This window comes from Tasmannia lanceolata, unplaced genomic scaffold (genome assembly GCF_043159265.1).
Source record: "Tasmannia lanceolata isolate RefF3 unplaced genomic scaffold, GAP_Taslan_0.1 ptg000023l, whole genome shotgun sequence".
Taxonomy (NCBI): Eukaryota; Viridiplantae; Streptophyta; class Magnoliopsida; order Canellales; family Winteraceae; genus Tasmannia; species Tasmannia lanceolata.
The window spans coordinates 36,106,571-36,178,659 of NW_027518700.1; the positions used below are offsets into that span (position 1 = coordinate 36,106,571).

Genomic DNA, 72,089 nt, shown 5'->3' on the forward strand with positions numbered 1-72,089 from the left:
ACTTGGCCTTTAAAATCTTTCTAAATCTAATTTCACTCATACCCAATACAAATAGGTAGACCCAACAATTTACTCGCCAGTGCCTTGTATCAAAGTAATTATGAAATAAGATTTTTCACAAACACAATTATCAGGGATTTTTATCAGGATCAACGTATTATGTGAAGTCATGCCACAGATGCTGTGAACTCTTGCCACAGTACATTTTGTGAACTCCTGCCACAAGCATTGTGATCTCCTGTCACAATTTATATTGTGAACTCCTGTCACAATTTGTGGACTCTTTCTACTTGAGATGAACTCCTTTCATCTATCTTATGAGCGCTCTTATCATATTCTGGTGAAATCTTGCCACCCAATTTAATTTGAACCCTTGTCATATGTTACATGAACTCTTGCCATGTTTAGGTGAACTCTTGTGGCACTATTTAGTCAAAACACATATGAACTCTTGCCATATATAAAAGACCTTAAATATAAAATTTATTTGATAGAATCAATAAAATCATAATAGCTTACTCATATGATGAAGTTCCTATTATCTAAATAGCATCGTTGTTCTGCCAAAATCTCGGCAAACTCGAAGCTCCTTCATCCAAGAAGCGCCGTTGTTTTGCAGAAAGCTCAGCACAACCGGAGTCTCCTCGCTTAATCAGTGTCGTTACACTGTCGATTTCTAGACAAGCCTTCTCGCATATTGGTAAATTTACATTTATTTCCTGGGTTTCCGTATTTACTTTACAAAAAGTCGGTGAAGGGTAGCTATGTGGTTTAAGGCTCCTTTTGCCCTAAATCCTGTAACGTAAACTCCTCTCCTCTCTGGAAATAGGGCTACGTTCCCTCTCCTTATCCTAGCACTCTGTCTCTGGTCCTACCATAGACAAACGAGACAGAGACGACAGCCATGGCGCTCCACGATGTTGGACAAACGAAGAGAGTCATAAACCCAAAGTTTCTTTTCCTTCCTGTACTGTCTTTTCCATTTGATTTAAGTTAACCTTATTGTGGTCAGCTGTGAGATCTTTCGAGACTGATAAACAGTATACGATCTCAATCAGGATAACTACTGCTTTTTTTGGTCTTTTTGTAAATTTATTTTATTTACATTCTGGAATTAAGCATAATCCAAATAAAGGATAAAAGGATAATGACAAATCAAGTCAAGAGACTGGATTCATCCGGGCAAGAGGGGTGCCTAACACCTACCCCGATTGTAACCATTACCCTTACACAGATATCTGTAAGGACCATGCCTTAACAAACTCGGGTAATGTTCAAGGCTCAGAGCAAAATTATTAGGTTCAAGGCTCAGAGCAAAAGAACCCCTTTGGTTGCTGTTCCTCCAATGAAACTCGGGTAACAGTCCCCTTTTCATCGGAAGAACAGGCATGGGTCCTAGGCCCTGGCCTAGGTGGCGACTCTGAGTTTCTCTTTCTTGCGAAGTTAGGATCACGGTCCCGAGTGTGCAAGAAACTCAGATCAACTAACACCGCCAGAGAACCCGATGTGGTGATCCCCTGTCGCCTCACGTGCGAGGGAAAAATCGGCTCCCATAGTCGGGTATCACTATTAGCCTCGTGGGTTTGTCCAAGAATCTAGTACTACGCTCTGGTGATCTTTAGAAGGACCACGGTTAGATAGGCTAAGAATCAAGGTTGGGCCCACAGACCAATATGACCCCTTAAATTTAAGGACATGTAGAGGGTCCTAACTGGTAGAATAGCCTTACTAACTCCTGTCCACATGTTATTCTAGTGTGATCCTATTTAGTGCGCAAACCTTATTGTGGTACCCTCTCTTCTTGCTTAGGGTCTACTACCCAAGTGACTGAGATAAGCCACTTCACTACACGTGCATGTACACAAGACTGGTGTTGGTTGTGTACATGAGGAGATGTCCAATCTCAACCCTAACCAGAGACTTTTAAGGTCTGCAAAGAACCGGGATACCATATCTCCATGTTCCTTAGGATATGTGAATCCTTGAGCATGGTATTTCTACTTTGCTACCTATGGATGAATATGTGACGAATAACAAGCACATCATGCCTATTTAATCATTTATTACCAATATATGTCATGGAATTAAACCTTTATTAACATTAAAGTGACAAGATATATGAAATGTACTAGCTTTTAGGGCACTGACTCTAACAGTTAAGGCCAAGAGATATGCATGAACCATTTGTAGAGTGGTGATCATCCGGACAACCTGTTCAATCAGCATCACAAAAGGCGCGAATTTCAAAATTTGAAGAGCGGATGAAACATAGGCCATGGGAGAGTCATATTAGCATATTGCAAGGTACCCACGATTTGACGCTATGCAGAGGGATTAGAAATGGGATCGGCATCGTACTTCGAGAGTTTGGAGCCCAAAGAAACTGGAGTAGATAGAGGCATAGCTCCATCCACGCAAAAATGACGTAAATGTCAACCAGGTACTTAGATCGAGTGAGAATCAGTTGCTCTAAATCATGATGAACTTCTAAACCCAAAAAATAGAGTAGGGGACCCAAATCCTTCATGGAAAATTGAGATTGAAGCCTGGTGATCATGGTACATATAACACATTCTTCAATTTAAATGCATATGATGGAGCAATACGAGTTGTGTTGCTGGTGCCGTATATTGGTAAACTCGTACAATATTTAATCATGATTTGATCCATGCCGCGATAGTCGGAACGATTTGGGAGACTCTGTCCATCAGCTGTAAGGTGATTTGTTGCAAAGGAGGATGGAACATCATCGGCATGGTAGGCTTGATCCCATCGCTTATAGCAATCAAGGTGAAATATGGGTCTAGGGAACCAAGAGTGGGGTGAATTGGTTTTTCGAAAAAAAATTCCCAATTTTAAATTTAATTGTTAAACCTAATTCAAATTTTCTTTGCTTGCTTAGTTTTTTGTTTGTTTCAATAATATCAAAAATCAAAGCAAGAAGTTCAATCAAAACACAAAAATGAAAGTGCAAGAAAGAGAAACAAAACACACCGATGTATAGTGGTTCTGGTAAAACCCTACTCCACTCTTCTTGAGATCGTCCTCAAGGATTTCCACTATTTGAGACCTCCACGATGCCCGGCTCCGAGGCGATTACAATCTCAAGGGAATTAAATGAGGATGCCCTTCCACCTTTACACCGACTCTCCTTCTTCGCCGAGTTCTTAAGCACTTCTCCCTAGGGTATTAAGAATAGGATGCTCTCCCTAGGGTATTAAGAATAGGATGCCCTAGCCACCTTTACAATGAAGAAGAAGAATGCTATGCCTTCCTTTAAGGCTTGATGCACAATGAAGTCCCCTTGAATGCTCTCCAAGATAATACAAATGAATCTTAAACCCAAACTCACAAGATTGCAAGTGCAAGGCAAGTTTAGAGGAGAAAACAAAAGCTTAAGCAAAAATGGGTTGCAAGTATTTGTAAATGCTTAAGATTATTTTTCAATCATTCAAGAGAATTGAAAGAACCTCTTGAATGTGTATTTATAAGCCGATATCAATTTATGACCGTTTGGGGATGGAGGTAACAAAAACACCCCAAAAATCAACTAGCCGTTTGAAACACAACGGATATATTTTTTGCTGTCGCGACATTCTCGGAATTACGAGAAAAGCTCTCGGAGTTTCGAGAAAATGACTAGAGTATAACATAATACTTCCTGTACCATTTCCCGGAGTTCCGAGAAAATTCTCGGAATTCCAAGAAAATGTCTAGAGTATAAATTATACTTCCTGGAACATTTCTCGGAGTTCCGAGGGAACACTCGGAGTTTTGAGAAGCCTAATTTCAGCAGCTTTTAAGTTGTTTGAGCTAATTTTCTTTTGGGCTTTTGGAACTCTATTTTTATGATAATTTGGAATGTTATGAGGGTCCCAACATGTTGATCCACCACACAAACATTCACTTAACCAATTAAGTTTAATACAGGGAGTGTTGGTCTTTTTGAAAACCATATTTTGAAAAGTTTGCCTTGACTTAGAAATCCAAAGAGAAATGACGTACAACAAGTCTAAATATAGCTACACTTCTCTTTTGTCTTAGTTTTCATAGATCTTTCATTGTGTGCTTGCTTTGCTTGAGTGTGTTAAGGTGAGCTCCACATTGAATGTTCTTCCAAGGTAAGTTGGCCCATGTAATCTTGAGCTCCTTTGACTCCTGTGTGATACATCTTCAAGCACGACCAAGTGGTGTGTTGGGTCCTTCCATGATTGTCCTGTCTTAAAACAACACTTCAAGGCAAATTGATTAGTATTCAAAAAACATAATCAATTTAGTTTAGAATCATCAAAACAAGGTAGGAGGATAGACCCGTGGGCTTACACAAGGTTGGTATGACTGCATTTACCACATATTAGACAGATGTAAACATCGGAGGATTGTCCTCTTCTACCATGTGAATGATAATGACCAGCAAGACCGCCATGATTGTGTCAATACCCATTAAGAGGGCATTGGAAAGAGTCACCATGTGGGTTGAATTGTGCTCAGATTAGGATCCAACGGATCCACAGCCACCATGATGAGCATTGTGGTTACGACCACAAGAGAATATAAAAGCAACGGAGTCAACAACACTTAGTTTCTTTTTGGCCATGGACTCAAGACGACTCTCATGGATCATCAACATCTCAAATAATTCATAAAAAGAAGGAAGACATCCAGATATAGTGGTCACCAAAGCTGCAAAGCTTTCATAATCGGACATGAGACCATTGAGTGTGGACAACACCAAATATTTGGAGAATAAGGGCTATTTGGCAGATGTCAATGCATCAGAAATTCTTTTAACATTTGCAAGATAATCGACCATCAAGGTCATGCGTTTGTCGAGGACAATAAGTTACCCCTTTAAATTCAGCACTCTAGATTTTTGACGTTGAAGAGAACAACCATGACAGGGACTCCCATGTGTCTTTAGCAATCTCCAAACCGATGACTTGAGAAATTACCTTTTCACTCAGAGTGACATTGATCCAACTCTAAAGGAGTTGATCAGTGTGTTTCCAATCCATGTAATCAGGATTGGGGGTAGGAAGACCATCTTTCCCTTTGACTAACATGGGTGGTGGTAGAAAAGATCCATCCACAAAACGATAAAGATCTTGAGAGTAGAGAGCTGGAATCATTTGGGATTTCCATAGCAAGTAGTTTGTCCAATTAAGTCAGACGGACACCAACCCGAAGACCGGAGGATGGAGATAATAAACGAGGTCTTTGATGCCTTTCGTAGCAAATAAACCATGTTGCAATGAGAAGGGAATTAGAGAAAAAATATCATGGTTATAGCTCTAATACCATGAAAGGATTTGCAATTTGAATTGCTTGCCTCTTGGGAGCCTTTGTATTACTTATATAGACAATATACAACATAAACTTCTATGATTACAGCCTATCATGCATATTACTCTTATTAAGATAGAATGAATTTAAAATACAATGAATCAATTAGGAGAGAAAATTATGGTTTGATTTTGTATCCTTAATAGGCAAATTAGAAGGAAAGTGATTTATTTCCTTAACAAATCCCTTTACAAAAACTATGATATCCTTATCATGAACCCTCCTATTATCTCGAATGTAGAAAATACTATGTTAATGGACCAACCATCTGAAGAAGAAATAAAAGATTCTGTGTATAGTATGCCATTAGATAGTGCACTGGGTCCTAACGTCTTTGATGGGACGTTCTTTACTACTTCCTAGGAGATTGTTAACCAAGATGCGATTGGAGTAGTTCGAGAGTTCTTTTTAAGAAGGTATCATTCCTAAGAAGAGCAACCTGAGAGGTATGTTAGATTATATTTCAGTTACTATGTGTAATTTTAGTTACAAAATTATTACAAAGGTTATTACTAATTGATTGACAACTCTACTTCAAAAACCCAATTCATTGACATAAAGAACTTTTGTCAAAGGAAGGAATAATGTGGATAATATTTCAATTGCTCATGAAATGGGCAATAACATAGACAAAAACAATTATGGTGGATATATGATGTTTAAATTGGATGTGGCTAAAGCCTATGATCAGGTTAGGTGGAATTTTCTCGTGGCAATCTGATAGAATGTCCTTGATGAGAAGGAGAATCATAAACACAGATATGTGATTCACATTCAAAAGACTTCCTATAGATTATTTGAGACCTTCTCTATATAGAGGTTGGTTAAAGAAGATTTATTTTGAAAAACTCATTGATAAAATTCAGATGTGGGTGAAGGGTGAAAAGGAAAGCTTCTACCACCGAGAGGTAAGCTCGTTCTCCTTTTGCATGTTATGTCCTCCATCCACATATATATATATATATATATATATAGAGAGAGAGAGAGAGAGAGAGAAAAGTGTCTCTAGTCGGCCGACTAGAGAACCTTCTCTAGTCCGCCGACCCAAAACACAGTGGGCCCACAATGTTTGGATGATCCAAAGCATTCATTTGATAGGCCCTGACATAGATAGGGTGTGCCCAAAAAATCAATTCCATAGGATCATCTTAACCCTTCGATTTGTGGAGCTAAAAATTGGACAAATTAGTGAAGTTTTGTACCCATCCATTTTAACCTCCACAAATCGTAGGGTTGGAATGATCCTATGGAGCTGATTTTTTGGGCACACCCTATCCATGTCAGGGCCTATTAAATGAATGCTTCGGATCACACAAAAACTGTGGGCCCGCACTGATTTTTTGGCAGACGGACTAGAAAACTTTTCTAGTCGGCCGACTAGAAACATCAACCCCATATATATATATATATATTGTATGCATTAAAGTCGGTCCTTGACGTTATTAGACATATTAAGAGTATTTTTGCCGGAGAACCATAGATCATGGCAAGAAGCAATGTTTTGTTGCATGGGAGAGCCTATGCAATCAAAAGGAGGAAGGAGGCCTTGGAAAGAAATCTCTGAAAGATTTTATTAGCGCTTTCAGAATCAAGAGAATCCATAATATACACACAAAGATGAATCTATGGAACAAATTCATACAGTCCAAATAATTAGAAGGAAAAACTTTCTTCATGCATGAAATCAAACTAGGGAATTAAAAATAGTGAAAATATATGTTTTTTTAGTGGCAACGGTGGAAAGTTATATTACTCATGAAAGAAGAGTGGTCTAATAGTAGTTGGTGGATCATTGACAAATGTAATGTTACTTTACGGATAGATAGCTAGTTTGGTATACTAATGTGGCTAAACTGAATGCGAACATACAAATGAAGAAATTGATAAATACCACAAATGAATGAAATCTATCAATTGTGGAGAATAATCTCTCAAAAGGGACCTTAAACGCTATCAAATATTCCATAGTTAAGATTTTCGAAAAAGAAGATGATCTTAACAAATTAGGCTACTTTTTTTTAAATGCAAGTGTGGCAACCCAAGAGGGGGGGTGAATTGGTCAATTAGAAATTTTGGCTTAATTAGGTGTGAAGGTTAAAATCAATTTGCCAATTTTAAGCTATTTATATCAAACCCTAGTTCAAGTAATCAAGATAACACAATTAGGGTCTAGATATTTCTTATCATTTATATTTTCTAACCCTTGTTCAATAAAAACATAAACACCAAAAAACTTAGAATTTACCAATCACCACAAAGAGGTAAGAGAAGAGGAAGGAGACCACACAAAGATTTATAGTGGTTCGGTCACTAACGGACGTACTCCACTACCCAAGTACTTGGTCATTCATTGGGATTTCTCCACTAATGTTGAAAGCTTTACACACGTTTCTCCACCTCAGAGGGGACAAACCCTCTAGCTCCGGATTTACCTTTCTTAATCGGCCGAATCGAAGACCCTCTTACAATCAAGCTTCTCCTTAAGGCAGAAGCGGAAACCCCTCTCGAAACTCCTAGATTCACCTTTCTTATCGGGCCGAATCAGAGACCCTCATTCCAAAGAAGAACAAATAAAGGAAAACTCTCTTTAGCCTCTTGATAGGCTTGATACAAAGATAATAGCTCTCAAAACTCTCCAAAAGATAACACAAATGAAAGCCTTATAGAGATCTTCCTCAAAATGAAATATGCAAGTTCAAAGCTCTTTAAAGAAATTAATGGATTTGAAGGTTTAAGCTCAAGTAAGGTTTTCAATAAGTCCAAAAGTCTTTTAATCCATTATAGAACAACATATTTATAGCCCACAGTGATTTATGACTGTTTGGGGGTACTTTGGGCTAGAAAAGACAAAAACGAGTAAAAAAAGCAACAAGCCGTTATGCCCCAACGTCTAGTTTCTCGCGCCGTGGCGGTCGACCGGGGAAGGGCGATCGACCTCCAAGGGTCATCTGAAATTTTAAAAAACCAAAAAATGATTGCCCTGGTCGACCGAGGGTTTGGCAGTCGACCGCGGCTGTAAGAACAGATCCTGACTGCGATCTTCTAAAATTCATATCTCAATCGTTTCTCGTCGGATTTTAAAGTTCTTATACACTACGGATATGAGAAAAAGTAAGAGCTATCTATTAAAAATATTTTCATGAATATTAGAAAATGTTTTGGACCCATTAAATCAGGTTTAAGCTGTTTTATAATTCAAGTGCTAATGTCATTCATTTTCATTTGTAAATTTTGGTTAACACTTATGCTGTCTTTCTTGAGCTATGGACTTTTGTTTTAATAATATTTAGGACCTTTGAAAATAATTTTATATGAAATATAAATAGGTTTTAAGGTTGGTTTTGAAAGAGGATTGAAAAACACTTTAAAATGTAAAACAACTTGAAAAAGATCTCCAATACAATCTATAAAGTTAAACTACTTAGCACCTTGATCGTATTGGCTTCAAAGGTCTTCCTTGGACTTTTGGCTTGTAAGTGAACACTTGAGAATACTTTGGTACATGTGACTTCTCTTCTTGAATGAATCTTCACTTTTGAGGCATGAGAAGGTCACCAACACTTTGTTCAACTTCAAGCTCCTCTTGGCATATGCTAGGCATGCTTATGGGATCCTCAACTTGAGCTCTATGCTTGGACATCTTCCAAAGATGATCTCTTACATGTGTGTACAAGCTCTTTGGTCCATTGTGCATGTTGATCCGCAAGCCATGTGTTGTGTTGAGTTGTGTAATGGTGATATGACATGTCAAGTTCTTGTTCAAGGCACAACACTCAAAGACAACACATCAGTCCATAAAGTATAATCAATTTGAATTTGCTAGCATCAAAACAAGAAGAAAAATGTGAATGATTGAACTCATGGGAACCATTGGGCTTACATTCTCCCCCTTTTTTATGATAGCAAACAAAAGTTGATTAGGAGACAAGAGATATCAAAATGATAAGTAAATAGACATCAATTGATATAACAGTAGAGCAGAACTCCCCCTCACTATATGCACAAGTGTAATATATAAATTTAAAGCAAGTGATCCATATGAGTTATGGACTGCCTAATCAATTTCAAAAATTCTCCCCCTTTTGGTGTGGGACCCGATCCCGCGAGAGGGATGAGGCGCGAGTCGCCACGCTCTCTCTTGGTCTCTCGTACCCACGTGAATGGCTTGTGCTTTTTATTATTGATTTTAATTACCCAACCAAGCAGGCAGCAACCAAGTCATAGGGTGCAATCAAACGTGCAACCCAGTACCCATAAGGGCAGGGGTAAGCCGCCGAGCCTAGCAAGGTATGATTTAATTCATCTTTTCCATGAACTTGGGATCACTAAGGCAATCCGAATTCCACGCAAAAGAGAGTGACAGAGTCGCCACCTAGATGAGGGATCTAGGACCCATAATTTACCAGAAATCTAGACTCATTACCTGGTTACGAGAATGGAAGGTATGGGGAGTTACCACCACATGCACCATTCCTGCCCTTGCGCAATTTAATAAACATCTAAGGAATACCAAAGGCTCTATGGTTCGCAAGTTTCGGCCTCGAATTGCATCCATGGAAGGGAATCGTGCACTCTTCCCTTGCGCAATTTAATACTTAAGTTATAGCACCTTATTGCCTGGCATATTTCTCAGGATTTCCGTGGACAGTAGACCTCGGAGCCAATAACATGCTATAATTTAAATACTCAAATTGTCAAGGATCAATTGCAATTGGGATACGATTATGGATGCATCCTCGGCATCTAAACTATCCTAGTAGGGCCATTTTACAAAAGGAAATTTAAGACTCCTAAGATTTCTGTTTCAGCGGCTTAAGGAAAGAATGCATGACAGAAAATTAAAGTTCCCTGGAAGTTTTCATAATGATTTTGGTTAATTTCAATTTTTGATAGATTTTATCAATTTCAAATCACTTGGATGATTTTACAAATGAACTCATTGCAAAAAAATTCGAAATAAATTAAAATTTCTACAGTAACAAGATATGAATGAAGATAGCTTACTGAAAAACTTTCATAGATTTTTATATTAAGTTGCTATTAATTTCCGATTTAATAACAATGAGACCAGATTGTTAAAATTACAAAGAAACCCTTAGAAATAGAAATATAAATCAATTGAAATTTCTACAGTAACAAGGTATAAATAAATATAGTCTACTGTGAAAATGTCATGAATTTTAGATACGTTTTACTATCAATTTCAGATTTTTAAAGATTCAGATCAGATTATGAATTTACACAGCATCCCTAGGAAACAAATTCCAAATCAATTGAAACTTTTACAGTAACATAGTATTTGTAATATAAGACTACTGTAAAATTTTTGAAAATTTTAATCATGATTTAATATTAATAAAAAACCTCACAAAATCTGATTGTTTCAAAAGAAAATATCAAACGATATACCAAATAGAATCCTAAAATCATTTCATTAATTTTAGAACTTATTTGGTATATTTTCCATTTTTCTTCTTCAAAAAGATATTTTTTAAAGATGATTTTTGAGAAAATTATGACTTTGAAAGATGTCCTTTAACATTGTTCTGATATGATGAACACAAGAAAATTATAATATTCCAAGAAATAGATCATCCTAAGATAGCTGTTTTTTCCAATTTCATAATATCCCAGTCATTAATTCAAATTAAATTTCAATCTTCATTCAAATTCTGGAAATCCTTAGATCCAACGTCTGATCCAATCCGATAGTTTTTTTAGTCCCATTAAATAGATCATTGCATTAAATTTTGAAACGAATCGGACTTCGAAACACTCATGTAAACCTGATTTTGAGCCAACCCATATATTATTGAATTAAATTAGCGTAAATACTAAAACCATGCAAAAATATGTAAAAAAATACGGAATAATTCTAGAAAAATCAGGGAAGAATGAACCTACCTTTGGTCGCGCTCCTCGTCTCTAGGGTGCGTAAATCCGATGTATACGCTTCGTTGCACCCTTTTATACGCTATAGAAAACCCAATCCGCCAAAGTAGATGAATCGCTCTTTCCGATGTTTGTTGTCTTTCCTCGAGCCTTTGAATCTCCTTGAATTTATGATTCTTCGATGAATACCTCGCCGAGAGGTGAGAGAGATTTGAGAGAGAACCGAGTGAGGGTGAGATTGAGAGATGGAGAGAGTGTTCTTGAGAGAGATGAGAGCTACTGTTGAGAGAGAGATGAGAGCTACTGCTGAGAGAGGTGAGAGCTTGTTGAGGGGGTGGAGAGATTGACGTTGAGAGATGAGAGAGAGACGTTGAGAGATGGAGAGATAGACTTTGAGAGATGAGAAAGAGCTTGCTGTTGAGAGGTGGAGAGAGAGACTTTGAGAGATGGAGAGAGAGACTTTGAGAGATGAGAAAGAGCTTGCTGTTGAGAGATGGAGATTGAGAGAGGGCTGTAGAGAGGTGAAGAGAGAGTACTATTGAGAGGAAGAGATTAAGAGAGGGCTGTAGAGAGGTGAAGAGAGAATACTGTTGAGAGGAAGAGATTGAGAGTGTTGAGAGGAAGAGAGAGTACTGTTGAGAGGATTGGATTGAGAGAGGGCTGTAGAGAGGGTGAGATTGAGAGATTGAGAAGAGACAAGAGCTAGAGAGAGAGATAGAAGAGCATGGGAGAGTGGCCTCGTCTCTAGAGAGAGAGAGAGAGAAGAACTTATATCCCCTGTTTTCTAAACGTGGGCTGCCCCAAATATCATTCGAGAGATCCCCTCTGCAACTCTCATGTTACCGCCATCTAATAGGGAAGAAGAATTAAGAATTGATTTCCGAAAAAAGAAGGCTGCCGAATACTGTTTCTAAAGTGGCTAACTTTGTGAAAAGCTTTCTAGATAAACCCAAACGTGATATTCTATTTATGATGGCTGCCAATATTCTTTTCTAATGTGGGCCAAGAATTTCCAAAATTAAATATATATGGAAGAGAGAGTTAACAACATGACTTCTTTCATATATATTATTAACAGAAATAGCTTAAAAAAATCTCTTACGTGAACTACTTTCCAATATAGAGGAGTGGATCAATGGAAATGTGGTTTGCATTTTAAGTCGATCCCCACCATCCATTTAGCATGCCATGATGTAAATTGGTTGCATCATCGCCCGCTTGGAACTTCCCAAATTACTTTCCATAAGATAATCCAACCGTCCATTGATGGGTCCACAGAAATTGCATCCCAAAATATTTCCATTGGATGATTCAAACTCTTGATCAAAAGTCATAATCAGCCCCCAAATCAAAATGGCAGTTGCATTTTCTAAACAAAATTTGGGCGCTGTAAATACCCACAAATTTTGGGTTTAACTAGCAATGACCGAACCATACATGATGAGAGGGCCCACCAGGAGAGATGTACCAAATATGAGAAAACGAAATTGAAATTAAAAAAAAAAGGAGAAACAGGTTGCCCATATTGATGGCCTCTCTAAACGTGGGTTTCTTCTTTTTCCTTGCAAAAGTTCCCAAAACCCAAGTGGATCCCACGTATATGGCAATACAAATAATTAGAAATTACTATTTTGTTTCTTCCCAAATCGTGAGAGCCAAAGTGGGCAACGAAATAGCCTTTCTAATTTATAGTTATGCTATCTGTCAAATAAGGGAAGAGGCAAACATCCAAAAATAAACATTACTTTCCTCTTTTGTTTAGAAGCAGGTGATGGTTGTTTAGATAGTGATCCAAATCCGAGAGCCACTTTTGAATCAAATGACCTCCTTTGCTTATTATAATGATAGTGATCCAACCCGTCCATTTTGGGGGACACCCACGAATTAAGGAGAATGAAAAACGCCCCATCAAAATATAAAAATTAAGAGAGAGGGTCGGTTAGGAAGAGAGAATAAGGGTTGGGCAACTTTTTGGATTGATCCAAACCATCCATTTGTCGGGTTACGACATGAAAAGCCATAAGCTCAACACTCATATTTAATAAGAACAATGTGGGGTACACTGACTTGATCCCATTCCAATCAAAATATTCAATGCGGGCCCACCCAGTGGGTCTAAATTCTCTCTTGATTAGATTCTTGTGACTAACCTTCCTCAATACCCGACGGAAAAATGCAAAAATATTGGAAATGACAAAAAAGTTCGAGAAAACATAAGAGACGGACACCGAAATGGAAAACACTGGAAAAGACAAATAGAGAAAATAGAGAAATACTAACTCCTTTGCTGATTAAGGTGGAGCAAAATGGGGGTGTCTACATTTGGCAGCAGCAAAAAGGGAGGTTTCAGCAGTGAAAGCTCAAACTAATATGTCAAGATGTGCAATAAGCACTCCTCCTATTTACTTATCATGAATATGATGTGCTCAAAGTGAATAATGTATGATAAGAATGAAGCATCATAGGTGAGTAAGATATCCACCCCGTTTTTTTTTTTTGACGTATGTAAGTATAGACAACTTAAGCGCAACTAAAGGGTGTTGAGTAATATAACCATTCTAAACACAACCCTATGAAGTATATGAACACAAAAGATTTGACAGCTAAGCACTCCCTCTAAATTTTACTATGCATGAATATAGATCAATCAAGGCATGGCATAACAAGTGAAGTGATTGAGAAGATATGACATTTGAAGGTTCTATTAAGAAACTATCATGATTATAAGGTAATCAACTTGAATACACATGATAGGGATAGGGAGAAGCAAAAAACATAGAGATATGGTTGGAATTTCCAAGATAGTTCTATGTTTGGTCCTATGTAGAGCTATGCAGGATAGGTACAAGAAAAGGGTAACAACAAAGTAACCTTGTAGCCCATGAAATATGAATGATATAATATTTTGAGCTCTCCTAATGCTTATCATAAAAGATTTAGCAAGAAGCATTGAGTACAGTGCATGATAAGCAGTTTTTTTTTGTATTCAATCTAAAAGATTTATATTTTAGCACATCAAATGGGGCAATGGACATTGTGAGCACATCATTATGGTCTATATAAATATGAGAATAAGACAATTTAGCTCTCCCCTTAAGTATTTGTCATTGGCCTTAGATGAAACGTATAAAGCAAGGCATGACAATACACAATGGCTAAAGATATGACAATGAGGACATAGCCAAGGAAACTTATCATGAAGATTGGGTATAAATGACTTATAATGCACATGATAAGTAAGAATTCATAGAAAACAATATGATCAAGTTGAGCACAATCCTATGAAGAAGAGTTCTAGAAAGTTTTCAAACTCTAGAACAAGGTAATTATCATTGGAAGTGATGATACCATATGAGTTCATCCAAGATAAGTCTAAAGCCTGAAAAGATATGACACTGAAGCTTAGGCTAAGGTTCTTGTAATAACTTAAAGATGATCACAAAATGAAAGCACAAGACAAGACCCAACTACACCACAAATGAAGCAATGAGGCTCCAAATGAGTGCTCTTATCATATGGAATGTAATAACCATATCAACCACATATGATAAGATGAAAGAGTGACAGATATGACATGTAAAGCTCCCCCTTTGTTAAAGACTCATATAGTGTATGAATCTAAAGGGCTGTCCAAACTGAGTCACCAAGGGATTTGGAAGTGAATGATTGAAAAAAAATCCTTGGGCTACTAATGCATGCTTGCTACGAGTAATCAGGTGATACCAAATGAGATGACAACCTAGCAGACCATGCTCCCCCTATATATATATATATATATATATATATATATATATATATATATATATATATATATACAAATAACACATCAAAGCACATATGGCAAATCATGGTTAAGATGTTGGCTGGAAGCCAAAAAGATTAGGTGTTTTAATTAAAAGGTGAGGGTACACTCTCTAACTTACTAAGTAAGAGGACTAAGAGTACCAATTGAGTAAATTTTAACTTTAGGGTTTAACATCTTACCATGTAGCTAATACCATATAAGGGGAAATATATATACATATATAGAGAAAAAGTGCTATAAATAAGCTAATATAAGCATACCAGGGATAGAAAATGATGACAAGTGATTAAAAATCTATCATAGGATAAGCAACTCTATTCTATTATGAAGGAAACTAGTTCTTTGAGATTTCCTATAAAGGCAAACTAGTTTTCAACTATTTAGCGAATGTACATTTTTATTTTTATTTTCATGTTCCCTATTAGCTTATAAGATGTATTTTGATGGATTAAATTTAAGTAAATAATTAAGTGTGATTATCTAAACACATTTCGTTTTAATTTTTCCTTTCAAAGCCAATTATGCACATAATTCAATTTTAAGCATACTTTTGGCTTTTTAGGCATAATCTCATGATTTTATGATTTTCACAATTTGAAATTAACTCATGAGATATAAATTTTGAGTAACTTACGATTTCTCATATTATTGAATCACTCAAACTTTATAATGATCTATCTCAAGAATACTCAAGTGCTGATATCCATAAATCACATATAATAGGCAAAATATTTATCAATTCTAATCATATGCCTTTCATTGAGTGGATTTTAATGATCATAACATTTTAATGATTCCACTTTAGTTTTGAAGCTCACAAGAATAGAATGTTTCAAGTTCAATTATTTTATGAACTCAACAATGTCATATGGATAATATATATAGATGATAAATATCAAACGTACTCCATAATGACAATGTGATCCAATGCGCACACTTATGTAGTTTTAACTAGATTTTTATTTTTCTAGTGCACATAAGATTGGTGTGAAGGATTTAAGATAATCAAGGTTTCTTAGTACTTCACATTCTTTAATCAAATTTCACTTGTTTGATGTATTAACTTAATTTTGGAGTTCTTTTCAACAAGTGATTTTCTCATATGATTTGCATGTCATGGATGAATGACAAGTTAAGGTTATGGACATGCTTCATATGACTTAGTTCAATTAGGGTAAATCAAGATCTCTTCATTGAACTAAGTTGCATTTGCAATTTCCCTTATCAAGAAAGAGACATGATCTTAAGGGCCAAGGATTTTCATGAATAATCATGGAAGAGAGATATCTTGGGCAAATACAATCCTTTTCACTTATGAACTTCTTAAGATTTTAACAAGATGTATGGAGATTCATTAAGTTTTGTTTAGACCCATTTTTGTTCATTTCATAATACATTTAACCTATTTGACCATAAGTTTCAATTATATTTAAATTTAGAGATTTTTCTTAAATCAACTAGGCTAATCCTATGGGCCACTTAAGGTACTAAGTGCATGAACATATTTCAAGTAATATACTAAACACTTAGACCAATGAGCATGATCATACCAAAATAAGAGAGTATACTCTATTATGCACCATAACATGGGTTTATAGATATCAATATACTATATCATGTTATCAATTGTATGAATATCACTTTATAGATACATATAGATAAACCAAAATAAGTATGTGTATCTATAATATATTTTCAAAAATATGTGATCTTTAAGCACTTAACATCTAGACATATAATTTTCAATAATTACAACATGTCTAGAGTGGATTTCAAATGATTTATCATTTTAGCACAATCATGCATAGATACATGGAATCAAACAAGAATAGGCACATAGTATTTATATAAACAAATTTATCAATTGATATTCAAATTAAAACACACACATAAACTAGATATTAACATGGGAATTTAGGGAGCCTTCTCCAATAGATATGACAATCAAGCATAAATGACTAGATACAATGATTTCTTTATATCATTATTAAGATGTAGTATCTAGAAAACACGATCAAAAGATATAACTTTTAAGCACAAGCAATTTTTAAAAGATTTTTAATTTTAGCACATACCCCTAAATCTACTAAGTATATAAAATGCCTTAAGTAGTGGATTTTGGAACTCAAACCATCTTAGGCCCATTCAAGTTTGCTTTATATAATGAATTCTTTTTTATCCCTACAAACTTGGAACATTTTACAAATCTAAACTTATATCTAGATTTGTAATGTCCAAATTTACCATAATAATCACAAGATATAAGAGAATAGGTAGATGAACATGATGAACCACAAGAATGATCATATATATGCTTACCACTTTCTTCTTGTAACTTGTGATTATTTTGGGAGAGTTATTCATTTTTAATTTTCATCTCAGTAATTTCTTCTTTTAGAGCATTTAATTCATGAGATGAGATTGTTCTAAGTTCTTCTTCTTTTAATTTTCATTCCTCTATTTCTTTTTGCAATTTCTTATTATTTTCAAGTAACTCAGTTTCTTTACCTAATAAGTCTTGATAGTCTTTTTCCGATTCTAATAATTCATTAGAAATAGAGGTAAGAGAGTGTTTTAGTTTTTCATTTTTAAAATGTTCAACATTTAAAGCATTCTTTAATTCTTCACATTTATCATTAAGTTCTTTAATGTTTGAACTTTCATTAGATATGCTATCATTTGAATTCTTCAAAATAATGAGACATGCTGAATCAAAATTGTTTTCAAGTTTAGACAATATTTCATTAGCATTTTTACAAGTAGAAATGATATCAAAAAAATATGCCGGTAAAGCACAACATAGGCACTCATAGCTTTAGAGTTTATGAAAAATAATTTTTTGTCATATTCATTTACTCTTTTAGATTTATATAGGGTGAATCGATTTTCAATTACTTTTAATAAATCCCCATCTAGACCTTTAAGATAGGACTTCATACGGATCGACCAAGATCCATAATCGGTTCCATCAAAGCAAGGTAGTCTAGATGCCATTAGGTTGCCTTAGATCTTTTCTCTTGCAGATTTTTAGATTAAAGAAATCTCTTTAAGAGCCTAAGCTTTGATACCAAATGAAATGCAAGTATGGCAACCCAAGAGGGGGGGTAAATTGGTCAATTAGAAATTTTGGCTTAGTTAGGTGTAAAGGTTAAAATCAATTTGCCAATTTTAAGCTATTTATATCAAACCCTAGTTCAAGTAATCAAGATAACATAATTAGGGTTTAGATTTTTCTTATCATTTATATTTTCTAACCCTTGTTCAATAAAAATATAAACACAAGAAAGGTTAGAATTTACCAATCACCACAAAGAGGTAAGAGAAAAGGAAGGAGACCACACAAAGATTTATAGTGGTTCGGTCACTAATGGACGTACTCCACTACGCAAGTACTTGGTCTTTCCTTGGGATTTCTCCACTAATGTTTAAAGCTTTACACACGCCTTCTCTACCTCCGAGGGTACAAACCCTCTAGCTCCGGATTCACCTTTCTTAATGGGCCGAATCGAAGACCCTCTTACAATCAAGCTTCTCCCTAAGGCCGAAGCGGAAACCCCTCTCAAAACTCCTAAATTCACCTTTCTTATTGGGCCGAATCGGAGACCCTCAATACAAAGAAAAACAAATAAAGAAAAAATTTCTTTAGCCTCTTGATAGGCTTGACACAAAGATAATAGATCTCAAAACTCTCCAAAAGATAACACAAATGAAAGCCTTATGGCGATCTTCTTCAAAATGAAATATGCAAGTTCAAAGCTCTTTGAAGAAATTAATGGATTTGAAGGTTTAAGCTCAAGTAATATTTTCAATAGGTCCAAAGGTCTTTTAATTCATTATAGAACAACATATTTATAGCCCACAATGATTCATGACCGTTTGGGGGTAGTTTGGGAAAGAGAAGACAAACAACGGGTAAAAAAATAACTAGCCATTATGCCCCAACGGCTAGTTTCTCGCTCCGTGGCGGTCAACCGGGGTTGGGAGGTCGACCTCCGAGGGTCATCTGAAATTTTAAAAATCCAAAAATTGACTGCCCCGATCGACTGGGGGTTCGGCGGTCGACCGGGCCGGTCGACCGCGGCTACAAGAACAGTTTCTGACCGCGATCTTCTAAAATTTGTATCTCACTCATTTCTCGTCGGATTTTAAAGTTCTTATACACTACGGATGTGAGAAAAATGAGAGATATCTGTTAAAAATATTTTCATAAATATTTAAAAATGTTTTGGACCCATTAAATCAGGTTTAAGCTGTTGTTTTCATAATTCAAGTGCTAATGTCATTCCTTTTCATTTGTAAACTTTGGTTAGTACTTATGCTTTTGTTCTTGGGCTATGGACTATTGTTTTAATAATATTTAGGACCTTTGCGAATGATTTTACATGAAATACAAATAGGTTTTAAGGTTGGTTTTGAAAGAGGATTGAAAAACACTTTAAAATGCAAAACAACTTGAAAAAGATCTCCAATACAATCTATAAAGTTAAACTACTTAGTACCTTGATCTTATTGGCTTCAAAGGTCTTCCTTGAGCTTTTGGCTTATAAGTGAACACTTGAGAATGATTTGGTACATGTGACTTCTCTTTTTGAATGAATCTTCACTTTTGAGGCATGAGAAGGTCACCAACACTTTGTTCAACTTCAAGCTCCTCTTGGCATATGCTAGGCATACTTGTGGAATCTTCAACTTGAGCTCTATGCTTGGACATCTTCCAAAGATGATCTCTTCCATGTGTGTACAAGCTCTTTGGTACATTGTTCATGTTGATCCGCAAGCCATGTGTTGTACTGAGTTGTGTAATGGTGATATGACATGTCAGGTTCCTGTCTAAGGCACAACACTCAAAGACAACACATTTGTCCATAAAGACTAATCAATTTGAGTTTGCTAGCATCAAAACAAGTAAGAAAAGGTGAATGATTGAACCCATGGGAACCATTGGGCGTACATTTTTTATGGATGAGTTTCATTTGGAAGGATCTTCTGACAAAAAATATGCTATTTTATACGAAAAATATTCACGAGGGTCGTCCCTGACACCCTGTTGATAACAGATTGAAGGGTATTTTTATCCCCATTCCGTATTATGTGCACGATGAAGGACAAGGATCTCAAACATGAGTTTGTTGATAGTGATGTGACTAGAGGCATATGAGACTATTTCACATGTAACTTGCCTATGATTGATAATTAAGGTATAAATGCTATGTGTATTCAATGGTTTTATTTATCAAAGTGGAAAATCAAGATATCTCTTTGGTTTGCTTTAAAAGTTATTCTCTCATTACTCGGGAGATTTGGAAGGAGAGTTTCTCTTGTTTTCCAGAAGGTAAGGGAAAATGTATAAATATTATTATAGAAGCAATTATGACGTGGGAAAAGGTGTTGGTTAGATCATTTAATCTATCTTCAAATTGCTAACAGACAGAAGTTTAGTCTCTTAGAGCTATAAATATCAATGTATACACCAAGGGGCGGAGCCACTTATAGCATGAGAGGGGCCATGCCCCCCCCCGATGACTAGCAAAATCCCTTTTATACCTAAGGGTTTTACCGGTGTTCAGGAATGCCGCTAAAATAAGGAATTACATTTACCGGCGTCCTTAAATGCCTATAATAGTAAGCCCCCCCCCCCCCAAAGTCCTATGTAGGCAAAGTGTAAATTAGTCCGGCCCCGAAGTGTAAATTCATGGCTCTGCCAGTCTGCCCTGTATACACCCCATTCTGCCCTGCCCAGACTGATGATAGTTTGTCGATGGGACCTGGGTATTTGGGTGAAACCTTGTAATTCATAGCCTACCCGCTCAAAAACCCAAAATATCACATTCATGGCCAATTTCGGGCCCAGAGCCATTTGTCCATCGCAAATCTCTGTCCCTAAAAAGATAGGCTTTAGTTGTGTTCGTAAACTCACTTTACGATGGAAAACTCCCTGATAAAGTGATAAACTCCAGAGCCGCCATTTTCTCTCATATGTGATAACCCTTATTCATCAATAAAGAATAATTCGATAATCTTCTTATCAGATAGTCCTTAGTAAAAGAGCCTAGAAACCCCAAAAAGGTCAAGCAAACACCGAAGAATCGACACCCCTGGGATCTATCATTAAAACCTGTCAGAGATCAGATACTTTCCTTCTCCTCATTGCTTAGTTATTAATTAGATTAAATACGTATAGAATCATGTTAGGTTTAATAATAGGTTCTTTAAGGGCTTTAGAAAATTGATTTGAACCATTCACTGGAAGGGCCAAGAGATATGGATCATATTAATCATCATGGTGTCGTGGGCCTCATCACAGGTGTCTAATAATTATCGTACACAATTAGGAAAATGCCTCACTCTTTTTAATACTTAAAAAAGAAAAAATGGCAACCCTATGCACGGGGCTCTCGCCATTGCGGGGTTTGGGGAGGGCTAGATGTACGTAGCCTTACCCCTGCTTTGCAGAGAGGCTGTTTCCGTGCCTTGAACCCGTGACCACCAGGTCACAATGGAGAAACCTTACCGTTGCGCCAAGGCTCGCCTTCTCTTTTTAATACCTTTTAAAAGCAAAATAACCTTTTTTTTTGTGAAGAAAACGTTTAAAACACATTTTAGACATATTGAACATATTTTTAGCAAACTCGTGAACTTTACCCACTATATTTTGCAAATAGCAAAGTTACCCTCGATAGGAGTAACACTTGATGTCTCTCTTTGATCTATACGTTATAACATTTTTGGCATACGTATCACCCCATTCTATTCATTGAACGTATTTTTTGCGTTCTCATTTATTTGACCATTTTTACACTACGGTTTCATTTCTTTCTTTCGATGTAAAATGACTTAAAATTTGTTTTACTCCCATTTACATCAAAAGAGACAGAGGTTACATTTTTTTAACCAATACAATATTAAACCCAAATTTTTCCTCCGATTATTTATGCCATATCATGTTTTGCTTATTATGTTCGTACATAACATAAAATGACTGCCCCGTTCTTGATTTTACAAAACCAGAGGAATACTCCGATGGGACACTAATCTTATGTAGAAGGATGAGGCTTAGAGAGCCCTATCTTTGATTCATCGGACCGACCATTCTATAAGCCCTATGTTAGATAATATTTTTTTTGATGAGTAAGTTGAGGTTAGGCAAGACCCCGACAATAATATGATTAAAATAAAATAACAAATATACACGGAGATATCAAATTACAATATTTTAAATTTTGTTCCATCTTCTCCTCGGATAAGATTTGCTCGAGCTCTGGAGGGAGAGGATATCTGGATGGAAGTTCCTTTACAAGAGCAATTTCTTTTATATGGGAAGTTTACCGAGGAATCGGCCTCCCTTCATATGTGGGAAATTCACCAGTTTCTGAATTTTGATAACATCTCTCTTATATCTGACACAAGTTGGGCCTTTCTCCATAGGAGCTTATACTTTCCTTCAAGCGCTTTTACGGCATATTCTGAGTCTATTCAATCCAAATATCTTGGATTCCAAGAACTTGAGGGAGCTGGATCCCTGTGTTTAATGGCATTTATTTTCAGAGCAAAGATTTCTTCTCTATCTACTTCAATCGAATAATACTCGAGTGCATTTCCATTGTGATCGCAAATTAGCCCGCCAATTCTTGCATCATAGCATCTAGAGAAGTGTTTGAGTTTAATTTGAACTTGCCCAGAATTGGTCTGATCCATTTAAATACTTTGTCTCTTAATTTCTTTTCACTTAATATGTAGCCTAGCTTTGTAGCAATTTTTTTATGGTATTCTGAATTCTCAGATACCAAATGTAGGGCCTTCATTCTTTTGCTAACTGTTAGTAGAATGTCATGGAGGATGTATCGCTTCGGATGAGGATGATCTATTTTTTCAGAATACTTGACTATTTCCTTCTCGCCAAATGAAACAGATTGCTATTGTGAAGCAGATCTCCATGGCCACCGCTGACTGGCCTTTGCTTGAGCTCATTTTCCTGATCCTGAATTCTTCCTCTTGGAGTGATTTTAAAGGTTTTATTCTATGGTTTAGCCTCCGTAATATAGATCTCCAGATCCAGGAAGAGTAGCCGCATCTGAAAAACAAGTGATTTACTGATTTTGTCTCTCTTTTGCAAAGCTGGTACTTTTGGTCGATAGTTTCTCCCATGAAGAGTAGATGATCTAATGTGCTTAGTTTGTCATGGAGAGCTTTCCAGGTAACTAAGGAATGTCTCGGAATATGCCCAATAAACCAGATCATACTAGCCCATGGAACTATAGGAGATGTTGATCTAATGATATTCCAAGCACTTTTGAAAGTGAATGCTCCATCTGTGGTTTCCTTCCAAATGGTAGAGTTAGCACTTCTCAGATCGATGAGAATTTTGTTGATGATATTCTTCAGTTCTCTAAGGGATGGCTTGTTTCGCATTGGATCCCAATATCCTTATGAGAATATTTCGTCAATAGTCTTTACTTGTCTTAAGTCAGAATCTATGTTTGCTCGCGAGATTAAAGAGTGCAAAGGCCCTTATGGGTTCCATGGCTGGTACCAGAAGTCTACATTTTCCCCTGTTCCCACCTGATAGCAAATATAGGATTAGCAAATTCTCGAGCTTTAAGGATGCTTCTTAGGCCCCATGAAGGTTTTGATGGACCAGTTACTGACTAGAAGTTGTTCTTCTTGACATATTTTTGTTGGACCCAATCCTAAAGAGTGTATCTGTTGATAAGGTGCAAATTCTCGAGTTGTTGTTCTTGACATATTTTTGTTGGACCCAATCCACGAGCTTTCTTATGCCCATGCCTCCCTCTAACTTCGGTCTACATAGGACTTTCCAGGATATGGCATGATAATTTTTCCTTCCTTCTGGCCCCGCCCAGATGAACCCTCTAATTACCTTTTCAAGGTTATCCATCACTCCCTTTGGTATATGAAATGCACCGTGACCAAAAACATGATAGGAGTTGAGAACCAATTTTACAAGTTCTATTTTGCTTGACGTAGACTAGTTTGAGACAAAGGCTTAGTTGAGTTGAGTTGTGTTATTTTTCCTGCCTTAAGGAGATATCTATTACTCCATCCTTGGATCCTTTTTCGTATCTTTGCAATCCAGGGTTCCCTTAGGTTGAAAAAAAAAAAATTGTTTAGGATGACTGTTCTTTCGCTGAGAGTGGTTCCTGAAAAGAACACTTCGCATTTGTGGATGTTGGCTTCAATCCTGTACATTTTGCCATGTTAGATAGTATCTATTAAAATAAATTGAAGATCCTAGAATGTGAACAGTTCAGAATAGCAAAAAATTACATATATTTAGATATAGATTATAAAAATGGTTTCTCCATTGTGACATGGTGGTCAAGGGTTCGAGTCCCGAAAAAAGCCTCTCTGCAAAGCAGGGATAAGGCAGGGATAAGGCTGCGTACATATAGCCCTCCCCATACCCCGAAATGGCGGTAGCCTCATGCACTGGGCTGCGCTTATTGTCAAAAGGTGTGATATTTGGTCCATAGGATATCCAGCATTAGGAAATCGGATTGATGGTCCAGATCAATTAAAAGTGAAGCCGTTACATAATTAGTAGTGAGCTTGCCCCATCAAATTTCAATGAGGTCACGACAAATTACATAGAGTTAGATGTAGATTATCTAAATGGTGTGATAATTGGGCCATAGGATATCTAGCATTAGGAATTCATATAAACGGTCTAGATCAATTAAAGGCTGGGCCCATTATGTAATTAGGGGGCGTGCCTCATCATATTACAATGGGGTCTCGCTCCACATTAATTGTGGACGCGAAAGCATCCTCAGAAATCTCGCACAATCTTTCTTCGCTGAAATCACGATCTTTTGTAGCGCGTGAGATCTAACTCGACGATATTTCGTGTTTTACGGCATGTGTCGTTCTCGTTCTTCGGCCCAAAAATTTAAGGGGATTCTCCCGTGCGAAAAATGAGCAAATACTATAGAGGTCCTTTGTTTAATTAAACAATTGTATTTTAGTCATTATGCTGACCGGGATTTGTTTAGCCATTACAAAATTTTCTAAACGAAAAAAGGGTGGATGCATTTGATATCGACGATCGTTTTTAAGTAATGACTAATGAGAGCCTGAGAAGTAAAAAGGGAAAGGCGTGATACATGTGATATACTCTCCCCCTTCTCCTCCTCAGGCCACCCCCTCTAGTGTATATGACTACTATTTTTGGAATACAAGGGGTGGCCTGGGAAGAATGGGGGCAATAATATCATTTCCCTATTTGAAAAGATGGACTGACATGAGATTCGCAGCATCTTCCAGGTTCCAACAGAGCTAAATATGGTAAACTGTGGGGCCACAACATAAGAATTTGAAAACAGTTTTAGAAAACAAATTATGATGATGTTAATGCAGGATATGCACTACGATGCTAAAGATTGTCTTTTAATATTGGGTTCATATTAGTTTGAGAACAAACTCTTCTTCTTTACTTTATTGGGTTAATATTAGTTCAGAATAACAAGACTGTCTTTCAAGCTCTAAGGAAGCGGCCATGGTGAAAGGTACTTCTAACCCATCTTGTTAGTACTTGATTTTTTCTTTGATTTGAATGCCTAAGATCCAAAGGGATCATTGAGTTAATGTGTAGAATAACAAAGTTCAGATCTTTGACGTTGGTCTTTACATTTTACTATTGTCTATTAATCCGTGCCTATTTTTGCACAAAATAGCTTTACCTCAATTACAATTTAAAAAATAAAAATTGACATATGCCCTTGAGATATTTATATATTAATTATATTTATGGACGATAAAATATGCCTGATTTTCCTATTTGAAAAAGGTTTTGTTCTTTCCAAGTAGTAGTATATCTAAGGAGAGTGGATGTTAGTATAAGGGTAAAAGCGCGATTGAATATTTACATGAAAATTTAAGACGATTTCATAATACTTGATTATACCCTCTTTTTAAAAGATGTTGCAATAATCATCAAATTGATATGGATAATATATGTACACACATTACTCTTTGGTGGATCACGAGATTTCATTTTCGAATTGAGATTCTCCACGTTCGCACTAGAGCATAAATTATTTTGTCGTGGTAGAGATTATGACAATGGCTTTTGCTTTAAAGCAAGTAAAGTAGAATAAACACACTACATGATCACGAATTTAATTGCATATTGGGGAAGAAGGCTCGCCGTGAAGATTCACAGAATTCACAGTGGTTCTTTCACCATGGTTGGTTTAGATTGATCGTAACCAGATGATTATGAATTACTTCCATTTAATATTAATATTTTATCGAATCAGAAGATAAAATATCAAAATCATGGCTCCTTCGAATTATGGTTTCAAATGGAAGCACGTATTTATGCGAAATCCCGGCTATTTTTTAATGCAACAACATCAACAATGCGACAACATCAACAATCCCCTCAAAACTTTAAATAGATCAACACACGTCTGTGTTAGAGTATTCACGTGGTGCCAATTATCGCGGATGATCCGATCCATCGATCCGAATAGATGGTTTAGTTATATGTCCGAGAGATCGGAACATGTCAAACATTCCCCGTGTAAACATGATCGGAAAACGACCGATTTAACATTTTTAATTGTATTTAACCTTTTTGACCCAATAATAGTTTATCTTCAAGGTTTATCAACAATATAGAAAGAAAATAAATGTATAATTTGAAGCCAATAGGATGATGATGAAAATTTTTATTTTTCTTCAAATTATATATAATTTGTATATATATACACACAAATTATATAAATTAATTTATATATATTTATAAATTCGCTTTTGCTAGCATCCATCGCAAAAGGCATTTCACAGCTGGTCTGTTGCATGTCACACCAGCCACCTCGTGAATGGAGACAACAACGATTGTCTCCATTCACGAGGTGGCTGCTTTGACATGCGACAAACCAGCAGTGAAATGCCTTTCGTGATGGACCCTAGCAAATCCCAAATTCGAAGACATTAAGTTGACAATTAAAAAATTAGCTTAATCACAAAACAACAAAACCATACAGGAGGGAGCTAAAAAGGGGAAATGTAATAAATGACTGACTTAAGGAGGAGGGAGGTGGTGATTTAAATTGGAGGTGAAAAAACCTAGAGAGGCTCTCTAATGTTGTTTAGAGAAAAAAATGGAGGAGGACGTATTTGCCCCTTAGGAAGGAACGGATAGTGACCGGGGTAGAGTAAATCTGTGTCTCACTGCTCCCTCAGAGAGATAGAGAGTTTGGGTTTTTCAAAACAAACACAATAAAACTAGCATTTAAAAAATAATCTTTGATCAAATATACCCAACTGGGTTCATTAGCATTTTGAGAGGGATTTCAATTTCTCTCTTCTTTCATTTCAATTTGCATCCACATAGATAATATTTTCCCCAAAACCTCCTGATTTTTCAAATTCCTAATGGTTTCTTTATAGTCTTGGCTTGCATGGCTGATATGCAGGTTTTCTCTACAGAGACAAACAACATAATGAACTCAGAGACCTCTTCCCTCTCTTCCTATTTGTCATCTTATTGTTCTAATCCTTTTCCATTCACGAATGGAAAAGAAAGCTTACGATTAGCTGAACAGAGGGCTCATGAGATTATATATATGACACAGCCTACAGTTGTTTCTGATCAGATGAGGAAAGCTATTGCTGGTTATGTTCAGAGGCTGATTAAAAGTGTTGTTACCTGCGAGGTGAATAAATTTTACTATTTGAACATTCCTTATTTTTTTTCTTTATGGGTTTATTTGATTTTAGAGAGTTTAGTACTTTAAGTTGTGATTCTCTTGTTTTTTTTTTGTGGGTTGATGATTATTTCAGTTTGGTAGCATTTTATTATCATGCATGATGTAGTTCAGCTATTTGAGGGATTGTTTGATTAATTTTGGAGAGTTTAGTGCTTTATTTTGTTATTATTTGTTCATTTTTTTGTCGTTTGATGATTATTTGAGTTTGGTAGCATTTCATTCTAATGCATGTCTCTATTTCAGCTATTTTAGAGATGGGTCTTTTGGATACATGGATCGTGAAATCCTGGATTTTATAAGCTAAAACCTGGATTTTGCCACTAGAATCCAGGTTTTAGCTTATAAAATGCATTTTGAGCATATAAATCCAAGTTTCATCTGGTTAAATCCGAGTTTTAGCTTGTAAAATCCAAGATTTTAAGATCCTAGATTATAAAATCTATGTATCCAAACGGCTACTTTAATTCTATTGATATTTTGTTGTCTGTTTTTGGGATATTTCATTGTCTATTTTTTTGGATGTTTGAATATAAATATTTTGTTGTCTGTTTTAGGGATGTTTTAATAGAAATATATTGTTGTCTTTTCAGGGTGATTATATTTTGATTTTGTGATGTAAGGAAAGAAATTGATTGTATGATGCTTAAAAATGTATTAATTTTCTCTGCATGTTGAACTGATTTAAAGCTATAACTTTTTGTTTGTTAGGTAACCTGGGATTAAATCTGTAAATTTAACTCAGTTCAATATGCAGAGAAAATGATTGCATTTGTAAGCATTACGCAATCAATTTACGATAAATTAAAACAAGTTGTTTTCTAATCGACTGTAAATTAGCTTTTTTAATCTACCGTAAATTGATTGCATAATGCTTACAAATGTACTAATTTTCTCTGCATGTTGAATTGATTTAAAGCTGTAATTTAGTTCACCATCCATTGTTTATTGGTCAGTCCAACATTTGTTTCTTCGAATCCTTAACGTTTCATATTATTTGATCCCATGCAGAGTATAACGTTGCTCCATGCACGATCACGATCCATAATACATATTCAATCAAATTCTCATCAGATTTATTGTTTAGTTTATCATAAATCTTGTAAATTTGTAGAGTGGTTAAATATCCAAACTTTGTCTAAGTAAAAGTGTGGGGAAATTTATGGGTCAAATGTGCAGCATTGCTACTTCTTTCCCAACCATAGTGGAAGCTTACATTACAGTTATGTATTGTATTTGAATGCCAGTGCATTGTCCTAAAATGGATTTATGTCAAGAAAAACGTATGCTAAAACAACTTTTCCTCTCTTAATCATTATCTAGTTTTCCTGATACATTTGATTATATATGCTGAGACCACAGAAACTGATTTTTAGGAGAAGTTACGGGATTAGAGAGAAGTTGGGAAGTTATCCACGTGCACAAAATGTAGAATGGAAAGAAGTAAGAAGTTGCAGGAGTTGGAGAGAAGTTAGGTAGTGTGGGAGCCAGTTTTTCCCACACGTGTGGAGCGGCAGGGGATCACCACATCAGGTTCTCTGGGAGTGTTAGCTTGATCTGTGTTTCTTGCGAACTCGGGACCGAGGTCCTAACTTCACAAGAAAGAGAAACTCAGAGTCGCCACATAAGTTAGGGCCTAGGACCCTTGCTTGTTCTTCTAATGAAATAAGTAGCGGTTCTCGAATTTCATTGGAAGAATAGTAACCAAAGGGGTTCTTTTGCTCTCGGCTTAGATTCTTATATTTTGCTCTGTTTATTTAAGGCATGGTCCTTACAGATATCTGGGTAAGGGTTATGGTTACAATCAGGGAAGGTGTTAGGCACCCCTCTTGCCCGGATGAATCCGGTCTCTTGTCTTGGTTTGGTATTTTTCAAAGAATTTAAGCAGGCTAACTTATCTTTATATCTTTATTTAGATTATGCTTAGTTCCAGAATGTAAATAAAGTAAATTTACAAAAAGACCGAAAATAAGCTGTAGTTATCCTGATTGAGATCGTATGTTGTAGTATGAGTCCTGGAACATCTCGTAACTTGATGACAATTAGGTTAACTGAAATCTAATGGAAAAGACAGTGCAGAAAGTAAAAGAAAGGTAGAAGGATTTATATCATAAGTTCTGAGGGCAATGTGAGCCATAGATCTTATGATGTCACCACCTCGTACCTCACTTTGTAAACGAAATTACATAAAGCTGATAAGTAAAAGAAAGGTAGAGGTGTTTATATCATAAGTTCTGAGAGCAATGTGAGTCGGGGATCTTACGATGTCACCACCTCGTACCTTACTTTGTAAAAGAAATTACATAAAGCTGATAAATAAATGTAAATTTACCAGAATTTGTAGAGAGTTGGGCAACGTAACTGCGCTATTTGGAAGAGAGAAGCTCTGATGTTGTTGAGAAATCAACGGCGTAACGGTGCTGTGTTGGTAAAGGGACTTCGGGTTTGCCGAGATTTCGGCAGAACAAAGGCGCTATTTAGATAATAGGGTCTCACGTTCTCCAAAATTCGGTAGCACAACGGTGCTTTTGTTGAAGAAGAGGCTGCGGGTTTGTTGGAGAATTGGCAGCGCAACGGAGCTACTCTGACAAAGGGGGCTCTTAGTTTATCGAGATTTGGAAAGAACAATGGCTCTATTATAAAAAATAGCTTGTGTTTCTGTGAAATTCGACACAACAAGGACGCTATTTGAGAGGTTTTGCTCCGAACCTTCAATATTTTGGCAGAATGCCGACACCCAGTGTGAGCTACCTAGAGTTTCCCAACTTTCTCTCTTCTAGAAACAAGTAAATTAGGGTTTTTCTAGAAATTCAGTAAATATTAGAGGGGGGTGAAAATATCACAAAAAGGGGAGAGAGAAGGGAAAATCGCCACCACCATCCACCCTCAAGCCTTACTGAAATAAGGGTCTATAGAACCAAGAGGGGGGTGAATTGGTTTTATCAAAAATTTATACAATTTTAAATTCCAGTATTAAACCTAATTTGATTTTTTCTTCTCTTAATTAGATTTTGGTTAGTTCAAATAATATCAAATCAAAAGGAAATGCCAAACCAAACAAAAATGAAAGTGCAAGACAAGGAAGGAACACACTGATGTATAGTGGTTCGGGCAAAGTCCTACTCCACTCTTCTTGAGATCGTCCTCAAGGATTTTCACTATGTGAGACCTCCACGATGCCTGGTTCCGAGGCGATTACAGTCCCAAGGGGTATTAAATGAGGATGCCCTTGACACCTTTACACCGACTCTCCTTCTTCGCGAAGTTATAAGCGTTACTCCTTAGGGTATTAAAAATAGGATGCCCTAGCCACCTTTACAATGAATAGAAGATGAAGATTGCTTAGCTTCTCTTGAAAGCTTGATGCACAATGAAGTCCCCTTGAGTGCTCTCCACAATAGGTGCAAATGAAAGCCCTAAATCCAAACTCTAATGATTTGCAAGTGCAAGGCAAGTTTGGTGGAGAAGAAAAACAAAGGCTCAAGCTAAAAGGGGTTTGCAAGTTCTTTGAATGCTTAAGGATATTTTTCAAATCATTCAAGAGAGGTAGATAATCCTCTTGAATGAGTATTTATAGCCCTTTGAGAATATATGACCGTTTGGGGGTGTGAGCATCAAAAGACACTAAAAAATAAATTTTAATTTGAAACCCAACGGCTCTTTTTTGTGTGCTGTCGCGACGTTCTCGGAGTTCCGAGAAAAATTCTCGGAGTTCCAAGAGAATGGCCAGAACTTGGAAAATACTACTGGACCATTTCTCGGAGTTCCGAGAGAAATTCTCGGAGTGCCGAGCTCGGAGCTCCGAGAAAAATCTCAGAGTTCCGAGAAGCCTTAGCAGACTTTTCTGTTTTTGTTGCTATTTGACTTTAGGCTTTTGGAACTCAAATCTTATGATAATTTGGAATGTTATGAGGAGTCCCAACATGTTGGTCCACCACATAACCATTCACTTAACCAATTAATTTTAATACGGTGAGTGTAGTTAGTTTTGAAAATACATTTGAACGATTTTGCCTTGACTTAGAAATCAAAGAGAGAGGATGTACAACAAGTCTAAATATGGTTACGCTCCTCTTTGGTCTTGGTCTTCATAGATCTTCTATGGTGTGCTTGCATTGCTTGAGTGTGTTGAGTTGAGCTCCACATTGATTGTTCTTCCAAGGTGAGTTGTCCCATGTGGTCTCTAGCTCCTTTGACTCTTGTGTGGTATATCTTCAAGCATGACCAAGTGATGTAAGGGTTCCTTCTATGATCACCCTATCTTATCACAACACTTCAAGGCAAATTGATTAGTACTCAAGCACATAATCAATTGTGTTTAGAATCATCAAAACAAGATAGGAGAGTAGACCCTTGGGCTTACAATCTCCCCCTTTTTTATGATGACAAACGAAATTGATTATGAGGTGTGTGTGGAGTGACATAATAGGCAAGTGAATGCAAGAACTCCCCCTCAATATATGCACAATGATAAACGATAACAAGTAAAAGCATATAGTGCATATATAACATGAATAGATAATCAATTTCCAAACTTCTCCCCCTTTTGTCATCGACAAAAAGGCAAACTTAATCAAGGTTTAAGCGCATGCATGAACAAAGTAATATTCGAGAAGTAGTTCATGTTGATTAGCTATAAAACTCCCCCTTAAACTTTCAAATGAGGCAAACTAAGATGTATAGCAAATAGGAGTGAATGTAGCCTCAAAAATCACCTTTTTTTTTTAAATAGAATGAGATAGAGTGTGAAGCTAACATGATGGGCAGGAGTAAATGATGATTGAGTTAGGTACTTCCCCTAAATCAATGCTTATGGTATAAAATATGTAGCCAAATAATGCACATATACCTGTTCATGATCGAGATGTTGACCTACTGCCAAATTGTTAGGTATTTTAATTAAGGTGAAGGTACCTCTCCATCTTAGAGAACTAAAAAGGCTAAGAGTACCAATTGAGAGATTTTTAGATTAAGATTTGACATCTCATTCATGCAGATTTTCTATCCACTCTACATCCAGCAAAGTCTGCATCTGAATATCCAGTGAGAGTGAAGGCAGTAGATCTTTCATACCATAGTCCCAGACTTTGGGTTCCTCTTAAGTACTTGAAGATCTTCTTGACTGCAGATAGGTGAGACTCCTTTGGATCCGATTGAAATCGAGCACAGAGACAGACAGTAAACATAATGTCTGGTCTGCTGGCTGTCAAATAGAGTAGGTTACCTATCATACCCCTATACATCTTTTGGTCCACAGATTTGCCAAATTCATCATTTTCTAACTTAGCAGTTGTACTCATGGGAATTCTTGATATCTTGCTGCTATCCATACCATACTTCTTTAATAACTCCTTTGTATATTTTTCTTGATTTATAAATATTCCATTTTGGTTTTGTTTGATTTGGAGTACTAAGAAGTAGGTTAACTCACCCATCATGCTCATTTCAAATTCATTTTTTATTAGAGTTGCAAATTCGTCACACTTTTTTTGATTAGTCGAGCCACAGATGGTGTCATCCACATAAATCTGGACAAGGAGGATATCTTGATTTTTTCTTTTGATAAATAATGTTTTATCCACCTTTCCCATCTCAAAACCTTTTTCTACTAGGAAGGTGCAAAGCCTCTTATACCAAGCTCTAGGAGCTTGCTTCAAACCATATAAAGCCTTATCAAGCTTGAAGACATGATTTGGATGTTTGTAGTCTTCAAAACCTGAAGGTTGCTCAACATACACTTCCTCTTGGATATAGCCATTGAGGAAGGCACTTTTGACATCCATTTGATATAATTTAAATCCTGTATGAGATGCATATGCCAAGAGTATCCTAATAGCTTCCATACGGGCAACAGGAGCAAATGTCTCATCACAGTCTATTCCTTCCTCCTGATTGTACCCTTGGGCTACAAGCCTAGCTTTATTTCAAGTAATAATTCCATTTTTATCTATTTTATTTCTATACACCCATCTTGTGCCAATGACTGGATGATCACTAGGCCTAGGCACTAGCCTCCACACCTTGTTCCTTTCGAATTGACTCAACTCTTCTTGCATAGCCATCAACCAATATTCATCCTTTTCGGCTTCCTTGATTGACTTAGGTTCTAATTCGGATAAGAACGCCAAGTTGTTACTCACACTTCGATAGTAAGATCTAGTTCTTACCGACGATGTGGCATCACCTAAGATTTGGGATTCAGGATGATCTACCAATATTATCCTATCCCTAGGTATTGAGTCATCCTCTACACTCTCAACTTCCTCACTAGGTAATGTATTACTTGTAGATGCATGGGAAGGAGCATTTGTCTAAGGTAAGAGGTGTTCAATAGGTTCATCCTCATCATGTGGCATTTCTTGAGGTGTTGGCTCTCTCTGATCAAATATAACATGTATGGATTCTTCTACAACTAGGGTTCTTCTATTAAACACTCTATATGCCTTGTTATGGTAGAATACCCAAAGAATATGCCATCATCCGACTTCTTATCAAATTTATGCAAGTTATCTTTGATATTCAAGATGTAGCATCTACAACCAAACACTCTAAAGTAGCTTATATTTGGTTTCAAGTTTTTCCAAAGCTCATAAGGTGTTTTCTTAGAAATTGGCCTCATATATACCCTATTTATGATATAGCAAGCAGTGCTAACTGCCTCTGCCCAAAAGTATCTAGGGAGATCATTCTCATGCAACATGGTTCTAGCCATTTCTTGGAGGGTTCGGTTCCTTCTTTCTACAACCCCATTTTGTTGAGGTGTCCTAGGTGTCAAAAAGTTGTGTTTGATGCCATGTTCATTACAATAAGTGTCAAAGTGTATATTTTCAAATTCGGTTCCATGGTCACTCCTAATGTAAGATATGGCAATACCTGTTTCATTTTGGACTTGATTACACAACTTAAGAAAATTTTCATAGGTTTCATCTTTATGTGCTAAAAATATGACCCATGTAAATTGTGAGTAATCATCCACAACAACAAACACGTACCTCTTTCCACCTAGGCTACTTGTCTTCATTGGTCCAAAAAGATACATATGAAGTATTTGCAAGGGGAAAGTGGTTGAGATCATATTTTTAGGGGCAAATGAGCTCTTCAATTGTTTGCCTAATTGACAAGTTCTACAAATGTGATCTTTGGTGTACTTGAACTTAGGCAATCCTCTGACAATGTCTTTTGAGGAGAGGGTTGAAATGAGATCCAGTCCGGCATGACCCAACCTCCTATGCCATAACCAAGAATTTTCACTATTGGCATTAAGACAAGTTACATTTTGGAGTCTAAGATCATCTAGCCCTACATTTTGGAATCTTCACTACTGCCATTTTAAAATTTTAAATGGAAAAAATTGACATATGTTAGTTTTAGGGACCTTTTAGCAATTATTTTACAAAAGTAGGACTGCTTGGAAAATATGCTTTTCTTAGGGACTATTAAGCAATTATTTTGCCATGTAGGGACTAATCAGCAAAAATCCCTATCTTAAATCGACTGCCCTCGAAAGACAAATGGGGAGTCGATTTAGGATATACGGGGGTCAATTTATCACTCCCCTAAAACTATGGTGAAAGTCCACCAAGGGTAAAAAAAAAATGGCATTCTGCCATTGCTGTGGGTATGGAATGATATGGTTTTCTAGTTGAATTGCACTTCAGAAACATGTACCCGTAGTTGGTACACGGAGAGGGGCATTGCTTTCTACTGAAATGGAATAGGTGTTAGAAACATCTAAACCCAAAAGTCCTTTTGGTTGAAACATCTAGCCCAATTGTGTTTAGAATCATCAAAACAAGATAGGAGAGTAGACCCTTGGGCTTACAATTACCCCTTCCTCTATTTATAGTTTTTTTTTTTTTTTTTTTTGGGGGGGGGGGGGGGGGGGGGCGGGTAGAGTCTAGTAATTTTGCCCCAATTTCGTTGGGGGTGACATCATTTTTCGTAGGGCGCTAAAGTTCGTCTTTTAGTCTGTCTCAAAAAATGTCTTTTTCATCTTTTATGGTAAGTTTCGAATGTCCGTAACTCCTTCGATTAAATTCCGATTCACTCATGCTTAGATCCATTGGATGCCTCGTTCTAAGGAGTTTTCAATGAACCTAATATCTCTTGCTTTTAGAAAACAAAGTGTCCTTTGGGTAAAAATGGAAGTTTTCAGCTCAAAGTTAACTTACTGATTGAAATGTTGTGTGACGGCTTATTAGCTTATGCCGTAAAAGGCAGGGCGCTGTGTAAAACAGGCTTTTTGGTCGCCGAAAAAGGCGGGTGCTGTGTAAAAGATAGGCTTTCGGTTGCATTTCTGTGATAACACTGTTTTCGAAAATCGTTTCCTTTTCCAAATATCCTAATAAAAGTTTGAGAGAAACTGAACTGGTGCTATAGGACTCGTCATAAGGTTCTTCGTCGCAACACCTATCATTAGTACCACCTTGACAAAATTGGGTGTCTACAGATGCCCCTCTTTGGTAGAGGGTGCAAGGCACCCGAATGCCAAAGTAAGGAGACAACAAAATTTTGTCAATGGGGACTAATGATAGGTTTGCAAGACTCAGATCAGATCTTGAGGCATCGAGGAATCTTGCTGTCAGGTCATCGAGTGGAAACCTCTCGCCGACAGTTTTTGGGGTTTTGAAAATACGGCTGTTTAAAACGAGTCTTGCGTGAACGTCGTTTCCAACAGTCGAGAGGGTCATCGAAAGTCAGGTTTGGAGCCTGATCTAGGGAGGGACCTCGAGGAATGTCGTTTAGACATCCAATGCTATCACTGGTAAAGGAAATGCCGAAATGGCATCAGGTACGACGGATCATACACAAGACTTGTATGATTGTCACTTGCTCTGTGGTTTGGGTAAATGATTAGGTGTAATGCAATACTGTTATTTTAACAGTATTTGATTTCGAAAAGATGTTTCTTCGATATCTAGGTATGCTCAGCATAGGTGCTCTAAGGGAGACTTTGGTGGTATGCTCAGGGCAGGTACTCTCAGGGAGACTTTGGTCGTATGTTCATGGCAGGTGCTCCAAGGGAGACTTTAGTTGCTTGCTCCGGGCAGGTGCTCTCAGGGAGACTTTGGTTTGTTTACTCAGGCCAGGTGCTTTTAGGGAGACATTGGTTGTATGCTCAGGGCAGGTGCTCTCAAGTAGACTTTGGTTGTTCAGAATGCCTCAGGGCAGGTGCTCTCAGGGAGACTTTGGTTGTATGCTCCGGGCGGGTGCTCTCAAGGAGACTTTGGTTGTTCAGGATGCCTCAAGGGACTCACACTCGTTTGGATTGCCTTAGGGGACTCACATTGGTTTCGGTTGCCTCAGGGGACTCACATGGGTTTGGGTTGCCTCAGTGGACTCACACTGGTTTGGATGCCTCAGGGGACTCACATTGATTGGGATGCCTCAGGTGACTCACACTGGTTTGAGTTGCCTCAGGGGTCTTACATTGGTTGGGATGCCTCAAGGGACTCACACTGGTTTATATGCCTCAGGGGACTCACACTGATTGGGATGCCTCCGGGGACTCACACTGGTTGGGATGCCTCAGGGGACTCACACTGGTTGGGATGCCTCAGAGGACTCACACTGGTTTGGGTTGCCTCAGGGGTCTCACATTGGTTTGGATGCCTCAGGGTCTCACATTGGTTTGGATGCCTCAGAGGACTCACACTGGTTTGGATTGCCTCAGGGGTCTTACATTCGTTTGAGTTGCCTCAAGGGTCTTACATTGGTTGGGATGCCTCAGGGGACTTACACTGGTTTGGATGCCTCAGGGACTCACACTGGTTTGGATGCCTCAGGGGACTCACACTGGTTTGGGTTGCCTCAGGAGTCTCACATTGGTTTGGATGCCTCAGGGACTCACACTGGTTGGGATGCCTCAGGGGACTCACACTGGTTTGGATTGGTTTAGGGGTCTCACAGTGGTTGGGATGCCTCAGGGGAGTCACACTGGTTTGGATGTCTCATGGGACTCACACTGGTTTGGGTTGCCTCAGGGGTCTCACACGAGTTTGGGATGCCTCAGGAGACTCACACTGGTTTGGATGCCTCAGGGGACTCACACTGGTTTGGGTTGCCTCAGGTGTCTTAGACTGGTTGGGATGCCTCAGGGGACTCACATTGGTTTCGGTTGCCTCAGGGGTCTTACATTGGTTGGGATGCCTCAGGGACTCACTCTGGTTGGGATGCCTTAGGGGACTCACTCTGGTTGGGATGCCTCAGGGGGCTCACACTGGTTTGGGTTGCCTCAGGGGTCTTACATTGGTTGGGATGCCTTAGGGGACTTCACTTGGGATGATTTTTGAACGACTTTGTCTTGGATTTGGTTATAGACTCCGCTGGGGATTTTGAACAACTTCGTGCCTTAGATTAATCTTTGCCACGAAGGGGCACTCTTTTGGAGCGATTGAACTCTGCCCGGGATGATGTAGGAGGTATTGGATTGTCTCCTAGGACTTCATTGGCAAAGCCTCTTTGAAAGACATTGGCTGCCTTGAAAATGCTTTATACAGACTCTGTGAGGAAGGATATGTGAATCTCTGGTTATTCAGGAGTACAGATAGTTTAATTCTGCAAGGAGAACACCGATTAGATGCACTTGGAAGCTTTGAGGAATGCTCAAAAGAGTTGATTGATTCATTGTTGAAAGATTTCGGGAATCGTAGATGAAACAACAGTGAAACAGGAAATCTCGAGAGCCATGGGAGTCTTCAGTCTCTCACCCCCGAGCAGACCCGTTGTCCGCTCCACACAAAGTCCAGGATTCTCAGGAGCAGGGTCTGACAGACCCTCCGGCTGAGCAGTGATCTTTACGTTTCTTTTTTGTTCCCCCAGTTGAGGATGAGATGTATTTAATTTTCCGTTTGGATTAACCAGACATACATTGATATATGGATCAGTTCGACTTGTTTGCTTTTATCTGCATTTGTTTGTGTTGTTGTTTTGAATTAAAGCTCATTTTTATATAAATAAACACCCATTCTAGGTGGATATTTACACAAAAATTGTCACGCCCCGAACCCATAATTCTAGGTAAGGCGCACGTGACAGCCGCCGCACGCCCATAGGGTCGCCCCCACAAGCATGCAAGGCTCCTTTTTCGATCAACTATTCTCAACAATCAGAGTAACTAATAAATGCGGAAATTTTAGTCTCATAATGAAATACAAATATAGATTAGGTCCATAAGTCTAAATCCAACAATAATTATTTCAAGACAATCACCTTAATAAAATATCAAAGGTTTCTAAATTGGAACAATGAAATAAAGAACAAATCTCCTAGGCTCCAATCCAAGTGCCTGATCTCAGCAAATCTACTGCCGCTCCTCTGTATCTGAAATTTGTTAAAACCACATAATGAGCTAACAGCCCAGCCGGTTTTCCAAATCCAAGCCAGCTAATAGGAAAACAAAAACAAACTTGTGCGGAAAAGACGTAGCATGCCATAAAATTTAGCCAATGCAGAAATTGATAAGAATTAAAAAGATCATTTCTACATAAGCTATATAAGAAAAATACATGTTTTTACAAAACAGTTCCAACCACTCGGTTATGCAGTTTTTCACTTGGAAATTAATGACAAGAATATATATTTTCAAACACTTGATTTTGCATTTTTCCACTTGGAAATCAAATACTTAACAGTAATATATTTTCAAACATAACAGTCTTCTCTGTGGCCAATTTCCAACCTTATTGGCAAGTAGCGTAACCCAAGGCGAACACTCGTTCGCAGGACTCACAGGTCCAAAAGTGCGCAATGTCACAATATCAATAGCCAGAGGACTCCCTACTGGCCGCCCGAGATCAACCTTACGGGTAGATAAAATTTGACCGGTCTACGTGATCACGTCCAGTGTACTCACCCACTGGTAGGTTGGGCACTAGATTCCCACCAGAGATCAACCTTACTGGCGGAATCCATTCCATACCAAGACTGTATACAAATATAGAGAAAAGCAATTTAATGTCTGTAATTCCATGCTATAAATTTTGTAGATGTTTCAAGCCATAGGGGACTCCCCCCATTCCAATCTATGAAAACCATATCGTAAACAAAGTGCTGTTCAAATTGTTTGCTTCATGAATTCTAGTTTTCAAAATCATGTTCTTCATAAATCTTTTTATGTATAGGGATGAAAACATGTCAAGACTAAAGGATACCATGCATAATGATATTCAACTATGTAGAATGACATACTAAAAAAACGTTCAGTAAAAATCTTCTCCAAAAGAAGTTCCAAGTCAAAGTAGATATGCAAAAATTGTAATAGAAAGCTTTCAACTTAGCAAAAAATAAATATTTGATAATACACTGACATAGGGTAGGATCACCTACCTCTTGCACGAATTTCTGACTTTGTTTTGTTTTCTCTAGGACGACGTTGACGTTGACAAAAACTCCTCTTTTTCCCCTTCACATTAGTAAGTAAACCAAGGTCATTTAACTATCCTAATGTGTAACAGTCCCTATTAAATAAGATTTCATATTTGATTGTGCCTCTAAAAAGAAAAGAAATTAGGACGGCTCTAAAAACTCATTTCTAACACATCGCACCTAAACTCCAATCCCATTTGCTCAACCAAATTTATTCGCACCTAAACTCCAATCCCATTTGCTCAACCAAATTTATTTACTTAAGACTACTCTTTTCCTCCTTTTTGTTCTTGTCAAGGAAGGGAATTTGCAAAGCTGAAACTAGAAGGTGACTGAGTAAGAATATGAACTTACAGAATTTTGGCAATTATTCGTGATGAAGATCCACCCAACCGTAGTTGATCTCAAGACAAGAATATGAACTTACAGAATTTTGGCAATTATTCGTGATGAAGATCCACCCAACCGTAGTTGATCTCAAGACATATGTGATGGAATATGAGGTCTTGTAGGCCTTGATTCTTGGACACAAGGTTATGGCAACAAGATGGTGGAAAGTAGTTTATTTACCGGCAGCAATAGCAATTTGCAGAGGTTTCTAGGACTGTTTTGCAATGGCTTCTAGGACTGTTTTGCAATGGCTTCTAGGACTGTTTTGCAATGGTTCTAAAGTGGTGTAGAACTTGGTCTTGTAGGAGAGTTACAAGCATCCCAATGTAGGAGAGTTACAAGCATCTCAATGGCCTCAAACACCACCTATATTCCCTCTTTCTAAAGCCCACAACAACTACATCCAACACCTATATTTCTTCTTTCTAAAGCCCACAACAACTACATCCAACACCTATAGTTCTTCTTTCTAAAGCCCACAACAACTAACCTTCATCAACACCACCCCTTTCTAAAGCCCACAACAACTAATCTTCATCAACACCACCCCTTTCTAAAGCCCACAACTACTAACCTTCATCAACACCACCCCTTTCTAAATCCCACAACAACTAACCTTCATCCAATGAGAGAAGAGAGTGGAGAGAAAAAGTTGTAGGCAAGAGAGTGGAGAGAAAAGGTTGTGGTGAGAAAGTTGTAGAGAAGAGAGTGGAGAGAAAAAGTTGTAGGCAAGAGAGTGGAGAGAAAAGGTTGTGGTGAGAAAGTTGTAGAGAAGAGAGTGGAGAGAAAAGGTTGTAGAGTGGAGAGAAAAGGTTGTAGCCTCGCAAGGTTCCAAACATCCCACACATTTCTTTCTTTTTCAATATTGAAATGATTGCTACCTTAAGATAAAATATTGAAAATGATTGCATATTTGATTCCTAATTTAACCAACTAACCTTCATCCAATGAGAGGAAGAGAGTGGAGAGAAAAAAAAGAAGAAGGTTGTAGTCTCGTAAGGTTCCAAACATCCCACACATTTCTTTCTTTTTCAATATTGAAATGATTGCTATCTTAAGATAGAATATTGAAAATGATTGCATATTTGATTCCTAATTTAACTTTAGTCATTGATGATAATAGCACATGATTGTTACCTTATGATTGAATATTGAAAATGATTGCATATTTGATTCCTAATTTAACTTTAGTCCATTTGATATTATTACCCATATCAAAGAAAATTCACAACTTTTATTTGATACTAACACCCATTTCTAACAATTAATCTTGGCTTAATTTTTTATAATGACACCCATTATAAAAAAAAATCATATGTTCACTTTGATAAGGATAATTACCCAAATACTTGGGACCGGGTATTACATCATACCCCCCTAAAAAGAATTTCGTCCTCGAATTTCACATACCTGGTGCTTGAAAAAGCTGGGGGTACTTTTCCTGCATCTCCTCCTCAAGCTCCCAAGTTGCCTCTCGCTCAGAGTGATTTCTCCACTGTACCTTGACATAGGGAATGGTGCGTTTTCTAAGAACTTGGTCCTTTCGATCAACGATACGCACCGGGTGTTCCTCATATGACATATCCTCTCTGAGTTGCAAAGGGGCCAATTCTACTACACGGTCCGGGTCCGGAACATACTTCCTCAGCATAGAGACATGGAAGACATTATGCACCCCAGCCAAACTGGGTGGTAGTGCAAGGCGATAGGCAACTGTCCCGACCCTTTTAAGAATTTCGTATGGCCCAACATACTTGGGATTCAACTTTCCTCTAATGCCAAATCTGACCACTCCTTTAGTGGGAGACACCCTCAAGAAAACACGATCTCCAACTTCAAATTCAAGCTCACGCCTCCTGACATCAGCGTAGCTCTTCTGCCTGCTTTGTGCTGCTCGGAGACGCTCTCTGATCAATTGAACCTTTTCTTCTGCCTGATGCACTAGCTCCGGGCCCAAAATCTGCCTCTCACCAACCTCATCCCAATGGATGGGAGACCTGCACTTTCTACCATAGAGGGCCTCATAAGGGGCCATCTGAATGCTGGATTGGTAGCTATTGTTGTATGCGAACTCCACCAAAGGTAACTGCCGATCCCAAGAACCTCTAAAATCCAAGGCACATGCTCTCAGCATGTCTTCCAATATCTGGATCGTCCGTTCTGACTGGCCATCGGTTTGTGGATGATACGCTGTACTGAAGTTCAACCTAGTTCCCAAAGCCTTATGGAAACTCCTCCAGAACTGAGACACGAACCTTGGGTCTCTGTCAGACACAATCGACACTGGCACTCCATGTAGCCTGACAATCTCCTCCAAGTACCACTCTGCCATCTGATCCAATGTCGAACCCACTCTATAAGCCAAGAAGTGAGCCGACTTAGTCAACCTGTCGACTATAACCCAAATGGCATCATTTTTCTTCAATGTCTTTGGCAAACCGGTCACAAAATCCATAGTGATGTGCTCCCATTTCCACTCTGGAATAGGGAGGGGCTCTAACTTCCCGGCAGGTCTCTGATGCTCTATCTTGACCTGCTGGCAGATTATACAACGAGCCACAAACTCTGCAATCTCTCGCTTCATGTTATTCCACCAGAAAATTTCTCTGAGGTCCCTGTACATTTTGGTGCTTCCAGGGTGCACTGAATAAGTAGAACTATGGGCCTCATCCATAATCTCCCTCTTGAGATCCGCATCAGCAGGCACACACAACCGAGTTCCGAACCTCAAGGACCCATCCTCATGGACTCGAAAATCTAATTGGGATCCTGCCTCAACTTCTGCCCTGATCTTATGGAGTCTCTCATCAGTACTCTGAGAAATCTTTATTCTCTCTAACAAAGTGGGCTGAACTCTCAGGTTCGCAATTTGCAGACCAGGCTCGTGCTGTCTTACCTCAATACTCAACCTCCTCAAGTCCTCAATGATCTGCCTTTGATTAGTTATCAAAGATGCCATCTTACCCTGGGCCTTTCTGCTCAAAGCATCTGCTACTACATTAGCCTTCCCTGGATGATAGCTGATGGTCAGGTCATAGTCCTGTAGCAATTCAAGCCATCTCCTCTGACGCATATTTAGCTCCTTTTGCGTGAACAAGTACTTTAGGCTCTTATGGTCAGTGAAGACCTCACATGGCTCCCCATAAAGGTAGTGTCTCCAAATTTTCAATGCAAACACTACTGCTGCTAACTCTAGATCATGCGTCGGATAGTTCTGCTCATATGGCTTCAACTGCCTGGAGGCATAGGCCACTACCTTTCCGTGTTGCATCAACACACAACCTAAACCACTCTTAGAGGCATCACTATATATGGTGAATCCTCCACTCTCAGATGGTATAGTGAGGATTGGGGCCGATACTAACCTTCGTTTCAACTCTTGGAAGCTCTCCTCGCACTTATCAGACCATTCAAACTTGGTTCCCTTATGCGTTAGACGGGTCAGTGGTACGGCAATCCGTGAAAATCCCTCTACGAATTTCCTGTAATATCCCGCCAGACCTAAGAAACTGCGAATTTCGGCGACATTAGACGGCCTGCTCCAATCCACTACGGCCTCAATCTTTTGGGGGTCCACAGACACTCCATCCTTAGAAATCACATGCCCCAGAAAAGCCACTCTATCAAGCCAAAACTCACACTTCTTGAATTTCGCATATAGCTGCTCTGCTCTCAATACCTGCAACACCTGCCTTAAGTGATTTTCATGCTCTTCATGGCTCTTGAGTAGATTAGGATGTCATCTATGAACACTACTACAAATCTGTCTAAGAATGGCTTGAACACCCTATTCATCAAATCCATAAATGCCGCGGGTGCGTTAGTCAAACCAAATGGCAACACTAAGAACTCGTAGTGTCCATATCTAGTCCTGAAAGCTGACTTGGGCACATCTTCTGGCTTGATCTTCAACTGATGGTAACCCGAGCGAAGATCGATCTTAGAGAATACTTTAGACCCCTGTAACTGATCAAATAGATCCTCGATCCTGGGCAATGGATACTTATTTCTCACAGTTACCTTGTTTAGCTCTCTATAATCGATGCACAACCGCATACTCCCATCTTTCTTCTTCACAAATAGCACTGGTGCACCCCAAGGAGAAACACTAGGTCTGATCAACCCCTTATCAAGAAGTTCTTGCAACTGCCCACTCAACTCCTTAAGCTCTACTGGAGCCATTCGATAGGGAGCCTTAGAAATGGGACCCGTGCTAGGTACAAGATCAATGGAGAATTCGATCTCTCTATCTGGAGGCAACCCCGGCAAGTCTTCAGGGAATACATCAGGGAAGTCTCGTACAATTGTGATGTCCTCTAGCCTGAGGGCCTCCTGACTGACTTCTGATATAGAGGCAAGAAATCCCTCACGACCCTTCCTTAACAATCTGCTAGCCTTGCAAGCCGAAATGATTTGGGTGGGCGCACCACCAGGACTACCAATAAAACTGAACCTTCGCTGTCCTGGCATCTGAAAAGTCACTAACTTACTGTGACAGTCTAGGCTGGCATGATTAGCAGCCAGCCAATCCATCCCAAGAATAACATCAAAATCCTTCATCTCCAAGACTACCAAATCAGCGGGTAACTCCCTGTCACCGATCTTCACTGCACACGACTTGCAAATCCTGTCGGTAATCAGGCTACCTCCTACAGGTGTGTCTACACATAACTCTACATCTAAAGGCTCATGAACTAATCCATGCTTCACAACAAACCGGGATGATATAAAAGAATGTGAGGCACCCGAATCAAATAATACACATGCATAGACCGAAGCTATTGGAAGGGTACCTGTCATAGGTTAACCCATTCCCACTATTAACTAAGCAAACATAGGTTAACCTATTCCCACTATTAACTAAGCAAACATCAAAATGCAATACGTTGAAATTTTATAGACATTTATATGAATAAGAATATCAACAACTAACTAATGACATACCTGTCACCACTGCATTAGAGGCCATAGCGTCCTGCTCGGTTAGTGCATAGACTCGGCTTGGGATCCTCTGCTTCTTATTCCATGCCTGATTCTCTCCTGTGGGCGGGACTCGCACCGCTGGAGGTGCCCGATTCTCTCCTGTGGGCGGAACTCGCGCTGCTGGGGGTGCTCCTGAAAACTGAAAATTTCTCTTCCGAGGACAATCTGCTACCTTGTGACCCAACTGGCCACACTCAAAACATGCCCCAGTGATCCATGGGCAATCCTTTTCTGCATGATGTTTCTTGCATTTGGCACACAAGCTAGACCTCTGACCAGCACTCTGATGCTGCGGGCGATGGTCGCCTGACCTCTGCTGTGATCCACCTCCCTGGCGGTAGGAATTAGGCCTCTTAGATGGCTCTCCTGAAATCTGGCCATCCTGCTGACCTCCTGCCCTGAATCTCTTCTTCTGCTGGTCCCTATGCTGTTGGGACCTGATGACTCCTTCCTCAACCTGTAAAGCCTTACTCAACACATCTGCATAGGTTTTAAGCTGGAAATCTTTTACTCGATGCCTGATAGGCTCCCTGAGTCCGTCTTGGAAACGGCGAGCAAGAAGCCCGTCGTCCTCCATGACCGATATGGGTGCAAACATCCCCAATCTCGTAAACTCTGCCTCATAATCTATGACAGATCTGTTCCCTTGCTTTAAATTGAAAAAATCATTTTCCTTAAGAATCCTCACACTATCAGGAAAATATTTGTCATAGAAAGCTGTAGAGAATTCATCCCATGCAATGATAGCGCTCCCCCTGACACGCTTCTCCATCTTCCACCAAGCATCTGCACTTCCTCTAAGCATGAACGTGGCAGCTACTACTTTGTCCGGCGCTGCCATCCCCAGAAATTCAAAGATTTTCTCGGTCTCTTGCAACCATTCATCAGCCACGAGAGGATCAGTGGTCCCTCCAAATGTATTGGCCATCCTCCGAAACTCGGTCATCCTATTCTGCTGACGAGGCTCGACCTGTGGCGGATGATGCTGAGGCTGCTGCTGCTGTTGGGTCACCACCCCAACCAAAGTCTCCATCATCCGCTCTAATCGGGGTAACCCTTGCTCTTCCTGATGAGTCCCTCCCTCTGCAGTATGGATGATAGGGGTGGGAGGCTCCTCCTCTTGCGCCTGATTTGGCTGCACTGGAGCCGGTATAGGGTTTCGCTGAAGTCGGGTCGTGCTACGAGCAAGGTCAGTCATTCTCTTGGTACGAGCCATACCTATCCCAACAATAGCAAACACTAGTAAGGCTCTAGATTATAAAATACCTACATCTAATCGGAAGGTAAGTAGTAAAAATTGTAAAAATACAATTTGCCTTTACCTAAGTAGTAAAAATACAATTTGCCTTTGCCTAAGGTCCTGTAGTAAAAATACAATTTGCCTTTGCCTAAGGTCCTACCGGTTCTTAAACCTATTGCTCTGATACCACTTTACTGTCACGCCCCGAACCCATAATTCTAGGTAAGGCGCACGTGACAGCCGCCGCACGCCCATAGGGTCGCCCCCACAAGCATGCAAGGCTCCTTTTTCGATCAACTATTCTCAACAATCAGAGTAACTAATAAATGCGGAAATTTTAGTCTCATAATGAAATACAAATATAGATTAGGTCCATAAGTCTAAATCCAACAATAATTATTTCAAGACAATCACCTTAATAAAATATCAAAGGTTTCTAAATTGGAACAATGAAATAAAGAACAAATCTCCTAGGCTCCAATCCAAGTGCCTGATCTCAGCAAATCTACTGCCGCTCCTCTGTATCTGAAATTTGTTAAAACCACATAATGAGCTAACAGCCCAGCCGGTTTTCCAAATCCAAGCCAGCTAATAGGAAAACAAAAACAAACTTGTGCGGAAAAGACGTAGCATGCCATAAAATTTAGCCAATGCAGAAATTGATAAGAATTAAAAAGATCATTTCTACATAAGCTATATAAGAAAAATACATGTTTTTACAAAACAGTTCCAACCACTCGGTTATGCAGTTTTTCACTTGGAAATTAATGACAAGAATATATATTTTCAAACACTTGATTTTGCATTTTTCCACTTGGAAATCAAATACTTAACAGTAATATATTTTCAAACATAACAGTCTTCTCTGTGGCCAATTTCCAACCTTATTGGCAAGTAGCGTAACCCAAGGCGAACACTCGTTCGCAGGACTCACAGGTCCAAAAGTGCGCAATGTCACAATATCAATAGCCAGAGGACTCCCTACTGGCCGCCCGAGATCAACCTTACGGGTAGATAAAATTTGACCGGTCTACGTGATCACGTCCAGTGTACTCACCCACTGGTAGGTTGGGCACTAGATTCCCACCAGAGATCAACCTTACTGGCGGAATCCATTCCATACCAAGACTGTATACAAATATAGAGAAAAGCAATTTAATGTCTGTAATTCCATGCTATAAATTTTGTAGATGTTTCAAGCCATAGGGGACTCCCCCCATTCCAATCTATGAAAACCATATCGTAAACAAAGTGCTGTTCAAATTGTTTGCTTCATGAATTCTAGTTTTCAAAATCATGTTCTTCATAAATCTTTTTATGTATAGGGATGAAAACATGTCAAGACTAAAGGATACCATGCATAATGATATTCAACTATGTAGAATGACATACTAAAAAAACGTTCAGTAAAAATCTTCTCCAAAAGAAGTTCCAAGTCAAAGTAGATATGCAAAAATTGTAATAGAAAGCTTTCAACTTAGCAAAAAATAAATATTTGATAATACACTGACATAGGGTAGGATCACCTACCTCTTGCACGAATTTCTGACTTTGTTTTGTTTTCTCTAGGACGACGTTGACGTTGACAAAAACTCCTCTTTTTCCCCTTCACATTAGTAAGTAAACCAAGGTCATTTAACTATCCTAATGTGTAACAGTCCCTATTAAATAAGATTTCATATTTGATTGTGCCTCTAAAAAGAAAAGAAATTAGGACGGCTCTAAAAACTCATTTCTAACACATCGCACCTAAACTCCAATCCCATTTGCTCAACCAAATTTATTCGCACCTAAACTCCAATCCCATTTGCTCAACCAAATTTATTTACTTAAGACTACTCTTTTCCTCCTTTTTGTTCTTGTCAAGGAAGGGAATTTGCAAAGCTGAAACTAGAAGGTGACTGAGTAAGAATATGAACTTACAGAATTTTGGCAATTATTCGTGATGAAGATCCACCCAACCGTAGTTGATCTCAAGACAAGAATATGAACTTACAGAATTTTGGCAATTATTCGTGATGAAGATCCACCCAACCGTAGTTGATCTCAAGACATATGTGATGGAATATGAGGTCTTGTAGGCCTTGATTCTTGGACACAAGGTTATGGCAACAAGATGGTGGAAAGTAGTTTATTTACCGGCAGCAATAGCAATTTGCAGAGGTTTCTAGGACTGTTTTGCAATGGCTTCTAGGACTGTTTTGCAATGGCTTCTAGGACTGTTTTGCAATGGTTCTAAAGTGGTGTAGAACTTGGTCTTGTAGGAGAGTTACAAGCATCCCAATGTAGGAGAGTTACAAGCATCTCAATGGCCTCAAACACCACCTATATTCCCTCTTTCTAAAGCCCACAACAACTACATCCAACACCTATATTTCTTCTTTCTAAAGCCCACAACAACTACATCCAACACCTATAGTTCTTCTTTCTAAAGCCCACAACAACTAACCTTCATCAACACCACCCCTTTCTAAAGCCCACAACAACTAATCTTCATCAACACCACCCCTTTCTAAAGCCCACAACTACTAACCTTCATCAACACCACCCCTTTCTAAATCCCACAACAACTAACCTTCATCCAATGAGAGAAGAGAGTGGAGAGAAAAAGTTGTAGGCAAGAGAGTGGAGAGAAAAGGTTGTGGTGAGAAAGTTGTAGAGAAGAGAGTGGAGAGAAAAAGTTGTAGGCAAGAGAGTGGAGAGAAAAGGTTGTGGTGAGAAAGTTGTAGAGAAGAGAGTGGAGAGAAAAGGTTGTAGAGTGGAGAGAAAAGGTTGTAGCCTCGCAAGGTTCCAAACATCCCACACATTTCTTTCTTTTTCAATATTGAAATGATTGCTACCTTAAGATAAAATATTGAAAATGATTGCATATTTGATTCCTAATTTAACCAACTAACCTTCATCCAATGAGAGGAAGAGAGTGGAGAGAAAAAAAAGAAGAAGGTTGTAGTCTCGTAAGGTTCCAAACATCCCACACATTTCTTTCTTTTTCAATATTGAAATGATTGCTATCTTAAGATAGAATATTGAAAATGATTGCATATTTGATTCCTAATTTAACTTTAGTCATTGATGATAATAGCACATGATTGTTACCTTATGATTGAATATTGAAAATGATTGCATATTTGATTCCTAATTTAACTTTAGTCCATTTGATATTATTACCCATATCAAAGAAAATTCACAACTTTTATTTGATACTAACACCCATTTCTAACAATTAATCTTGGCTTAATTTTTTATAATGACACCCATTATAAAAAAAAATCATATGTTCACTTTGATAAGGATAATTACCCAAATACTTGGGACCGGGTATTACAAAAATGCCCCTGGTTTTATTTCTTTGAACAACTTGATTTTGAGCATTTTGCATTATTAGCAAAGGCTAACTTGATTTTGAGCATTTTTCATTATTAGCGAAGGCTAGTAATGTAAAATGCCCCTTGCATGGTTTTCTTAATTATTTGATCATGCATTTTGTATTATCAGTCATACCTTTATGACTTCTAATACAAAATACCCCTAGTGTATTTATCCCCATAGACAAGATAAAGTCAATATAAGGTAAGAAACAAAGGTAGCAATTTCATTGCAAGGTAAGGGAAGGGCACATTCTGAGCGTCCATGACTGCGAGGCTACAATGTTCTGAACATTCTTGTTCTGTACAAGGAGTACTGAGTTGGATCTTCATCTTGTTAGATAAGAGAGAAATTCGCTATGTTTTCCTTCAATGTATGATTACCTTCACTGGAGAAAGGAACTTTTTCTTTTCTGGATTCCCATGTAGGGAGGAAGGAAGGAGACTCGATTTTACTGAAACAAATGCTTTTTTAATTTATTTTAGGCAAGTCGAACCCTAGATAGATGAGCTTGAATGTATTTGTCCATGGACAATGTTCTCTGCCCCTGATTTTTCAATCATGGTCCAAATACCCTTTAGATTGTTTTTTGTTTGAGACCAAAGAGTGCTTCGCCCGGTCTTTATTGAAGGCTTTCCTTACCAACAACCAAGTTGCCATTTGTAGATTTTCGACTTGGCGGACAGTTTTGCCCTGACTTTTGCTAGAAACGCCCTTTCGGGTTTCCGTTTCTGTGGGCATGATGCCCTTAATTTTTGCCTAAGCCACCCTTTCAGGTTTTCGACTTAGCGGGTCTTCAGATCTTCTTGTTCTACGTAGCCATAAATCTTAAGGACTATGCATTTACTTGAACGAAGCAAATGCAAACTATTAGGATTAGTAGGGATAGTGAACAATATATATATATATATATATATATATATATATATATATATATAGCCATTTAATTATGCTCAAACATTGTCCCAAAAATAACAATACATAAAGTAGGGAACCCATACAATTCAACAGTATGCCATTGAATTTTATAGCTTGGGAAAGCTCCTGGAGATGATGGTCCAACTTCTTGCTGGTTATATCAACATATTATCTTTGCCAATCAGAAACCAGGTAGAGCTTCAATATGCATGGAATATGTTGGTTGACGTGCAAACGACTCCAAATTGTTGAAACACAATTGAGCCAATTGGAAAACAAGCTCTTTTAAGCTGTTTGTTTGCTGAATAGAAGCACTGGAAGAGGAGGCTTGTCTGCTTGGGGATGCAAAATCGTACAGTTGGAAGCCCATGCCAATAGGCCGCATGGTTGGTTTGAGCCAATGAAAGTTCGACAAAATGGCATGAGATCACCATGATCGAATGATCCTATGCCCTTTATCCTTCCAGACTCGTTTAGGGCGAGCCTCATTTCGGGTTCTCCCATGAACAATAAATCATTGACTTTTGCAATCCTTGATCTTAATCATGGTTCTTGGATTGAAATCTTAGTATTTTTGTTTTTCTTGATACCTAGGTAATTTTTTTTTGAGATCTCTGATATCATGGTAGGATTTAGGAGATGTTAGAATAATCTTCTCCACCCTAGTAGCTCATCTCTTGCATTAGGGAGATTGAGTTCCTGTTGACAGAAGTCAGATAGCCTAGTAAATTTTGGTGTGACTCGTTGTAGAGTAGTGTTGGAGCAGTCTGCCACACAAATCTCTTCTCCTTGCCCATGGGATTCCCTTCGTAAATTTTTTTTAATTATATTTAGGCTACTGATATTTGCACTACCATGTTTTGATTTGAGATGAACTTACCAACGTCCCATTCTTGAATGGGTCAGAAAATACATGTGAGGTTAGCGTGTGGCTGCTGCTTTTGCAGATGCTTCAACAGGTGGCTCCCTAGTAAATTAACTGTTCATTTTGAAACTGTTTCCCTCTAATTTAACTGTTCATTTTGAAACTGTTTGCCTTCTTGAATTTGGGGACCTTGAAAGAGGTCTAATTTAGGCCATGAATTTTATTTATGAGTTGTTATATGATGCATCGACATATATTCCGAGGAAAAATATTGGCTGGCAGGCAGAAGTTAAATTGGGGGCTCAATGATCCAAACCATTTATTTGGAAAGGCTTTACAAATTGGGGGCTTAGAATTGCCCAATGGGAATGGACTCTGTTGCAAGGCACATCCATAGCAAGGCCTACCGAATAAATGGTTTGAATCATTGAACAATTGGGGAACACTTTTACTTTTGTCCGGGAAACTTTACAAGTGCATAATATAAAACTTATGGAGGCTTTGTTGTCCCGTTTCTGCACATACGATCGAGTTATTTTTTTGGAACAAAATAAAAAAAGAAAAAAAACCTATTTTTTGAAGACTGGCTTTTCAATTGTCTAAGTGCATGTTTGCAGGTATTCCCATTTGGATCGGTGCCACTAAAGACCTATCTTCCTAATGGAGATATTGATTTGACTGCATTTAGCAGTCAAATCTTTGAAGAAAATTTGACCGATGACGTTCGTTCTATCCTAGAAAAAGAGGAGCGTAATAATGCTGCGGAGTTTGAAGTAAAAGATATCCAATATATTCAGGCCGAGGTTTCCATTCTAATGCCTCTTCTTAATTGAGAATACCTTTTGTAAATTTCCTTTTTACTTAAACTTGGTTTAGTTGCACGTTTGAATATCTAAAATAAATGTCTGCAAGTTATTTATGTGACATTTTTGGCAATCTGTTTAGTTGATTACTCGCAAAAGTGTGGGATGAAACTTCGGCAATTTAATTTGTTTTTCCTTCCTGATCCATGTTCTTCAACATGTTTCATTGCAGGGGTATGCCACTTGTTTTTTCCAAGTTTTATGACCCTTTAGGCTTCCGACATATTGCTCAAAACTAAGCTTACTCCTTTCCTTTTGGCTCCCATCTGTTAGTTTAAAATACCATGTCTTTTTTAATTGCTATAAACATAATCATGAAAAGAAGTGAAATAAAATTATATTGTTTTGATGCATTTGAATTGTTAAACACAAGTAACTGTTTTTGGGGGTTAGGAGGGGAATTAGAACCCAGATTACTTTTTTTTTTACATAAAGAAAATATTTTTTATGTTAGGAAAATATGACTTTTATGGGTGAGAGGCGATCACCAAAAACCCTAGCCAGTTTCCTTGGGCAATAAATGACTAAGCAGCATATCTGCCTGGGTGACCACCTATGTCCTTTGCCTATACAATTCCTGAGGCACCTTAGCTGTTCTCCAAGACAGCATTGCTTCTTACCATATGCATACATGCTTTTCTAATCCTTTTTTCTACAGTTTGACAAGTTTACTGCCTCACAACTATAAAACCTATATACTTGTCGAGGTCCAACATACCATGTCCGATACTCGTACTAGATACTTCATGGATAATTTTATAGTTCTAACATGTCACCCACCCTCTTTGAATTAACTATCATGTTGTTTTGCTGGGTTAGTGTCTCACTATTCAATTACAATTTTGAATTTAAAAGTCTTACATATGCTATTTAAAATTTACTATTCATTTCACCACTTAGGTTAAAAGTGGTAATTTTCTTTATGCATGTCTTGTGTCTTATCTCATGGTATGGATTTCCATATCTGTATCCACATTTTGAAAAGTGCTAGTTGTATTGCCTTTCTCGTGTCCATGTTTATTTCCATATATGTATCTAGGTATGCTAGCTTCACAATTTATATGAAATTGATTTCAGGCATGAATTACCTTGCCTAAACAATTTGTTGTTTCAAAACTGCAAGTTTTCCCATCAGACGCAATGCAAATGCCTCTTCTTCCTAATTATTCCTACAAAATTTAAAAACAATCCTCGGCAAAATTCAGTTTCTATGGGGCATTTGTAAGATTTAGTATGCAACAAAATGACAATCTAGACTACCAACAGTGGCATGTATCATCTACATTATCATCTAGCCATCGCTTCTAAACACATGGGAGACCATTTATTGCAAACCTTAGCAAACACCAACAATCCCACACCTATCAAAATGGTGCATGCTTGTGCACATATATCATGGTTAGATAGATCATAGTATGTGCGTGGGTCAACTTTCCTACTGATTCACACCAGAGGCGATATATGCATTTTATATATTTATGTATTGAGTACTTACCTATCTCCGTAACTTGTAATATCTCCCGGGTCATCAAAATGTTGGTAGTTGTTTTTAGATCTCGTGATTTGTGATTGCAGGTCAAGCTTATAAAATGTGTTGTCCAGAATATTGTAGTAGACATATCTTTCAATCAGTTAGGAGGGCTCTGTACCCTATGCTTTCTTGAGAAGGTATAATGTCAGATCTTATCCTTAACATTCCACACTATGATTAAATCATGTCTCATAGACTACATTGTTGCTATTGTTTCTCTCCCCACTCCACAAAACCACCCCCTAAATAACATTAATTTGTTTTCTCATAATTGGTCTGAGTCCTGGATTTAACTCATCGTATTTATTGGTGCTTACACAGGTTGATCGCGTTATTGGAAGAGATCATCTCTTTAAGCGGAGTATTATCCTGATTAAAGCTTGGTGTTATTATGAGAGCCGCATTCTTGGTGCCCATCATGGGCTGATTTCTACCTATGCATTGGAAACATTGGTCTTGTACATCTTTCATCTTTTCCATTCTTCTTTACAAGGCCCTTTAACGGTGAGTACTTGATGGGAAATTAACATCATGGTGATATAAATATGGGACTTGTCCATATGGTTGAGAGATATGCAAGTGTCTTACTCAAAACACTGCCTACATCTAGGTTCTCTACAGGTTCTTGGACTATTTCAGCAAATTTGATTGGGAAAATTATTTTGTTAGTTTAAATGGTCCAGTTGCCGTGTCTTCTCTGCCACAAATTGTCGGTAAGAGATAAGAGACATCCTCTCGAGTAACTTGATTATTTATGCAACTCTTTATATTGGCCGAGGTTGTTTATGTTATTTATTTGGGATACTGCCCTGTTTGTGATTCCACAGCTGAGACACCAGAAACTGATGGGGCTGAATTGTTGCTCACTAAGGATTTTTTTCAAGGGTCTCTGGACATGTTCTCAGCTCCATTAAGGGCGCATGAGAACAACTCCCTGCCATTGCAACAAAAGCATCTTAACATAATTGATCCATTGAAAGTAAACAACAATCTTGGACGTAGTGTCAGCAAAGGTATGAATGCCCCGTTTCTAGTATGGTAAGATTTTTTGATTGATTGATTGATTTATTTATTTCTTGTATATTATATATATATATATATATATATATATAATATATATATATATATGAGACAACGGTTCCTACACATATGTGTAGAGAGTTCTCTACACACTAGCTTAAAATACAGTGGGGGCCCACATTGTTTGGGTGATCCAAGCCATCCATTTTAAAAGCCCTCACATAGATAGGGTGTCTACAAAAAATCAGATCCATAGGATCATCCCAACCCTACGTTTTTTGGAGGTAAAATGGATGTTATATATATATATATATATATATATATATTGTATAAATATTATATTATTCCCTAGGCTAGCTATGAAGGTCACGCCATGTGGCATCACACATGTGAGGATTTATTTTAGATTTTGATATTTATATATATATATATACACACACACACACACACAATATTTTATTTATTTCTTTCTAGTTGGGTAAGATTTTGATTATCAAAAGGATGACAATCCTTCATTCCCATGCATCTGTTTTGTCAGTTCATCCCTTTTTAAACGTATCCTTAATTCTCATATAGGTAATTTCTATCGAATACGTAACGCATTCTCATATGGTGCTCGAAATCTTGGGAAGATCCTTGCATTACCAGCGGAAAGCATAGTGGATGAAGTGGACCAATTCTTCATGAATACATTGGAGAGACATAGGCGTGGACAAAGGCCAGATGTGCAAGATCCTTCCCCTAGAGGTATAATGCTGTTTGATACTAAGGGATCTGGTTCTATGCCATTGACGATTGATGTTGAGAACTCTACGGAAGCAAATACAATTTTAGCATCACCATCCATTGGTTCCAATGGTCAAATTGGGGAAACTATGGGTGATGGCGATGGAGTATTAAGTGAGATCATTAACATGAAAATTTTGGGCTCTGAATGGAAGCATGGGACTGAAATGCAAACAGGAGGGCAGTCCTCCAATCATCTACCCACTGGAGATGAGCCGCAAGAGAACGTTGTTTCGAGTATTCGTATGGCAGGGGATGCAAAACATCTTGCTACCAACATAGTTTCATGTTCAAAAATCACTAATGATACTCATCATGGAGCTGGAAATCAAACTAAATTTAACCCTGATGGTTTGCTAGAGAATAAATTGTCTTTTAGGCTTCAAGTAGCAAATGAAGAAATTGGTTTTGTTCTACGGGCAGACCGGGAGGAGAGCGAGTCTACAAGTAATGATACATTCCTATCACATATTGGTAGTTTTCGCAATTCAGATATTGGTTTTAGGGAAAGGGACTCGCCAGATGCTGCTAGAAGTTCTGAAATGCTTAATGGCTTGTTAGACCTCAGTGGTGATTCTGATAGTAACTTTAAAAACCAACTATATGCCCAGTATTGCCTTGAATGCATCGCGTCTGGGCCAATTCTTCCCAATCCTCCTCCTCCTCCTCCTCCTCCACCCTCTCAGTTCCACAACGAACCCTCTTCTGATGGGCCTCCTCAGCCAGGGCTCTTGAAAATGAACATTTTCTCGCATAGGAGTGCAATTGGAGTTGTCCAAGGATCGCAGTTTCCTCCTCAATACCATCCTCTGGACCCTCAGTTAATTTCTGGTGCTTATGACGCAGAAGAAATTCAAAAGCCAAGAGGAACAGGCACATACATTCCCAATACGGTACACTCTTTTACACTCATTTCAAGCTCTGGGTACTTCTGGGTAACTTAGCTTTCCTTTGTCATTTGGGTCTTCGATAGTCACATATATATGATTTCAAGCATTTTGGTTTGTGTTGGACTATCCTGTTGGGTTGCTCTTTTGCTAGAAGTGTCAGAGTTAATGTGGGGGTGTTGACACGTTTTGCTCTTTTGCTAGAAGTGTCAGAGTTAATGTGGAGGTGTTGACACGTTTTGGAACCGTGTCAAGTATTACATTCTGTTTTACTATTGAATATTGTGTTTACCTCTTTTATTATTAAGTCTTCTCTTCCTTAACTAATATTTGTTATTATATCCCCTCCCCTAAACCTAAAACCCGAAACAAATGCTTCTGCAAACACTATATTCATTGTATCCTATCCATGTTAGACACCTCACATCCTTGTCGAAACTCGACACACGAATTCGTGTCTACAAGTAATGATCATATATACTTTTTATTTTACCATGACCCCATTTCTAAATTTTGGGCGTTTGCCGTGTCCGACACTCCGTGTCCGTGTCGATATGCGACACTTGTGTCCGTCTCCACAAATCATAGCTCTTTTGGTATGCAGCTCAGGTTTCTTGTTAATGCGGGGTCGGTCTTTATTATCTCAGATGTGTTCTTATTCTTGGAATTTTGCAGAATCATCGTTCGTATAGGGAGAGGCACTTTCCGGATACAGGAAGGCAATGGGTTCCAGGCTTTCGTGGTCACTTTTCAAGACATCGTTACAATGGCACGACATTAACTCGATCAGATGCAGTTCCAGAGAAAGGCAATCACGACCCACCTGTTTTTAGTGAAAATGGGCATTGGAAGCCCGGTCCGTTGGAGTTTGTGCATATAGGTCCAGTCCCAAGGGGGCCGCCCCATTCTGGCTTCACAATCCCATTAGAGAGACTTGAATTTGGGTCTTTTAGGCAGCGGCAGTTGGGTCTTCCCACATTAGAACAAGGAGCGCAGCCCTATTTAAGTGCTCTACAACAAACCCAGGTCTCCATACCAACACTTCCAATACCGTCAATGCCAAGACCACCAGGTTTGAATGCAATTCAGGAAAGGTATGTACATCCAAGTGTGCGAAATTGCTTTGATTCCCCATTTGAAAGATAGACCATGATACTATTTAAGTTTCCCTAATTCAAACATGCAGGGTTCCACCGTCATACCATCTGAACTATGAAGGGGACTTCCCTCCTTTGTCTGCTTTGAGTTCGGTTAGAAAGGATCGATAAACAAAGATAAACTATAGGAGAAAAATGAACTATAAAATGATACCTGGTCTGAGGTTTTGCTGCATGACTTCAATTTGAAGGCGTAAACAGTCTTTCGCCGATTCTGGTTCAAATGCATTTTTACATTCTTCTTTTCTTTTTTCAACATTCCCTTTGATAAAGTGAGTTACTACATAATTCATTACATTTAAGCTTCTTTAATTCAAACATGAAGGAATCCCCATTCATACCATCTGAAAGATAAAGAAGAGTTACCCTCCGTTGTCTGTTTGAGTGCAATAAGAAGGGTGGTTGATATACGCAGATAAAATATAGGAAAAGGAAGAACTATTTAATCCTAGCTAGTCTGAGCTTTTGCTAGCTAGTCTGAGCTTTTGCTGCATGACTTCAATTTGAAGCGGCAAACAGTCTCCCGTTTATTGCGGTTAAAATGCATTTTCTCATTCTTCTGATTTGCTTTTTCTTTTATCATTCCCTTTGATAAACTGAGTAACTATAAACAGGATTCATTATGTTTTTTCAGCCCAGTTTTTTCCCCTTTGGGTTGATAAAACTCAATATTGGGTTGATATTGATGTTGCTCGTGTTTAGAGATAATTTTTGGAATCAGGGAGCATTTTGGGCATTTCTGGGAAAGCATGAAGGATTAATTTTGTCCTTCTGATTGTTTTTTTATGTTTCTTTGTGTTTATAGATGCCTCTTTGAATCATGGAGCATTTGGGGCATTTTGGTAGAGTAATGCTCTTCTTTAGTCTTTCTAAATGTGTTTTGACAGGCTGAATTTTTTTTCAGGAAAAGGGGGTCTAACTTTGACCTCAATAAGTGATGGAAGCATGAAGCTACATCTAGGGGTGGACATGGTTCGGTTCGGTTCCGGGGTATACCCAGAACCGAACCATATGCAATCGGTTCCCAGAATTTGGAACCAAAACCGAACCATATATCTTTGGAACCGAACCGAACCATAACCGAATTTGATCATTTCGGTTCAGTTCGGTTCTGGGTTTACTCAACCTTTATTTTCTAAGTTTTTCCCACATAAGGATTGAGATTTTATTTGTTTTTAATAACTTACGGTTAAAACTTTAAAAGGCAAAGCAAAACGTTAAAGGGGGGTGAATATATCCTCAAGCAGTAAGTGTAAAGTCTAAAGCATTTTTTTCTCATGGAAACAATATTGGGGGTGGGGGTGATATTATCCGATTAGGGAGGGGGGAGGGATGGATATGATCCTACTCGGTTCTCGTTTCTAGTATCCCAAACCCATAACCGAACCGCATTCTCACCATTCCTGGAACCCGAAACCAGAACCGAACCACCAAATCCAAGAACCGAGCCGAACCGAACCAAATAGGCCGGTTCGGTTCTTCAGGTTGAACCGGAACCATGTCCACCCCTAGCTACATCCCTCTGATTGAGGACAATTATCTGAAAATATTGCCAAGTTAAAACTAGGGCAGTGATAAATCGACTCCCAAATAACTTAAGGGCCCGTTTAGATGCCGAGAAGATTTTGAATTGGATGTCTCACATTTGCAGCCCTTTTTGCATTGTAATTTAGATCAGATCAAATTCTTGGATTTCTAATCCAGCAGCTGACTGTGAAAAAAATCAGATTCCTAAATTTGTTGTGGAAATAAGAAATTGGAAATCCACAAATCCGCCAGTTTCCTTCGCCCTCTTTGCTCCTCAACCTCTCCCCTCCACTAAGAAGTACCCACTTCCCCTCTCTGTCTCCCTCTACATGAGCTACCGGATCTATTCAATTTGTATTCAAACTCAATTCCAAATCCAAATACAAAATGGGAGGTATCCAAACGGGCCCTAAAGGGATTTTTGCTGATTAGTCTCTACATGGCAACATAATTGTTTAATAGTCCCTAAGAAAAGCATATTATCCACACAGTCCTACTTTAGAAAATAATTGCTAAAACGTCCCTAAAACTAACATACGTCAATTTTCTCCACTAAAACTTTTAAAATGGCAAATTTACCTACCCCAACCCCATTAATCGGTTTTAGCCTATTTTGATTTCCCTTCCAACAATTTTGGAAATATATTAGGAAATTGATCTCCCATCCAACATTTTAGGAAATAAATTAGGAAATTGGCGAAGATAGGATCTCTTCGAATATTTTCGACCAAAAATTAATTTAGACTGAATTTCATAATAAATTGAAAACCCCTCTCTCTCTCTCTCTAAAAAATAGGGTCGGTTGGAGTTATCTTTTTTTATGTGTAAATAAAGTAAGAAATTTTAGGAATATTTTTTCCTTTCAAATTCTTCCAGATAATTCCTATCTTGGTTGGATTCCAAGAAAAATAATTATGATGGAAAATTATTTCTTAGGATATGTTTTTCATTAATGATTTAAAAGGGGAATTATGCCTAATTAATTTAGAGGGATGACATCATAAACAGAGGGTAAAGTCACAATTTTCTAAAACGTTAACAAATTTGTAGGATTTTACAAGATTTTGTCGAAAATATCGGAAGAGATATTATTTTCGCCTATTTCCTAATTTATTTCCAAAAATATTGGAAAGAAAATCAAAATAGGCTAAAACGATTAGAGGAGTCGAGGGTAAACTGCCATTTTAAAATTTTAAATGGAAAAAATTGACATATGTTAGTTTTAGGGACCTTTTAGCAATTATTTTACAAAAGTAGGACTGCTTGGAAAATATGCTTTTCTTAGGGACTATTAAGCAATTATTTTGCCATGTAGGGACTAATCAGCAAAAATCCCTATCTTAAATCGACTGCCCTCGAAAGACAAATGGGGAGTCGATTTAAGATATACGGGGGTCAATTTATCACTCCCCTAAAACTATGGTGAAAGTCCACCAAGGGTAAAAAAAAAATGGCATTCTGCCATTGCTGTGGGTATGGAATGATATGGTTTTCTAGTTGAATTGCACTTCAGAAACATGTACCCGTAGTTGGTACACGGAGAGGGGCATTGCTTTCTACTGAAATGGAATAGGTGTTAGAAACATCTAAACCCAAAAGTCCTTTTGGTTGATATTTTCATGCCCAGACCATCTTCCATGGCTTGGACCACAACTGCTCCACATACCTGTAAAGTTACCTTCACAAGCATGTAAGGCTAGCAAAACATAGAACCATGCTCAAAATAACTAAATCCAAATAAAACCATTCAATCATAGATTATTTAACCCAATACAGTCAATATCCATTTCCTCTCAACCCGATACTAGAGAAAAAAAAAGTAAATCCATAATCAACTAATACCCACTAGTAGACTAAATAAAGCAAATAAGTAAATCTTCAAGGGATTTCCCTCGCCGCACCAACCTCATGCTGGAATCACGCCTGAGGATCTGAAAATGGTAAATAAGGGTGAGCTAAATGCGCTCATGTGATGTAATAAGAAACCATGCTAACAGACATGGCATCAAAGGCTAAGATAATCAATAAGCAATAGGGCATTCAATTGTGATATTAAATGGTAATTCAAAAGAGGCATCAAATTCGGAAGTAAGGCAAACATTCAATTTGGTATTCGATATGAATGTCGATTTCAATAATTCAGTATTCTTGGGATATCAATATGAACTTTGTTTATTGATTTGATCGCTGTCTATAATCGACAGGTAATTGCGCACTGGCCAGTGGTATCTAACTGCCAAATGTATTATGCATTCCCCAATTGCTAGGGGTCCAGAGATAAACTTAGCTTCCCAAGAAGGCTATTCAATAAATTGACATTAAAAAAATTTTCAATATTCGATAATGTATGGATCAAAGGATCAACAAAAGGGTTATATCCTATTCAATAGGATTCAACATGATTTCATAGTTCAATAAGGTTGTAGGCATCAATAATCAGAGATGGCTATCAAAATTTATAAAGTTATACAAACAAGCATTGATAACAACATGAAGGGTTTGGGAATAACCCATCAGAATAGTCCCTTATTACTCACCTCGAATTCAGAATCCAAAGAACATTCCAAAGCAAAACTTCAATTCCCTACAATGGTTATCACATATGTATCAATTATTAATAATTGTTAATTTAGGGTTTCTATCCAAATTTAATCAATAGGCGTATCATAGAGATGGAATCACAGCAATACAGGTCTAAGAAGGTAAGCCAAAACACTTGGTTCGGAATCCTAAAACCAAAAAGCAGCGTCTCAATTTCTACAGGGTTCGGACGTTCAAATGGGAAACTTTGGATGTCCGACCAATCAATTTCAGGCATTCAAGGGTCTCCCTTCGGGTGTCTCTCTTATGAGACATGAGGGCCGCCCTCTCTGTTACCTCCTTTGGATGCCCGGCTCGGATGTCCGAACACCCTCTTTCGGGCATCCGAGATTCGGGATTGGGTTTTTTTCCTGAATTTTTCCAGATTTTGCTCGAATTTCCAAAAACTTCAAATTCTTCTATCTCCTTCGTTCAGACTCCGTTGTACGCATTGTTGGATCCGATGGACTCGTATCGATGAGAGGAATACATGTAGCCCAATTTTACGTCCCGAACTTCTCAGGTCTAATTATCAAAATTAATCTATATTTTAGGGCATAGTTTCTAAACCTAACTTTAGAGTTCCTTTATCAAATTTTTATTCTCTTAGGGTTCTATGAATTAATCCCTTAGATTTTCGTATACAATACCGACATCTCAATCTTATTTACAATCCACCGACTCCTTGTTTTAGTTTTCTTTAAACACACAAACAAAGTATAAACGTTGGTTTAATTCTTACCTCGATTCGTGTCTCCGATTTCTTGGCCTCAATCTTCGTCTCCTTCGATTCGATTCTCTCTCTCTCTCTCTCTCTTCTAGGGATGCAGAAATGATTAGGGTTGGAGTTATGTTCTGCAGAACTCTAACTTCATATTTATAGTTTTTAATTAGGTCTCCTAAGTCTAATAGAACTTCGAAAGACAAAAATGCCCTCCCTAAGAGGGTGGACGAATTTTGTAAGTAGGGGTATTTTAGGCATGAATTTTAGGGCATTCACATTCTACCCCCTTACAAAAATTTTGTCCTCGAAATTTGATTCACATGTACCTGAATCATAGAACAGAAAAGGATATTTATCTTTCATTTTCTCCTCCAATTCCCAGGTGGCCTCACGTTCCAAGTGATTCTGCCATTGAATTTTGACATAAGGAATGGTACGTCGCCTGAGAACTTGGTCCTTGGGATCTACTATTCGAATACGTTGCTCTTCAAAATGTATATCTTCTCGCACCTGCACGATTGGTAGCTCGATAATTTTGTTAGGATTTGGAACGTACTTCCGTAACATGGATACGTGGAACACATTGTGAATGTTTGCCAATGCCGGTGGCAAGGCTAACCTGTAAGCCACCACTCCCACTTTATCTAGAATTCATAAGGTCTTATGTACCTCGAACTCAGCTTTCCTCGAATTCCTAACCGCATCACCCCTCTAGTAGGTGACACTTTCAAAACCACTTTGTCTCCAATTTGAAATTCCAACTCTCTTCTTCTGACATCAGCATAGCTTTTTTGTCGGCACTGAGCGGTCATGAGATGTTCTTGAATTATTTGAATTTTCTCTTCTGCCTGTTGAACCAATTCGGGACCCAAAGTTTCTCTTTCACCCACATCATCCCAACATATAGGTGATCTGCACTTTCTGCCATTCGAGGATTCAAACGGTGCCATTTGAATGCTGGCCTGGTAACTGTTATTATATTAGAATTCTACCAAAGGTAAATGGAGGTCCCAACAACCTTTCCTATCAAAGGCAGACGCTCGAAGCATATCTTCTAGTATTTGAATTGTCCTTTCTGAGGGTGAAATGTCGTACTAAAGTGTAGTGAGGTTCCCATTGCCTTGTGTAAGCTTCCCCAAAATTGAGATACAAAGCGACCATATCTATCTAGCACATGGATACCTGTGTTCCATGCAACTTCACAATTTACTCAACATATAATTTGGCTAACTCATCAAGGGTCCTACCAATCTTAATAGGTAGGAAGTGGGCTGACTTGGTCAATCTATCAACAATTACCCATGCTGTATCATTGCCCTTTTGTGTCTTTGGAAGTCCAAACACAAAGTCCATGGTAATCCTTTCCCATTTCCACTCCGGAGTGAGCAAAGGCTTCAATGTCCCAACTGGTCTCTGATGTTCCCCTTTTACTTGCTGACAGGTCAAGCACTGGGATACATACGTGGCTATCTCTCACTTCATGCTATTCCACCAGAAGTTCCTTTTCAGATCTCGATACATTTTAGTACTCCCTGGATGGATTGAATAACCTGAAGTGTGGGCTTCTTTCAAGATTTCCTACTTCAATTCAAAATTGTCTGGTATACAAATCTGACTTCCAAATCGAAGAGAGCTATCATCATGAATCTGAAATTTTGACTCCGCTTCGGTTCCCAACCCATCTCTAATTTTCTGTAACTGAGGGTCATCCTTTTGAGCAGTTCTAATTCTTTCAAGTAATGTGGGTTGCACTTGAAGGGCGGAAATGAGTGCGAGTCTATGATAACAAAAGATTTCAATCTCGGACCATCTCAAATCTTCAAGGATGTGTGGCTGTGAAGTGATAAGGGCCGCCACATTCCCAGTGGACTTTCTATTCAAGGCATCTGCCATGCCATTAGCATTCCCAAGATGGTATCTAATGGTAAAATCGAAGTCTTTCAGAAGTTCCAACCATCTACGCTGCCTCATATTCGACTCCTTCTAAGTGAACACATACTTCAAAAACTTTGTGGTCTGTGAAGATCTCACAAGTTTCACCATAGAGGTAATGCCTCCAAATATTCAATGCAAAAACAACCGTTGCTAGTTCCAAATCATGGGAGGAATAGTTTTCTTCATAAGGCCTAAGTTGTCGTAAGGCATAAGAAGCAAGTTTACCATCTTGCACTAATACACATCCCAACCCCTTCTTAGAGGCATCACTATACACCATAAATCCCTTGCCACTAACTGGTAGGGTAAGATACGTGCTGTCACTAACTGATGTTTCAACTCCTGGAGACTCTTTTTGTATTCTTCTGTCCACGAAAAGCGAACTTCCTTTCGGGTGAGTCAAGATAGAAGGACAGCTAGGCGAGAAAAGTCTTCTACAAATCTTCATTAATATCCTGGTAGTCTCATAACAATTCTAACTTCTGCTACATTGTTTAGTCTTTCCCATTGTACCACTGCTTCTATCTTCTTTGAATCAACTATAATACCATCTTTTGATACAATATGGCCTAGAAACATTATAGTGTCTAACCAAAATTCAACACTTGCAACACAAGTTTTAAATGATGTTCGTGCTCCTCCCGACTTTTGAAATACACCAAAATGTCATCCATGAATACCACAACAAATTTATCCAAGAAGGATCTAAATGCTAGGTTTATCAAATCCATGAACATTGCCGGGGCGTTTGTTAAACCGAATGGCATTATGAGGAATTCGTAATGCCCATACCGAGTATGAAATGCCGTCTTAGGTACATCATCTGACTTTGTTTTCAATTGGTGATATCCTGATCGTAAATCTATCTTGGAGAACACACAAGCTCCTTGAAGCTAGTCAAATAGGTCATCTATTCGGGGTAAGGGGTACTTGTTTTTCACAGTTACGACGTTCAGTTCTTGATAGTCAATACAGGCTCATACTCCCGTCCTTCTTTACGAATAAGACAGGGCTTCCGATGGAGACACACTGGGTCTAATAAAATCCTTTTCAAGCAACGCTTCTAACTTTTCTTTCAATTCTTTCTGTGGGACCCGGTCCCGTGAGAGGGGCCCAACCCGCCTCCCTCTTGGTCTCTCGTACCCACACGAGCGGCGTGTGCTTTTGATTATTGATATGTTTCATCTTTTTCCTGAACTTGGGATCCCTAAAGAAATCCAAATTTCACGCAAAAGTGATTGACAAGAGTCACCACCTAGGTAAGGGACTTAGGACCCATAAGTGATACTGCAATGATCTGCGATCCCAGAAGTCTAGATCTGTTAACTGATTACATGAATGGAAGGTATGATGGATTACCACCATATGCACTATTCTCGTCTGGTAATCCGGTCTTCAATTCCAAAGCTTAACTCACTTAAATCTCTTTTAAAATGCTCATTTAAACTCCCTTGATGTGCAAACTACGGGACATGCATCCTAGATGATCTAATTTCAATGTGGTTCCTAGATGTATCTTTTGATTTTCTCAATTTGGTTTGATTCAATTTATGTGAAAGTTCTCCTAAAATCTAATTTGAGGGAATCCTAGATGATTTATTTGATTTATTTTAGTTAATTTAGGGTTCGAAAATGATCAAGAAATGAAATAAAACCCTAAAATCCTACTGAAGTGTTTGTATGGTCAACTTGAACATGGAATGCCATCCAAGTTGCCTACGTACCCAAGCCTCACTGGAATCAAAGTCGAAGTAGTTCGGTGACCTAAACTAAGCTACATGCCTAACTTATCTAGGATACCGATCTAAACTGGACTCATTATTTTTACAGCTTATGAGAGATTATTAATTCAAGTAGATTAAGTTTTATTATCTTAAGACTCAATCTAAGATGCTATATGATCCTATCTAAATGCAAGATACTCCCTAAACTATTGCAGGTGGGCCCTACATCCTAGGTTAACTAGGCATATCCTATAGGGGAAAAGAGTTAACTACATGAAACTTAATCTAAATCTCAGTCACTAAAAATAGCAACTAGCTGTGATGAGACTTACCGAACTCCTAACTCTAGGACTCCCTAAGATCTAAAAACTCTACGTGACCGAAATGTTCCTAAAGGGGGCTCTAAAGGCTTCTACGGGGTGGCGTGATCCAACGGTTCCAGAATCATTTTGCACTTGGGTTTGGCCAACCCAATTTGTTAAGTTCAGAATTTTCATCTTTTAACGGTCCCTATCACCTGGAAACCAGGGCATTCTAAAGCTCTAAGGGTAAACTCACCTAGGCTAAGATTTTGACTAAAACGACAAGTTGTGAAGACTCTTAATGATTTCTAAGAATTTTTAATTAAGTAACTTAAGGATTATGATTGTTCTAGAAAATTTTGATATTCTGGAATTTTTTCAGAATTTTATGAAGTTTAGCCAATTTTTAATGATTTTCACAAATTTAGGCAATTTATCAGTGTTCCAAAGAAACTTATACTAAATATAGTCCAATTTCGTCCTAAATAGTACTGAAACATGCTCATAACAATAGTAAATTTCAATAGAAATTTCAGGCACTGTTACTATAAATTACTATTTTTAACAGACTAATGAAGATCAGGCTGATTTGAAAAGAAAATCATTAAAATTATCTAAAAATATCCAAAAATTCTAAAACATTCATGATATCTCAAGGAAGGATCATTATATTTTACTACCAAATTTCAGCCTCTAAAACTTTCGTTTCCATCAGGATCATCACTTTGAATTAAAAATCAGTTATTGTCTTTATCAATTTACCAGGATTAATAAATAATGGATACTAAAATACGTCGGATAACAACCAAAAGTTTTCTGAAACATTCTAATAACATCTTTAATCCCTACCAAGAGAAAATTTTCAAAAATTATTAGTTTTAATATCAAAATTCATCACCATGAGCAAATCAAAGTTTTGACTATAGACCCACGAAAATAACTTATTTTTCTAAATTCCAAAACACAAATCTACTAAGATATTTAAGAAGTTGATTCCTGAAAAGTTTCCAAAATTTTCAAACTCTGTTGCTATTTTTATTAATCAAAACACTTTTCAAGTAATTTATAAATATACCAAATTAAACCGAAAATTCTTGAAAATTTTGTATAGTCTCAATATATTAAAAAACTACTGGAAACAAATTTTCAGCAATTTGGACGTGTTTTGACTTACTTTGGATTTCATCTTTCGAAGAAAAACCCTTTTCTAGGCAATTTTCGGAGGATTTAAAAACTAACCAAACGTGTCAAACCTTGCTCGAAATTTTGATTTCGGTCCTTTTTTAATGTGAATTTGACTCAGGAATCGAAGAATTCAGAAAAACATGGAGTTTTTCAACACTTGCTTTGAAAAGTGGGTTTAAACCATCAATTTACTAAAATCAATTTTAATTAGCAAAAATAATTTTCATCTGGCCGAAATATAGATATTATCATATATTAGTTCATTCCATAACAAACTTAAATTTCATAAGAAAACACATTCATATGCATGATGGTTAGTTTTTATTCTAAAAGAGTTTGAGTACTAACCTTTGATCGCTATCCAAAGTCTCTAAGGCTTTTGATCTAAGATATTCGCTTTGAAAAGCCTTTTAATACACAAATAGAAAATCCAAATCGTCGGAAGAGATGAACCGCTTCGAATAATAACCAAGAGAAGATGAAGGAGATAGGTTTCTTTCACTAGAATTCAAAGAAATATGGCTAATTCCTCCACAATAGGGGTGGACATATTTTCTTGGGAGACGGATGGCTGGATGAATTCGTAAGACAGCCACAACGGTTGGTTTGATCCAAATTTGTAGAGAAAACTAGGGCAAAAGGCAAGAATAGCAATTTTCCATGTGAGAGTTACCTTTTTTGCTTTCTTTCTAATTTCCTTTATTGGCTTGCTTTTTCTTCTTGTTTCCTAATTATACATATTCCCATTACCAATAATAATTAGCTTGTTTGCTTACTAAGACATGCCAATTTTATAGATAGAGAATATATACATTACTTTTTGGGTGTATATAGAGATTGAGATGAGAGAAAGAAAGCAACTTTCTATTCTCATCACCTTCTAATTTTGCTCTGTTTCTTTCTCTCTCTTTGTTTCTTTATTGTATTGCATTTTTTTAAAGAAAGACTACAAATATCTTATACTAATTAAAAAAATTGCTATACTATACTTTGCATTTCTAAATATTATAGTTTCTAAAATAAAAAAAACAATGCAAGATATCATGGTGATTCCCGTCCAAAAAGTACTGCCCAACTTTAAAGCTCATTTTTTACCTATTTAGCGTAAGAATCACAAAAAGTTGTAAACTACAAATTGTAGCTCTTTGAAAAATATTTTCAATGTATATTTACACTTTAAATTTGGCCAATCAGTTAAAGAGTTATGACAATTTTAGTGGGCTGGAATTCTCATCCAAATGGCACTACCTGATTTTAAAGCTCGTTTTTGACTTATTTCATGGAAGAATCTCTAAAAGTTGTTAACTAGAAAGTTATAGCCCTTCTCAAGATGTTTCCAACAAGTATAAGTAAATTTTTTTGGACAAGTTGTTAAAATGTTATGGTCATTTTAGTTAGTTGAGCCTGTTAAGTCCTTTTATATAAGTGAGGTATGTCACTTTAAACATAAAAATAGTGGTCCCCCAACCATTGTGGTCGAATTAAAGTGATGTGAGCGCGCCCACACCATGTGTTGGAAACATGGGTGGGTCCCACACACATGACCTCTCCTCTCCTCCTTGAAAAAATCATTTTTTGCCCAAAATGACCTCATTTGATCAACACATCAAAAATTGACCAAAATGCCCTCGAACTGGAATACCCCCTTAAGGGTGAAGTTAAAATGGAAAGTAGATGAGGGTAATTTTCAAGAATAGAAAGTATTGAAGTTCACTTGGTATGGTAGATGACATCAAACATGATCATTTGGAACTCCCTGGAAATGCCCAAAATGCCCCACAGGATACAAAATTTTCAAAAGAGATAGTAACTCTGAGAAATTCTAAAAATAGCAGGTTTCCAAAAATACTCGATTTCATTCATGATTTCTTAGACAAACTTTCATAATAATAAGGAACACATCAGAAATGACCAAAATACCCCTACGATGCAAAAAGTGAAAAAACTGGGAAAAATCCTGAGAAATTCTAAAAATAACAGGTTCTCACACTTGATTGGAAACACAAGATATCATTATTTGGAGACTAATGGAACCCACTGGAGACCTTCAGGATTGCGAATTAACACTAGAACACTTGAAATGAGATGAAATTTATCCTAAAACGCAAGAATGCATAAGCTTATGCAAAGAGACTGACTTGGGATTTAATGGACTTATCGAACCCTTTTCTTTTAAAATCATAGGAAAATGGGAGTGTCTATAGATGCCCTTCTTTGGCAGAGGTGATGTAATAACCGTATGCAAAAGCAAAAGAGACATCAACATTTTTGCTTAGCTTTTGCTAATCAAATGACTCGCTACACAAAAATGCAACCTGAATGCATGACTAAATGATTCCTAATGCAAGACTCTAGACGAAGTCCTAAAATGGGAATGTTATCAAAAAATTATTTTCTCCAAACACAATGACCTGGTAGTTCAGAATAATAGAGAACTGAATTCAATCTGGGTGTAAAAATCTCACAACCCAGAATGAAGGGTATTTATGATGTGGCGCCGTTTTCAAACGGGCAATGAGGGAATGAGAGACCATTTTTTGAATGGAGTCGGAGAGAAGAAGGTACTGTTTTCGAAAGGAGTTGGAGAAATTGAGACACCATTGCTCGAATGGGCTCAGTAAAAAAAGCTTATCTACAAAATTGACCTGTCTGCGGAAATGACCTGTCTACCAATGAGACGCGGCCAACGGGACTGGGGGTCAGCGAGATGGGAGCTAAAGAGAATTTGATTTCTCTGCAAAATTGACATGTCTGCGAATGAGAAATGGCCAGCGGGACTGGGGGTCAGCGAGATGGAAATCAAAGAGATTAGCCTAGATGGCGGATGAAAATAGCTTGTCTCCGAAATTGACCTGTTTGCGAAATGGGCCTATCTGTAAATGAGACATGGCCAACATGACTGGGGGTCAGCGAGACGGGATATAAAGAAAAATTGATTTGTCTGCGAAATTGACCTGTATAGGAATGAGACGCGGCCAGCGGGACTGGGGGTCAGGGAAACGGGAATCAAAAGGGATTGGCCTAGATGGCCGGATGAAAATAGCTTGTCTGTGAAATGAGCCTATCTGCGAATGAGACGCGGCCAACAGGACTGGGGGTCAGCGAGACGGGAGCTAAAGAAAATTCAATTTGTTTGTGAAATTGTCTTGTCTGCGAATGAGACGCGGCCAGCGGGACTGGGGGTCAGCGAGACGGGAATCAAAAGGATTGGTCTAGATGGCAGGATGAAAATAGCTTGTCTGCGAAATTGACTTGTCTGCGAAATTGACCTATCTGCGAATGAGACGTGGCCAGCGGGATTGGGGGTCAGCGAGACCGGAAACTAAGGGATTGATCTGGCTACGAGCGAGCCTGGGGTCAAGAAATTGGATCGGATTCTGCTTATTGAATAGTGAGGTTATGAATAGGACTGAGATTTAGATTGCCTGATTGATCAACTTAAAAAGATTGATTGGATTCGATAATTGAGAATGAGAGTGGGGTTGACATTTTTAAAAACTAGAGGACCTGATAACTAGGTAATAGGGCACTGGATACTTGCAAAGTAGACAACTGGAGAACTGGAAAATTAAGGGATTTAATAGCCGGATAATTGGAGAATTAAAGAACTAAAAAATTGAAGAAATGGTTCGCTGGGAATTGTAGAGCTTTATTACCAGAAAACTAGAGAGCCAAAAATTGATAATTGGTGAACTGTGGATTCGATTGGATTGAAATTTTGATTGATTCCTCTGGGATTGGAAATTGATCACTGGATTTTGTAAACGGGAGAACTAAAAACCTGATCTAATCACAGGGAACCGGGAATCTAGAACAAGGACATACTGGATACTAGAACTGGAAGTGGAATTTTTCTCTTGACAGGTGTTTAAACAAACATTTCTTGACCAGGATAGTATTCAACTAATTGGAAAGAAATTTTGAATTTTAATAGTTCATCTTTCGAAGGAACTGGCTCAGGCACCATTG

General features: G+C 38.0%; 1 protein-coding gene across 1 annotated transcript; it reads left to right on the plus strand.

Moving 5' to 3' along the window:
• Positions 1-27,172: 27,172 nt before the first annotated feature.
• LOC143856609 (uncharacterized) lies at positions 27,173-58,481 on the plus strand. Its single transcript, XM_077366875.1, has 9 exons — positions 27,173-27,720; positions 52,517-52,702; positions 54,338-54,430; positions 54,615-54,797; positions 54,904-55,006; positions 55,121-55,306; positions 55,890-56,992; positions 57,662-58,080; positions 58,173-58,481. Exons 1-9 carry the CDS (start codon positions 27,466-27,468, stop codon positions 58,252-58,254), a joined length of 2,610 nt encoding a protein of 869 aa, XP_077222990.1. The 5' UTR covers positions 27,173-27,465; the 3' UTR covers positions 58,255-58,481.
• The last annotated feature ends 13,608 nt before the right edge of the window (positions 58,482-72,089 follow it).

Bases quoted from the DNA above. Each gene is read 5' to 3' on its own strand.
- LOC143856609 (XM_077366875.1), top strand. From the start codon at position 27,466: ATGGCTGATATGCAGGTTTTCTCTACAGAGACAAACAACATAATGAAC. The intron at 27,721-52,516 runs GTGAATAAATTT...GCATGTTTGCAG, and splicing joins AAAGTGTTGTTACCTGCGAG to GTATTCCCATTTGGATCGGT. The intron at 56,993-57,661 runs GTACACTCTTTT...GGAATTTTGCAG, and splicing joins GCACATACATTCCCAATACG to AATCATCGTTCGTATAGGGA.